At 25.7% G+C, this 71,445-nt stretch overlaps 6 protein-coding genes across 9 annotated transcripts; 3 read left to right on the top strand and 3 right to left on the bottom strand.

Moving 5' to 3' along the window:
• The first annotated feature begins 8,454 nt into the window (after nt 1-8,454).
• LOC127241459 (protein TIFY 9) lies at nt 8,455-11,590 on the top strand. The gene is made up of 4 exons (XM_051260518.1): nt 8,455-8,622; nt 8,757-8,871; nt 9,001-9,091; nt 11,322-11,590. Exons 1-4 carry the CDS (start codon nt 8,514-8,516, stop codon nt 11,361-11,363), a joined length of 357 nt encoding a protein of 118 aa, XP_051116475.1. The 5' UTR covers nt 8,455-8,513; the 3' UTR covers nt 11,364-11,590.
• Nucleotides 11,591-38,060: 26,470 nt separating this feature from the next.
• LOC127241432 (protein LAX PANICLE 2) lies at nt 38,061-46,643 on the top strand. Of its 3 annotated transcripts, none has more exons than XM_051260482.1 (5): nt 38,061-38,183; nt 38,417-39,203; nt 39,367-39,417; nt 39,549-39,621; nt 46,169-46,643. In XM_051260482.1, exons 2-5 carry the CDS (start codon nt 38,494-38,496, stop codon nt 46,340-46,342), a joined length of 1,008 nt encoding a protein of 335 aa, XP_051116439.1. In that variant the 5' UTR covers nt 38,061-38,183; nt 38,417-38,493; the 3' UTR covers nt 46,343-46,643. The 3 variants fall into 3 exon arrangements, with proteins under 3 accessions (XP_051116439.1, XP_051116438.1, XP_051116436.1); XM_051260481.1 differs by having other exon boundaries at nt 38,324-39,203; XM_051260479.1 differs by having other exon boundaries at nt 38,285-39,203.
• Nucleotides 46,644-46,998: 355 nt separating this feature from the next.
• Nucleotides 46,999-49,863, bottom strand: LOC127241431 (uncharacterized). Of its 2 annotated transcripts, XR_007836525.1 has the most exons (3): nt 48,938-49,863; nt 47,452-47,555; nt 47,002-47,366 (listed from the first exon to the last, which is right to left on the bottom strand). XR_007836525.1 is itself a non-coding variant. In XM_051260478.1 (2 exons), exons 1-2 carry the CDS (start codon nt 49,794-49,796, stop codon nt 47,527-47,529), a joined length of 888 nt encoding a protein of 295 aa, XP_051116435.1. In that variant the 5' UTR covers nt 49,797-49,863; the 3' UTR covers nt 46,999-47,526. The 2 variants fall into 2 exon arrangements, 1 of the variants encoding a protein (XP_051116435.1); XM_051260478.1 differs by having other exon boundaries at nt 46,999-47,555.
• Nucleotides 49,864-51,292: 1,429 nt separating this feature from the next.
• LOC127241396 (UPF0481 protein At3g47200-like) lies at nt 51,293-53,309 on the bottom strand. The gene is made up of 2 exons (XM_051260421.1): nt 52,677-53,309; nt 51,293-52,220 (listed from the first exon to the last, which is right to left on the bottom strand). The coding sequence occupies exons 1-2, from the start codon at nt 53,301-53,303 to the stop codon at nt 51,480-51,482; spliced, it is 1,368 nt and encodes a 455-aa protein (XP_051116378.1). The 5' UTR covers nt 53,304-53,309; the 3' UTR covers nt 51,293-51,479.
• Nucleotides 53,310-56,510: 3,201 nt separating this feature from the next.
• On the bottom strand, nt 56,511-58,210 carry LOC127241546 (xyloglucan endotransglucosylase protein 2-like). The gene is made up of 4 exons (XM_051260667.1): nt 58,002-58,210; nt 57,817-57,917; nt 57,557-57,750; nt 56,511-57,087 (listed from the first exon to the last, which is right to left on the bottom strand). The coding sequence occupies exons 1-4, from the start codon at nt 58,189-58,191 to the stop codon at nt 56,688-56,690; spliced, it is 885 nt and encodes a 294-aa protein (XP_051116624.1). The 5' UTR covers nt 58,192-58,210; the 3' UTR covers nt 56,511-56,687.
• Nucleotides 58,211-70,284: 12,074 nt separating this feature from the next.
• Nucleotides 70,285-71,136, top strand: LOC127241322 (uncharacterized). The gene has a single exon (XM_051260307.1). The coding sequence runs from the start codon at nt 70,371-70,373 to the stop codon at nt 71,022-71,024; it is 654 nt and encodes a 217-aa protein (XP_051116264.1). The 5' UTR covers nt 70,285-70,370; the 3' UTR covers nt 71,025-71,136.
• Nucleotides 71,137-71,445: the final 309 nt, after the last annotated feature.

Genomic DNA, 71,445 nt, shown 5'->3' with positions numbered 1-71,445 from the left:
ATCACTATTTTCTTTTACAAATCATTATATTAAAATAATATTAAAATAAAAATTTAAATCAATACTTAATTTCAAATTAATTTTAAACCACGACTAAACAAAATAATATAACTGTTTTAAATATAATAATAATAATATAACAATAATAACAATAATCTTATTGTGAAAGTATGAAATAATTGCTTTAGAGTGTGAAATAATATTATGAAATTTTAGATTATTATAATTAGCGTCCGTGTGTGTTTATTAGAGGATTTTGGTATTTATATTTGATTTTGTTGGGTTTCTTAACATATCGTGTTTTTATCTCGCACAATTTTTTATAAATATTATACAAAATACAAATTTTATATGTATATTAACACAATAATATATAAATTTTATTCACTAAAAATATGAACAATTCAACACAAAATATAAATTTTTATATTATCAACACAATTTCTTATACTTAACATAAAAGATAAATTCTCAGTTATGTTTGTAAATTTTTCTTTCTTTATTTCATATTAATTTTTAAAATTTATATTGTTAAAATATTATTAAATATAATTTTTATCTTATTTATACATTATAAAATAAATAAATAAATAATATTAATTAAAACAATAAATATTGTCTCACTCTTCCATATAGAAAAAGAGAATAGTTCACGCAATATTTTTAGATGGATTGATTTTTTATGTTTGGTATGACGAATTGTGTCAAAAATATAAGATATATTATTTTAATTTAAATATTTGATTTTTTTTCCTTTTTATAATGAGTATTTGAAGATTATATTTTAACTTTTTGACTTTTGTAAAAAATAGTATTGTTTATTATTATTTTTGGAGAATTCCAATTGAAAAATAGTATTGGAGAACAAAGTAATTATATATATATATATATTTCAAAATAGTTGTTTTTAATATAAAAAAATTATATGAAATATATTTTATTACGCGAAATAACCAAATAAGATTTGTGAGGATTCTTCAATGGTGAAGGAATACAATGTGTTAGATAATTGTTCAAATAAACTCCTTATGAACATAAAAAAAAAAATAAAAAAATGTCAATTTCTCGAGTAAATATGTAATAATGTTATGACCTACACTTGAAAAAATATAACAATTAAACACAATAAAGTCACAATAATTACGCCTCAGTGTCAACGAAACAAATGCGAATACCCCAAAGCAATAAATAATACAAGAGTTTGTTGACCCAACTTTCGATTGACCTTCGAGTTCTGTTGTAGCCAATATTCAAGTGAGTTGCAAGAGAAGGATGATCCTTCGTTTCTATCGATTAAAATCAATTATACAATAAATTTTATAGTTATCTATGTTCTTTTTTATTTTTTCCCCCAATGTTTTACAATGCAATCTCTTTGTAAAAATATATTCTCTCTGTCCCATAACAAATTATTTATTTTTCTATTTGAGTCCGTCTTATAACAAAATATTTATTTTCTTTTTTAGTAACTGTACTATTTACCTAACATTACAAATATCATTAAACCTACAATATATTATACAAATATCATTACCTTTATATCACACCATACTAATAAGATTATTTTAATCATTTCTATTTTATTCCTACTAAATATCAATATAATACTGATATACCTTAAAGGACAAAGATAGTATTATTTCTTCTTATAAAACATCTCACATCCAATTATTATTCTAGAATTATCATGCTATTATTTCAATTGGACATGAGGCTATACAAATCAGAACTTGTATGCAAAAAAGGAAACCAACATCATATAAAATCAAAATAATGAAGAAAATAAAATTATTTGATATTATTTTGTTTATTCCACGTCGAAGTTCATAAAATTACAATCCTGCGCATATATATATAATTTCACCAGGTATTTTTTCACTAAGTTATGCGGAGGATATGTTCCAGAGAAGTAAATTCCATCGCTTTTGACGGCCCAATAACATTGCTGAGATGTGCAAATTTGCTCTTTCCATTGCGTATTGTAAACTTCGAATCCTTTACTCTTAGTGCCCCAAGTCAAACGACAGAAGAATAATGTTCTATCCGCTTGGCAAAATGAGAAATGAAAGTCTTGGTTCACAGTGAGATTATGGTATCCAAGATCGTTATCTCCCGATGCGCAATGCACCAACATCACCGAGTTTGGTGGCAAATTGTTGACGACGTGCACTTGATATTTTTCACTAAATGTGCATGATCGGTCACTGATGGCAGTTGTTACAACGAATAGAATGTGTAAAAAGACGGCAAAAAATAACATGAAGTAGTTCAAGAAATAATTTGCCACTTTTTTTGGGAGGGGGTTTGGAAAATAAATTATTTCTAATCTTGAGTTTGTTTGGAGGTTTGGATTTTGAGTTGGGATTTGAATAGTAAAAATTTTGAATTTGAATAGTTGTATGATGTGATATAAATAGGTGTTGATGTGATATTTTGAATGTAAAATTGATTTTTAGTATAATATAAAAAATGAAAAATAGGTGTTTGATTTGATGTTTTTGGGGGGAAAAAATTGGATGAATAGTAAAAGAAAAATCCAATTCCTCAAACAAACACACCCTAAGATTATATGAGTATAGGATTATTGTAAAAATTTTTAGTAATCTAAAGTAGGGCTTGCATTGCAAATATCTAACAATATATAATAGAAAATTGTTTGAATATAATAATAATAATAATAATAATAATAATAATAATCTTATTGTGAAAGCATAAAATTGTTCTAACGGGTGCGTGTATTTTTAGAGCAATTTTTTTTTTTAAAAAAAATAAATTTAGATTTAAGACAATGTACATTGGAGAATTGAGTGTGTTTATTATTTTACATGATGCCTGAAAAATACGCCGGTAATATAAAAATTAATAATAATTGCGTAATAATATATAAGTAGAAATAATTATTATATAATATAAATAATTATAAATTAAAATAACTAATTAATTTAATTAAAATATATATATAAATTCGATAATTAAATATAAAATTAAAATATATAATTATTTTTAAAAATTGACACGAGATTTGTGATTGACAAAAAAATAATATAAATATGATAGGCGTGAGGATGCGAGTACAAATTTAGAGAAAAATAAAAAAATTTCACATGAAATTTAATATTAACAAGAATTAATTGAAAAACATATCATGTTATAACCAAGTACCCACAACATAAATTTTTTGAACTAACCAACACTTGAATTGACCTAACGATCAAATCAAATCTAGATATCAATTGGTCATTTATTTTCCGGCATTGAATCTTTTGGTATTGTCGGTAGAATGGAAACAGTTTCTTTAACATATTTTTTTTGTTGTCTTTTTGTAATTTTTTTTCGATCGTTAAAAACAAAATTTTGCAACGACGAGTAATTTAATCCAATCAAGTTGATTTATTGTCATGTAGCGCCGAAGATAAACTTTCAATATATGATTAATGTGCTCGCAAACATTGTCTTTTTTCGAATCTTACCACATGAATAACTTGGTTGTCTTTTTTTTTTTTTTTCCATATACTCTTAGGTGTCGTAATAAGCCCGTCCCGATATAAAATTCATAGGCTTTAGAACCGTCTTGTCATAAGTTTTCTTGATTCATGGCTAACTAATTAGGAGAATTCATCTTATTTTGTAAAATATATATTTTCTTATAGGTCATAAATATGATATAATTAAACACTTTAGAAATTGAATATAAATTAATTTAAATTAAAAAAAAACATCAATTACAAAATTAGTGATAGATTTTTCAATCTTATCGACATTCATGTAGTGATGATTGTGGTAGTGTAAAAGGACGATTTGATCGAAAGATACAACATAATGAAAATTATGAAAAAATTAATAAAGACGGTATCGATATAGAATTATAAATTTAGATAATATAGATAATTAAAAAAACATATAATATTAATTTATAAAATTATTACTTTAAAAAAATTTGAATTTACTATCCAATTGTCATCATGATCTAGAATGACAGTATTCTCATGACATCAGTGTATAAAATATAAAAATGTATTTTCCCGTAAAGAGTACCTAAGTTTTTGCTGTAAATAAACTTATTTTCTTCTTGACGACTATAGCGAATTTTCTATCTTTCTACATCATATTTTTTTATGCTGTCCTAATATATACTCTATCGATTTTGCGTTAACATATATATATTTTTATTATATTCCGTTTCGCATTAATATATATATATATTTTTAATAACTATGAATCCCACTTTTTAATTTTACAAATATTCTTATTTTACTATTATATAATTACTGCTTCCTTCGTTCCGGTGCAAGGTTGTCGTTTACTTTTTGCACGTAAATTTTTTAATATTAGTATTATAATGGGTTGTAGTGAAAAAGACAAAAATGCTTCTATTAGTATTGTGTGATATAAAAGTAATGACATTTATGTAATATAGTGTAAGTATAGTGTAAGTTGGAAGGATAAGGATATTTATTATGTTAAGTAGGTAGTATAATTACTAAATTAGGAAATGGTAACTTTGTTTTGAGACGGACGAAAATAAAAAATTATTATTTTTCAACGGGACGGAGAGAGTATTATTTTTTAATTTTGTACCAAAAGTAAATATATATCTTACACTGGGACGGGGAGAGAGTATTGTTTATACTCTCTATGTCATTCAAATTTATTTTTAATTTTATTTTTTGGTTGTCATATAATTTATTCTTGTTATTTTATTTAATAAAAATATAGATCTGCCACGCAAATGCCACCTAGGCGTTGAGGACTAAATTTAAAAAAAAATTCACTTACGAGACTAGTTTAAGATAATTTTCAGTTACGGAACTAAAATGATAAAGATGTCAAGTTACGGGACTAAAAAACAGTTTACCTTTTAAAATATTGTAATAAATTTATAATTTTATCGCTAAATTGCATAAAAGCTACATGTGTTTCATATAATTGCGCTAAATTTCATATACTTCTAAAACTACGTCAAACTCCCTCGTGGTTTCATAAATTCTGCGTCTAACCCCTTCGAATAAATGTGCCCAAACTGCAAGTAAATTTTAGAATCTCAATTTCTAAACCCCTAACATTATAAATATATTTATTTTTTTTATATTCAGCCTAAAAAAATAGTAAATATACTAAAATATAGTTATTTTTTTCAAGTTTTAAGAATTTATTTTTACTATTTTTTTAGGCTAAATATATAAATAATAAATATATTTATAATTTTAGGGGTTTAGAAATTGAGATTTTAAAATTTATTCCCAGTTTGGGCGCATTTAGGTCAAATACCGTTAAATAAGGACCGTTGAGAGAGTTTATGAAACCACGAAAGAGTTTGACGCAGTTTTAGAAGTATGAAGAATTTGACACAATTTCGTAAAATTACATGTAAATTTTGTGCAATTTAGCTTAATTTTATTCATAATATTAGTATTTGTTATATATATATATATATATTATATTTGATTATTAAATGTTTGATTTTTAAAAAATATTTTAAAAACTTTTGAAAGAAAACAACTGGTACTTCAATTATATGTTGACAGCTCAATGGTATCACTAAATGCAAACCTTGGGCCCACATTAATGATCTAACTCGAATTTCAGAAATTATCGTACATATTTTTAATGTGTGTTTTTATATTTTATGCTTTATTTTAATAAAAATATTTTTGAATATAATATTTTAATTAATAATATAACAATTTTTATTTTTTATTATTATAATTTAATTATATATTTTTAGTAGATAGATTTCTTTTTTTTAAGTCTATCTACTAAAAATATATTTATACCATATTTAGAAAATAAAAATAAAAATAAAAATAAATCCATTTGACCGCAATTTTTTAAAAAATAAGTAAAAAAGTAGAAATATTTTTTTTAGTATAAAAAAATAAAAATAAGTAATATTGTTTTTTACTAAAAAGATAAATATGAATAAATTTAAATGAAAATTAAATAATGAAAACAAAAGAAAAATGAAAATGAGAATAATTTAGATGATAGAAAAAATACTACTCACTCTATCCTAATAAAAATAGTCTTTTTTACTATTTTTGTCCGTCCCAAAATAATAGTCTTACTATTTTTATCACTATAAACTCGTTTTACTTTTTCATTATTATTACACAATTGCTACTACTTTTTTTTACAGTAATACACTTACAAGGGTAAAAAAATATTTTACTCGTATTTTTATCCACTACTAATATAATATCAATATTTCTTAAATATCATGTCAAACACAACTCAAGACTATAATTTTGGGATGGAGGGAGTATTTAACATATTCAGCTTGGTACCTAAACATGTGTGTGTGTTTTTTTTTTTTTTAATATAATATATTTCTCTAAAAAAAATTAATATATTATAAATATTTATTATTTTTATATTATTTACATAATTTTTTTTTATCATTCCTATAAAAATATAGTATTTTTTAAATTATTTTACAAAACAAAAATATCATATGTAATATTTATTTTTCATGTAAACATTTTAAAACACCGATCAAATTAATTGGGATCTTCAAGGAAATCATGTGTTTTGTTTCAAAATTTTATTATTTAACTCACATTATTTTAAATAAAATATATATATATATATTAAAAAATATTATTTTATAATAAAATTCAAATAAAAACGGTGAATTAAACTAATCTCTGATTTGACCCACAAATGGCCTCCTTATCTAGTCAATAATAATGTTGTTGCATGTGATAATGTCTACTTAATATGTAGTAGTATTAATTTTTTAATTTAATAAATATGATAATTAATAAAAAATAAAATACTAATATATTTCATTTAAAATTGTCTTTGTATTAAAAATTTTTATTTTATTTACAAGTTCTCCAATATATCTCTCAAAAGAATATATACTCCCTCCGTTCCAAAAGAGTCATCTTATTGGAGTTGACACGAATAATAGTATTTAATTGAAAGTTGGTATAAAGTAGAATATAAAAGACTAAAATGCCCTTGTTTTTCGAAAAAATTTTAAAAAGTAGACTAGAATAATAATTACGGATAGTTTGGAAAAGTAGGAATAATTTTGCTAAAAAGTGGGGACCACAACTACTAAATAAGAAAATAAAACAATTATTTTGGGACGAACGAAAATTGAAAAACAAGACAACTCTTTTGGGACAGAGAGAGTATTTTTTATGTCGCGAGAACGTCTCTTTTCAAATGATATTTTAATTAGTACACTTTTCTATATTTATATCTCATTTTTTTATTTCTTACATTTTAAATATAATTTATAAAATTATTCTAAATAAAATAAGAACAAAACTAAAAAAACTGTAATAAAATCATACATAATAAAAATTATTAAATAAAAAGTATTATTTAAATAGTTTTTTTCATTTGAGATTTTATGATAGTATACTTTTATAAGAAATTCTACAAAATAAATAATGCTAATTTTAATTTGAATATTAAAAAATAAATAAATAAATAAACCTTGTAATAGTTGCATTGTTCTAGATTTTGTAATATTTTTATTGTTAACTAAAAATTATTAAAATATTTTAAAGAATTGTCACATGAATACTTTTTTTATTGAAAATATTATATATAAAATAAAATAAAATAAAAACAAGTGTACCCTAATTTTGAGCACAATATGATTACAAATTCATCTTTATTTTTTTGTGGCCATATATAATAAACGCACGTTTTTTTCAATGTTTATTTAAACTATTTTCTGTAACCAATCCGATCCCATCATCTAGAATCGATTACTATCCCAAAATAATAATTACTCCCTCCATCCTACCACATTTGATACTATTTCCATTTTTGTTTGTCCCGTAACAATTGACATATTTCTATTTTTGATAAAAATTATTAAATTAAAACATATTTAACAAATATAAATCAACTTAATTAACTACGTAACATACAACATCATAAATGACGTAGGATCTAATTAAAACCCCTTTATTTCTACCTCTCTTCTAAAAAAATAAATATTTTTATCTATATTTAAAACTACACATCTTTTATATAATTGATTTATGTTAATTATAAATAAATAAAAAATCGTTTTTTTACTTACTTGTATTATAGGAAATTTTATTCTCTACAAAATGATATCCATATTGCATATATTTTTTAATTGCTATATAATTTTTAAATATTTAAAAATATATTTTAATTTTTTTTAATTATATATATTAAATTTACTTTGAAAATATAAATATTATTAATTATTAAAAAAATAATATAATAATATCATAAATAATTATTATTAACTAATTAAACATCATCGCCTTAAATACCGTGTTCCTAATCAAAGGGTTCAACTCCAGTAGGACGGAGGGAGTATTAATTTACATAAATAAGTTAATTAATTAATTAATAAAATAAAATAAAATTCAATAGTTCAACACTCTCATTTTCCACGTGCCTTTTTAAAAAAAAACACTAATTGGATATTACCAAATATAATCCACCAAGGTTCTTTCATATCCATATATATATACACACATATAGATACATGTTCTAAGCTCCAAGCTCCACCCATGGAAGGAAAATCTACAGCCGTTGATTTCTTCAGCATGGAGAAGAGATCCAACGGCCCTCATTCCGCCACGCATCCTCCCATCTACCAGCGCAGACGAAGCTTCCGCGGTTCGTTCGTTACTCACAACCATTTTATTTTTTATTTTTTTTATTTTTATCTTCAAATATATATATATATATTTTTTATTTGTAAAAAATGTTGAACATAATTAAATAAATAATTAAATAATTAATTATTGCAGATATACAAAGCATCGTTACGAAGATGAAACCAGAAGTAGTGAGAAGTGTGATTGCAAATGGAGGGTGGAATTCCCAAAATACCCCTACCTATTCTTACTGTGATCCCACGCTTAGGTTAATTCATCCTTCGCATTATTTGATTGAATTTAATTATTGATTTCAATAAAATTATTGTGTTATCTTTCTAAATAATTTATATAGTCATATTATTGATTATTTAAATTAATTTAATTTTGTTTGTAGGCTGAATAATGATGATTGCACTACTACTTCTGCTCCAATGACCATTTTCTACAATGGAATGGTTTCTGTTTTCCAAGTTTCGCCCAAAGAGGTTCACTCTGTTTTTGTTTTTATTTTTATTTTATTTATATATAATTTATATATATCAATATTATTTTATTATAAAAATATTACATCTAAATTGTAAATAAGAGAATTACAAAAAATATAATTGATAAATAATTAAAAAGCATATTAATAAAAGTAATTATTATAGTCTCTCCGTCCACCTATAAGAGTCACATTTATCTTTTGCGTCATTATATTTAATATTAAAATTTTTTTATATTTGTATAATTTTTTGTACAAATGTCTTTCTATTACAAGACACTAATTGAAGTATTTTTGCATTTTTTCTTAATTTATATTATGTTTTGATATAACAATTAATATTCTAATATCAACATGTAAATAAAACCCTTTGAGTCGGACGGAGATAATATAATATATAAATAATTACATATTAAATTTAAGATAACTAATTAATTTTTAAGTAAGATTAAAATTTTAAATGAAGATTAAGATTAAAAATATAATTATTTTCCCAAAAAAAAGTAAATTATGTAGAACAGACTGAAATGAAAAACATGAATAATTTATGTAGGATAAAATAAGTATAATATATAAACACAAATTAAAATAACTTTATTTTATACTATGAAAATTTAGGTTGTGTTTGAGGGTAAGGTTTTTGTTTTGATTTTATTATTATTATTATTATTATTATTATTATTATTATTATTTATTATTACAAAAATTATATCAAATACCTACTTTTAATTTGTTATATTACATGTTATTTGATGTAATATAAATGTGCTAATTTATTATATTACACTAAAACTTAATGTTACATTCAAAATATCATATTAACACATATTTATATTACATTAAATAACTATTTTAATTCAAAATTTTACTATTCAAAACAATAATCCCACGAACAAAACACCCATGTTCGTATTTTTTCAGTGTTAAAAAAATTTTAATTTCTTATTTTTTAAATGACTATCTCACGTAAAAGTTAAATATGAACATATGCATATTATAGCTATTATATAATCAATCAATATATCCCTTATGTGCACTGCGAATTTATGTCACATTCGATTCTTGAATGTGACGTTAACAAATGAGGGGTTAAAAAATTCAAACACATGACGTTCCGTCTTTAATACCATATTAAATTATCATTTAACTTTAAAAAAAGTCGGATCTATAATACAATATTAAATGATCATTTAACATGATTGTTAATTATTGTAATCTGTAAAAATATTACTCCATCCGTCTCACTTATCATGTCCGCATTATCGTTTCTGTCCGTTCTATATCTTATATCACTTTCCTTTTTTGGAAAATGATTATACACTTTAATCTCATTTTAAATTTTTTAATTTTAATTAAACTAATTAGTTATCTTAACCTTAATCTATAATTATTTATATTATATGGTAATTATTTTTACTAATACATTCTTAATTATTTACTAATTATACTTATCCTAAATTTATGTATGTACATTGATCCATACATCCAATGTGGGACGGAGGGAGTATTAAAATTTTTATTTTTATTATTCTATAAATTATTTGTGAAATAAAAAATATATATTTTAATGAAAATTATATATTGCGAGATAAAAATTGAAAATGAAAAAAAAAATTGGTAAAAAAGAAGAACTTTCTATCAATTGGATTTTTTTGTTAAAATTGTACAGTCCAAAATAAAAATATATATACATTCTAACTAGACGGATGATGTAATATATTTTTATTGAAAATTATCCGAGACGAATAATGAATATGGAGATTCAGGGTTGTCGTAAGTCTATTGAATGAACATTATTTAGTATGTTACCATTGACAAAAAATTTAAAAAATATAGATACACATCACATAAAATATAAATATAATATATGAACTGACACAATATTACAATGTTCGACATAATATATGTTACAATTGATTCTACCACAAAAAATATATTCATATAACACATAAAATATGAACGGACAACATATAATTTCATGTGTTTTGAAACTATAGACTCCATATGTTTTAATTCAAAGTATCTATTTTCTATTTTAAAAAAATTAGTCGTATATTAATATAAAAATACCCTTAATTTTTACTTAAATTACAAATATATCATTACACATATAATTATTTTATACGTAAACTCAAATTTGTACAAAATATTTTATATATTGATATTATGATCATATATATATATATAATGTATTGTATGAAATGATTTGTGAATGATAAATATTGTTGTAGGCACAAGGCATTTTAAAAGCTGCAGATGATATGCTTCCATGACAAGAAAATCTGGCTTGCTCTACTTGTATGTATATATTTATTTATCTTTTTGTAATAGATTATAAAATATATTATTTTGCAATTTATGTTCAAAATAATAATTATTAAATAGTTGTTTGTAATGATATATATACTTTGTTAATGATGTGATAATTCTTTTTCCTATAATATATATATATATAAACTTATATGAAATAAAATAGTAAAAGTTATTTTCTTCGCTCTAAGGCCATCTCCAACTCTTCACTTCATTTTTACAGTTGTGCAGTTTGATCTACAGTAATTTTACTCTAATTATAAACTTCAATTTTTACTCTAAAAAGTATATTCTCTATATATTCTTCTTTTATATTATTTTATATAACTTTTCATATTTATAAATTACATCTTAACTTTAATTTATTTTTATATTAGATCTATACACATATAATTTATAAATTATTTAAAAATTACATATATAAAAATTAACATTTATAAATAATAACTATTACAAATAAAAATAATTTTAAATAAATAATTAAATGCTATCACTTTTAAAAAAAAATAAAAATTATATCACTTTTCAAACAGTAAAATTATATATCAATTTAAAAAATAAAATTATATATTACCTTCCAAAAACTAAAATTATCTCACTTTTAAAAAATAAAATTATACATTATTTTTCAAAAAAAATAAAATTACATACAACTTTTTAAAATATAAAATTATATATCATCTACTAAAAAATTAAAATTACACGATATACAAAAAAAAAATACCAAAAATATAAAAAATACTACAAAAACTCCACTCCATTTTTGGAGTGGAGTTGATTCCTGCAAAAATGGGGGGATTTTGGGGTGGGTTGGAGCCCCTCCCCCATTTTTGGTACAACCCACTGGTTGGAGTTACTCTAATAATCTATTTCTTTGAAATTTTATAGTAGATTAAAAAATAATAATATTTTATTTATTAGTAGAAGTGTGTAAAAAGTTTTAATATCTTTGTCATTTTAACTTTACTACGTGTAAAGTAATTATATATGTAATGGTATATTTGTAATTTAAGTAAAAATTAAAGATATTTTGATATTAGTATATAATTAGTTTTACAAAAATAAAATAAAATATATTTTGAATAAGATAAACGACAAAAATGATAAAAAAATAGTATTTTAAATTAAAATAAAAAGAATAGTATATAATTAATCAATATTAAGAGAGTATTTATTAATTTATGGGTTGTCCATAAAAAAAAACAAAAATAAAATAGATATTATTATTTTTTAATCTACTATAGTTTATCTATCCCAAAACAATATAATAATAATAATAATAATTAGACGTCCATTATCTTCATACATATATTTCTATAAATTTTATTTGAATTTGAATACAATTTTAGTGTATAATATATCTTTGGATGTGTGTCTGTGTATTTCTACTGTGTACTCCCACAATCTCATAAATATAGTCTTAATTGAGTTGACTACGAAATTTAAGGGATATTGATATTATATTGGCAGTTGGTAAAAAATATGAATAAATTTTTTTTTTTTTGTCCTCATGAGTGTATTAATGTAAAAAGTAATAAAAATGAAAAAAAAAGTAGGGGTAGTTTTACGGTGATATGGTTATTTATGAAAATAAGACTATTATTTTGAGACGAAAAAAATGGTAAACAAGACTATTGTATTGAGGATATATTTTTTCGCTGTTCATTTCATGTAATTTTTTTTGTACGATAAATATTTAATTTGATAATTTTCGCGTTCGAAAACAATATTTGTCTGTCTCAAAATAATAATTTTATTTTTATTTTTGGTAACTATTTCTCCATTCTTTTATAAAACTATCTTCACTTTCCTCACAATAATTACTCAAAGTAGGATGATTCTGATCTTTTAGAAATATTTTTACACTCAATATTAATATAATACTAATATTTCTTAATTTTGTGTTCATCTAAACCTATTGTTTAGGAAGACCTTGTAGAATTTTATATCTAAATTATCACTTTAATACTTTTATGTTGGTCTTTATTTAATCAAATATAATAAATTATGTATTAATTAGTTTTTTTTTATTATATAATCTATTACATTAACTATAACTATTTTTTTCTTCAATTCAATAATACTCAATTTTTCTAATAAATTAAAAAATAATACTCCCTCCGTCCAGCTAAAAAGTATGCATATTTCTATTTTGGGACGTCCAATTACAAAGTAACCATTTCATTAAATATCCAATTTTTTCCACAAATACCCCTACTTTACATCACATCATTACTTTTATACCAAAAAAGTAAGGGCAAAAATGTCATTTCACTACTTTTACCTACACACTATAATTAAAATATTATTATTCCTTAATCTTCGTGCAAAAAATAAATATATACTTTTAGCTTGAACGGAGGGAATAATATTTTATTAATTAGTAAATATATAAGATAATTTTAATAGTTTTATTTTTAAAAGTAAAAAACAAAAAAAAATTAACAATTTTGTAAAATTAAAAATATTTAATATTTAATTGTAATTAATTTTACTATGAAAACAAATATTTTTGGAAAAAAAAAATAAAAATAGTAAAAAAGATATATTAAATTGGAATTGACGGACATTCCATCATATAAAATAAACATAGCCAATCAAATACTTTTATTGTTTTTATTTTTTACTATAAAATAAAAAATAGTATTTATTATTTATTTTTATTAAAATTCGTGTTCAATCAAATAAATATAATTTTCGATACCAATGAAATAATTAATTTATATATATATACATAAAATCTAGAATTTTTAAGCTGAAAATGATACAATTATTTTAAATTTGTTTGGTTTTAATTTTAATTTTAATTTTAAATACTTTATTTGTATGATACTTTATGTTATATTCTATTATAAAAATATTAAATTGAAATACTATTTAATTTTTTTAAAATTTAAATAAAGAATTCAAACTCAAATTAAAATCAAACAAAAAGTTTTACAAGTATAATTATTGTAGTTTAATTCATTTTAGTTGGCTTCAGCACTAATTATTCGCGTGTTATATATTTAATTTTATTTATTAAAGTCACACTCCAACAGGTAAATATACAGTCGTAAAACGTTTTTTATTTTGCCCTTACGCTATGGACCACGTGTAATAATAAAACCACACATGTCGGAAAATATGTATGTCCGATCCATCCAATATAATTGAATATTTTCATTATTGATACCATATTAAAAAAAATAAGATTAAACTGGTTTTTTAATCTCGGACTTTTTATCATTTTAGTCATGGGTTGTCTTAAACTAGTATTCTGTAAGTAAATTTTTTTTTCAATTTAATCTTCAATACCTAGGTGGGATCTGCTGGCAGGCTGGCGGACAGGCCAGATCAGCGCCACGTGGCTGACACTTGTCCATTATGTGGATTATTTTTATTTTTATTTTTTTTAAATATAAAAAAATTATAATTATAAAAATAAAAATAAAAATATAATTAAAAATAAAAAATAAATAAATAAAAAGTAAAATTATTCATATGTACGTCAAGTCAACACTATATATTAGTATATTTTTTTAGTTATATTTTTTATATTTTATTTTTATTTTTAATATAAAAAAATATAAATTATCCACGTTGCGAAAACGTGGAGCTGATTTGACGAACATGTGGATAATTTTTATTTTTTTATATTTTTATTTTAATTTTTATATATTTTATATATTTAAATTTTTATTAAAAATAAAATTAGAAAGTCCGTGGCAGACATGTGGTGCTGATCTGGCCGACACATGTCCGTCCGTCTACCACGCAAATGCCACCTAGGCATTGAGAACTAAATTGAGAAAAAAATTCACTTACGGGACTAGTTTAAGACAATCTTCAGTTTTGAGACTAAAATAATAAAGGGTCCGGTTACGGAACTAAAAAAATAGTTTACTAAAAAAATAATTCTTAATTAATTAATAGTAGGGAATTAAGATTTTATTATTATTTTTTATATACTTAATTAATTAATAGTAGGGAATTAAGATTTTTTAATTATTCTTTTATATAATTAATAATATTAGTAGTTTTAAATAAATTAATATACTCTCTATGTCCAGGCAAAGATGAACCTTTTTGTTAAAGATATAGTATTTTAGGTAATGTAGATTAGTAAGTTATTAATAATAAGTTATAATATTATTTTATTGATTTTTTTAATATGAATAGTATTTTTTGTATTTTAAATATATTTAAGATTACCACTTAATAAAATATATGCAATATGAATATTATTTTATAAATAATAAAATTTATATAATACAAATAAATAAAAAATATACTCTCTTCGTCCCATAACTAAATATCCATTTGCTTTTTACACGTAGTTTTAGATATATTAGTATTATATTTGGATGTAGTAGGAATAAAATAGAAATGACTAAAATAACCTTATTAGTATGTGATATAAATTTAATGACATTTGTATAATATATTGTAAGTTGTAAAGTTATTTGTAATATTAGGTAGATAGTATATTTACTAAAAAAAGAAATGGATACTTTGTTACGAGACGGACTAAAATGAAAAAATTGATACTTTGTTATGGGACGGATGAAGTATTTCTTTATTAATAATTAACTTAAAACTGATTTCATTAAAAATAAAAGTTCTAAGTACAGGTAAAAATAATTTGTTTATTGAGGAAATATAGACATAAAAAGGTTTTGAGTGGCCCTACGTGTAAGAAGTTAGAAAATGTAATTAAATTGATTTATATTTGTTAAGTAAGTTTAAGATAAATAAATTTACTAAAAATAGAAAACCACCCTCTTTTGTAAGACGAATAAAAAAGAAAAATATATCATGTGTGGCTAGGTCGTGCAAAAATTAGCACAACCTGAAAGTCTGGTCCAAATACGGCATGAAAATACTATGCTTGGGCCTAAAAAAAATAGGCCCGAAAAATTTCGGGCTATATCTAGCCCGACACGCTAATCAACCGGGCTGTGCCCGGACTCATGAAGGTCGGGTTGTGCCTGGCCCGGTCTGAATTTAAAAATTAATATTTAAATTTCAATAAATATATATATATATTAATATTTGATATAAAGACAAATTAAAACAAAGTTTGATGGTAAAGTTCTTAGCTTGTATTTATAAGGTTGTAGGTTGAATTCTTCATTTCTACTATTAAAGTATATTAAAAACGGGTCGGTCCATATAAAAAATTTTATAATACAAGTAAATAAAAAATTATTTTTATTTATTTATAATTAACATAAATTAATTTTATAAAAAATATGGAGTTTTAAAGGTAGATAAAAATATTTATTTTTATAGGAGAGAAATAGAAATTAAAGTGTTTTGAGTGAGTTCTTCATGATTTATGATATTATATATTATATGGATAATTAAGTTGATTTATATTTATTAAGAATGTTTTGATTTGGTAAATTTTGTCCAAAATAAAAAAAATGTATTATTATGAGATATATAAAAATAAAAAATGTGTCGATTGTTATAAGACAAAGGAAGTATTATACATAATTTATTTATTATGACTTGTCTTGCCGTTGCAGTGACAGAAAATTCCGGATAAGGCAAAATATTGGTTTTTTTTTTTTTTATCTATCAATATTGTCTTTTTTTATTTCTCTTGGCAATGTGAGGTAAACCGAAAAAAAAAAAAAAAAAAGGTAAAATTTAAATTTTTTTGCTAAAAGTACTACAAAAAAATAGTATATTTGTAACGGAATTTCGTTCTTAAAGTTCATGTAGCTAACGTAATTTCATCCCTAATTCCGTCTTTAATGTCATTAGTAACGAAAAAAGTGTATCTAGAGACAATAAAAATTTGTTACAAAAATAATTTTTTTTTGTAGCGAAGTGAATGACATATTTTTTATTATTTTTAAAAATAAAAAATTGAAAGATGAGGGATAAGGGAAAATTAATAAAAATATATATTATTTTATTATTTTTTACATCAAATAATATATATATTTTAGGGCTGAGATTCAGTTGTCCCTTAGCCCTATGTAGGTCCGTTCATGTTTGCTGGTTTAATTTACAACATATTTTTACTAACATAAAAAGATAAATTAATAATTGTTGGATCCTAAAATTTGGAGGTTTCAAAATAGTTCGTTGATTTATCGGTGTGGGTTCCGAAAGTACTTCAAATAGTCTGTCCGTCGTCGGATTTTGGGCGGCAACTTCGGTGGAGCCTGCACGGCTTTGAGCCTAAACGATCGATTTCAATAGATTTAAACTAACATCTACTCAAACTCGGATAAATCTACTGGAAAACGAATAAAAAGCATGTAATTAAAATTAAAATGCATAAAACGAAACTAAAAACTATGAAAAGGAAATAGAGAAATATGCGAGTTCATCTTCTTGTGCCTGTGTGTTGTGTTTTTTCCTAATTTTAATCCTAAGCTAGAATAACCCCCTCTCCCACTAAAAGAAGCGGTTACAATTATTCTTCTACCACTCTCAACCACTTGGTAACCTCCTACTACTACCTCCAACTTCCTGATAACCACTTTCCACTGCCTTGTAACCACATGGTAAACCTCCTTCCATCAGCTCCATGATAACCTCATTCTATAAACTCCTAACCACCTGGTAACCTCCTTCCATCAACTCCCAACCGCTTCCATTGCCTCTGGATCAGATTCCATTTGCCCTGAACTTCTTCCATTGCCTCTGGACCAGATCTGTTGCTTACTCCGACTTGTTTCCATCGTACTCCTAGCCGGTTCACGGGGATGTATCCCCAACAACCTCGAGTTAAATGGAATCTTCGATTTTTCTCTTGTTGGCTTGTTCCATAGAGCTTTTTGAATAAAGTATGAAAGTGCATAGATCCTCCACTAATGTTAAGTACGAAATTATTAACCCAGGGCCAACGGAGGTAGTTATCCCATGATTTGTAAAAGCTGTTGTTTTCTATCTTGTGGAGGCAACATTCCTCTGTTTTGTGGAAGCATCGCAGTCCAATTGAGGTAGTTGTTTTCAACTCAATGGAGACAACACTTTCTGACCTTATGAAAATATTGTTCCGGGATGGAGTCGCCATAGTCCAAGGAGTTGCTGCTTTAAGGTCTATGGAGGCTGCTGCTTTCGGCCATGTGGAAGCACCACAATCCAATGGAAACTGTTGTCTTCGGCTCTGTGAATGCAACAGTCTTTGGCTCCGAGGCTTGAAGCTCCATTACTGTTGAGCGGCTCCGTGGCTAATGAGCTCTGGCATCACTTTTGTCTTTGAGTCTCCTTCTTGTTCAGGTGCTTTTGGATCCATATCCAACAATAATAATAATAATTTACAATGCCTAATTTTTTTTCCCTAGTATAATTCACTTTATTGAAATTAGTTTGCAAATTATTATGTTCAATCAAAAAAATTTTGTATTCATTCGAAGATTAACAATTACATGTTCCTATCATAAAATAAAAATAATAAATATGGACGAGGTAGTATGATTCAAATTCAATTTTACACTATTCAAAAATTCAAATCCAAAAACTAAAACTCACAAACAAACACACCTAAGTTTCTTTTGAAAGAAATAACTTCAATTGTCAATTATTGATATGATCATAACTTGCATCTCATGTTTCTACATTTTATAAAAAATTAGTAGACACATTGGAAAAAATAATAATAATAATAAAAATTGCATTATTATTTTTGAATTTTACCAAAAAAAAAAAAAAAAAAAAAAAGAGAAAATTTTCAGCTCTAAAGATGTGATCCTTCGATATATTCAAAGTTTGATGACGTGCCTTGAATTTTTATTTGAATATATCGGATTTTTATTTTATTATCATGCATTGATAATTAGTAATTCTGTTTTATTTTAAATTGATGAAGAATTAAGATTAATAAAAAATTATTATAAATTATGAATTTTAAAATATTATTAAAATGTATAATTATATGTAATAAAAATAAATTATGTGGAACAGGCGAAATAGAAAGAATATACAAATTAAATGTGAGTAGGAGTTTTTTATTTATAAAATTGCATTCAAAGTATAATTATTTTTTAAATCGAATTTTAATTCTAAAAAGAATACTCATATATATATATTTTATATTTATTTTAAAAAAAAATAAAAAGCAATGATGGGAGAATAGAAAATAGGAGTACGTGGGCTTTGAATTTGATGGATGGGCCCCACAAAGAGAACGACTATGCACGCGTTGTCAGGACATTGGGCCCCACCCGACCCGTTAGCCCGGCCCAGTCAAGCCCATTTACTGCAGGCGTGGAATTTTATGTCCCCCTCTCTCTGCTCGGGAATTTCGAGGTTAGCTGTACTCTGTTTGTTTCATTTATTTATTTTTTTATTACTATTATTATTATTTTTTAATACAAAATATAAAAAATTTATTCTGGCCTACTTTTGTTACCCTTTTGGTAAATGAAGATGCTTGAAGCAACAACAAACTTTTATTAATTTCATTTTATTCCCAGAAAAAATATTATATATAAAATTAGTGGGTATGTGATCCTTACTTGATTTATTATTTATTTACTTAGATATATTTTTTTTTAATCTCGTATTTGAGTATTTTATTATTTTAAAATTTTAAATAAATTATGTCTAAAATAGTTTTGTAAATAATTTTTTTTTTTTTTTAAATGGTCATTCAGTGCTGGATTTACCATGCTGATCCTCCGTTGTTGATGTGATGCTGACATGTCAGTGACACGTCGGATGACTATTCTAGTGAAAAAATTTTACTTGCGAGATTATTGTTAAACACGTTTATTTGAAGTCCTAAAATGATAAAAGAAAAAAAATTTTGTAAAATAAAATAATTTGTTTTTTCACTTATTGCTGATGTGTCAGGTGCGTTAACGGCATGTCAGCAACAATGGGCCAACGTGGCGAGTCCGGTACCAAATGATCATTTTAGCGAAAATTTTTTACTTGCAAAATTATTTTAGGGAACTAAAAAAACATGCATTGGGGACGGTCGGAAGTCAAACTCGAGACCTAACTTAGGCTTTGATACCAAACCGGATGTAAAATAACTATCTCTCCCAAAAACTCGAACTATTAAAAAGGTTTTGGATTACATGCTGATTTGTTAAATTAATTCAGCATGTGCTGAATTAATCCTAACCATTGATTAGAGAAGGATAATTTAGTCAATTCAAACATTTATTGTTAATCAATGGTGCTAAGTTAATTCAGTCATGTTGAATTATTATGTTCAGCATAGAATCCAATATGTATTAAAAAAACGCAGTTATTAATTAATTATCCGCAAAGAGAAGTTTCAAAGTATATATAATTAGTAACCATAAAAAAAAAAAAAAAAAACTCTCTCTCTCTCTCTCGTTTTTAATTTATTTCATGATTCTATTGAAGGCCTTTTCATTTTGATTTATTATTATTTTTATTTAAAAAAACATTATGGGCTTTTAATAAGTGAAAGAATAGTGTTTTGTTTGACCACATCAAATTGAAATATGTATATAGAGTAGTTTGCATGAATCATTATTAATGGGCCTTGCTTTGCATTGCATGTATCATATATATAATTTTGTAATAATAATAATAATAATAATAAGTAATTATTTGCATGCATGCATGTAATAATCAAGGTAGACATGTCTTGTTGGGACCAACTTTGAACACACAATTAATCATGGTGCAACGCATATCTAATTATATACATATATATATATATATATTTGAATAAATGTATTTTTAGTTTATATATTACATCAATTATTATTTTGGTCATTTAAATAAATATGGTGATCACATTTGTTCGCACCTTACTTTTAGACACCATATATTGACGTGAATTTAATCTTATACTCCCTCCGTTCATACACAAAGTAAATATTTACTTTTGGCGCGGTATTTAAGAAATAATAGTATTTTAATTATAGTGGGTAGTTAAAAGTAGTAAAATAATATTTTTGCCCTTGCTTTTTGGTATAAAAGTAATGATGTGATGTAAAGTAAGGGTATTTGTGAAAAAAGTGAGGTATTTAATTAAATATTTACTTTGTAATTGAACGTCCCAAAATAGAAATATGTATACTTTTTAGCTTGACAGAAATGGAGTATATTTATTCACAAATTCAATTTACATTAAATTTTGTTGCTAGAAATTATTGTGTGGCTAGTTCATGTTAAATTTGAATGTGTCATGTCAATACTAAGAAAGATTTTTTTTTTTTTTAATCGATTGTAAATTAGATACAAGACTATTTCTATATAAACTTTAGTTAAAATAAAAAATATAATAATAAGTGCCACATACAAAACTACAAATATATTTGTATCATAATTCATATATATATATACACATATTAAAAATATTATTTCTAATCAAACATATATATAAATTGCAATTTTCTCCATAATATAAGCATATATATATATATATATAAACATCACAAACCCAAAAATTTTAACAATAGTATTCTTTAATATTATTGATATTTTATTCATTATTATTACAAACTATTTGTTGATAATTAATGTTGGTTGGATTGATACATTTGAGTTCAAGATTGAGATCATTTTAATCATAATTAAAATCTTAATTATAATATTTTTTTTTTTCAAAAAAAAAAGTAAAAAATAAAATATAGAACAAGAACACACAAAAATAATAGTATCCCTCATTATTTATAATTAAATTGTAAAAGACAAATTAATGTTAATTTGTTTTTTTTTTTTTAAATAATTTTCTTTACAATTAACTTATAAAAATTATTCACCCCAAAATTATTTGTTATCATTACAAATATATTTAATTTTCTCTCTCGATATATATAAAAAAACATTTTTAAGTAAATGTATGGATATAACATGACTTCCGCGTTAGATCCATACATATATATAGTCGTAACGTAATAATTGACCTTTTTCGTCGCTTTTATTATTATCGTTTTAGAAAATAATAATAAGAAGAAATAAGGGGACCATATATATTTTTCAAAACAATAATAAAATTAATGGAAAAAAAAAGAAAAAAAAAAAAAAGCCCCATGCCCTACAAATTTGGGATGATTATATGTATGTATATATATATATGAATGTGTGTGTGCATGTATGTATATATATATATATATATGTTTGTTTGTGCATGGCAAAATAATAATTAAAAGTTAGGGATTTATTAGAAGCAAGGACAAAAGACAAAAGGCAAAAGTTGAATGATTTTTTTCCCAAGTCAATATTGAGTTTACTTTTATTAATTTGGACCATTTTTATTTTCTTTTTAGTAACCTTAATCATGACACGACACATTATTATTATTATTATTATTATTATTATTATTATTATTATTATGGATCAATATTCAACAATCTTTTGCAATCAATCTCACAGAAATTCATTGATTTGTAACACGAATTTCTCATTATATTTGAGTGTGTTGTTTTGAAGTTTCATTTAAATTTTAATTTTAATTTTAATTTTTTATATTTTTTTTAAATCTATACAACAATTGCAATGTTCTATTAAAATATACTACTTATATAGAGTAGCCACATGAAAATTTTGACCTATATATACTATATATCTGTCTATTTATTTAAAATTATATATATAGTGCAAATAGGGCCACGACAATATATGTGACAAAATTTTGATGCCCTTTCTATATAATTTAAAAAAGCTAAATTAAAATGATAAAAATATCATTTATCCCTTTCTAAAACTGCCCTTCCATATCCAACCAATATTCTTACATTTAAAAAAAATAATATAATAAATTAATGGTTAATTAACTATTGGGTGTTGAAGTTTTTTGAAATAGAGACACATTGAAACTTTTGATAGTGTGTGTTGTCCATTTGATCAGTCAACTTGGTATTTAAATAATTAATATATTATATTATATTTAATTTCGAAATAATAAGTTTATAATGAGTAACAAATTAATTTAAATAAATATATATAGTAATGATGGTGAAGAGGGGCATCTCTCAACAAACTAAGAAGAATATATATATATATATATAAATTTAAGGCACAGAAAGGAATGGAATATTTAGGGCTCTGTGTATAAATATATATAAATAAATCCATGCACAATTATTATTATTATTATTATTATTATTATTATTTTATTATTATTATCGAGAAGAAAATGCATGCATGTCTGGTTTCAGTTTCAGTGTTTAGCATGCTTCTGCCTTCACTACTATTTTATTATATATATATATATATATAATCAATAATAAATATACTCCTTCCGTCCACACACAAAGTGAATATTTATTTTTGGCGCAGTGTTTAAAAAATAATAGTATTTTAATTATAGTGGGTAGTTAAAAGTAATAAAATGACATTTTTGCCCTTGCTTTTTGGTGTAAAAGTAATGATGTGATGTAAAGTAAGGGTATTTTGAAAAAATGTGAGGTATTTAATAAAATGTTTATTTTGTAATTGAATGACCCAAAATAAAAATATGTATATTTTTTAGTTTGACGAATGGAGTATTATAATTAACTTGAATCTTTGAACCCTATTTACATTAAGAGGTCCTACACTTTATACAAAATACTACAAAAATATCATCAAAAAAACAAATAGTTTTAGGGGTAAAAAAGACATTTATTCTTCTATTGTATTAATTAACTATAAAATATTAATATTAAAAAAAAGGTTTTAGGAGTAAAAAAAAAATTCTTCTATTGTATTATTTAACTATAAAATATTAATATTCTAAATTTTTCCTGGTAGATAGTGAATGGAGAAAATATTACTTCCTTCGCCAAATTTTTATTGTCTTAAAATATATTTGCACGATTTTTTAGGTGATTGTCTTTTTATTATGAATGGACAAATTTGCTCTTAAGTGTATGGTAGAGATTAAAAATAATAAATGAATTAAGGGTAAAAATGTAAAATTTGTGTTTAAAAAAAGAAATAGAACAATAGTTGTTGGACGTCCCAATTAAGAAAATAAGACATCGATTTGTGGACGGAGGGAGTATATAAAAAAATATATACTTACCACATTAAATACATATTCTTATCATATTAAATACCATTTAAATTTAAACAATTTTACTGTTTAAATATATTCTCTAAGACTAACATTTTTAGTGCAAAATAAAAGTTATTGGGATCATTTTGGAAAATTCATTGATAAATATATTTAATTAATAGCATTGGAAAAATTGTTGTTATTTATTTAAAATAGAGATAACATTTAAGTGTACTCATAAAAAAATGAATTAGTATTCCATATATTAGGATGTGAATAATTTTTATTTAATTATAACGTAAAAATTTACAATTTCTACTCTTTGAAATAAATTTTCGAACGAACTTAATAATCTACAAATTAAATTCCACAAAAAATAAAAAATAAAAAGCAAGATCAATAAGACAAGTCACAATAACATATCAATACATTTAATTCAATGCAATGCAAATATTTTATGGGTAAACTGTTTTTCAGTCCCGTAATTGGACCCCCTTATCATTTTAGTCTCGTAAGTGGAGTCTGTCGCAAACTAGTTCCATAAGTGAAAAATTTTTGTTGTTTTAGTCCTCCGGCGCCAGAGATGCCCGCGTGGCTCGCCGGAGATGACTTGTCCGCCAGGTGTCCCGTACAGACACGTGGATTTATTTATTTTTTTCATTTTTTTAATTTTTTATAATTGGACCAAATAAAAATACAAATAAAAAATTAAAAATAAGTTTTAAAAAACATTTAGAAAAATGAAAAAAAAAAAAAAAAAATCTATGTGTCCGCCAGGTGTCGCGCTGACCTGGCGGATACATCACCTCCGGCGAGCCACGCGGGCGTCTCCGGCGCCGAAGGACTAAAACAGCGAAAATTCTTCACTTATTGGACTAGTTTACAACAGGCTCCACTTACGGGACTAAAATGATAAAGGATCCAATTACGGGACTAAAACAAGAGTTTATCCATATTTTATTAATATATATATGGAGAGAGATAGAGAGAGAGCCCTAAAAGAGGGGGGGACTTGTTACTGTGGGAAAGTTGGCCCTCTTTTTTCTTGCAACTTTGGTATCATATGATTTTTCATCCACTACATGTTTGTATCTATCTATATTTATTATATATATATAATTTAAATTGATTAATTTATTGTGTCCCACCACCAATATTAGTATACAGAGGAAATATCCTTTTTGCTCAGTGTATTATAGCCTTCCATTCAAGAATACTACTGAAATAATTACATTTATATATATATATATATCATCAAAAGAATTAAAAAAAAAAAAGAAAAAAAATAGATATATTTTGAATCATTACTTATGTTTCAAAATTAATTTTTTTCATCAAAATTTCACTTTCTAAATAATATAGCATAAAACAATCTTTTTTTTTTAAAAAAAAAAAAAAGAAAATTACATATATATATATATTAAATATCATATCAAACATTTATTTTATATACAATTTTTTACTAACTAATTAGCACATAACATAATATTAAGGTTCAAGTTATTAAGTACACTATAAATAAATTAAATAAATGAATAAAATGATTACATGCATGCTGGTCGTCACAAATTAATTAGCTACCTTTAAATTTGTTAATTAATTATTACAAAATTATGGTGTCCCAAAAATAAATTAAAAACAAAATTAAAGTGCATCAATTTTCAATAATAACCACTCTCGGACATACTTATTACTCCCTCCTCGTCCGTCATTCAAATTTATTCTCACTTTTCTTTTTTAGTTGTCATTCAAATTTATTCCCGTTTCTTTTTTTAGTAAAAAAATATCACTTTTCTTTTCCAAGAAAAATAAAAATTTCTAATCTTCCATATTTTTTTTAAAACTCGTGCCCGATCAAATGAACACTAAATTGGATGACGGAGAGGTCTAATTTTTCTAAAACTACTATCATGAAATTTATGTCCAAAGTATAGTTCAGGCAGAATACCCAACAGCTGATCTAAATCTAAACTATATGTTAAAATAAAATTAAAAAAATATATATATAAATCGACAGTATATGATATCCACTGTTGATTTTAATATAAAGTGCGTGTTAATAAAAATAATATAAATATATAATATGAACTGATTGTATATGACAATAATTCATACAATATATGCTAATTTAATTCAAATTATGTGTTGGAAATAGTTACTCACGTGATTAGGGCTAATATATATATATATATAGTCGGCATGTTTTCAATAAAATACAGTATTATTTTTTTCAAAAAATATCAAATTGAATTAAAATACTATTTAAACCAAAAATTCAAATCAAAATACCAATTTGAAATTAATATTAAAATAAAACAAAGCTATGAATTAAATATACATGAATATACTTATATTATATATAAATATAGATATTATTGAATTAAGATTATTAATAAATGGAAGATGACATGTGATGGGAACATGCACGTGCTGTAAAATAACAATACATTGCTAGAAACAAGAATTACACATATATATATATATATTGCAATAGGAAACAAAAATTATCATCATCCTATAAAAACATATATATAAATAAATAAATAAAATAATATATATATATTAGGCATGCAGAAGTTAACAAACAGTATACATATAGTAATTAAGTATTAGGGCGTGATTGATTATTCTCACATGCACCTGACATTTAAACAAATTGCATTCATTACTCCACATGCATTATTATTATTATTATTATTATTATTATTATTATTGTCTACAATCATTATTTTTTAAAATGCATATTAGGAAAGTTTTGGGTAAATTTTCCGAGTTAAGTGTAATAACTTGTAAAATTAGTGGGTCAAAATAATCTTAGGGGAAACAATTATTTTTAGTCTCAATATAACAAAAATTCATCAATTTTGGTCCCGATATAAAAATGTTATTAATTTTGGTCTTAATATAACCAAAATTCATCATTTTTTGTCACAATGTAACCAAAATTCATCATTCTTGGTCCAAATATAAAATTTTTATCAATTTTAGTCCCAATATAACAAAAACTCATCATTTTTTGTCCCAATATAATCAAACCTTATCTTTTTTAGTCTTACTATCAACAAACCGACGGAAAATACTGACGTAGACTTGCAAGATTGTGCAATTTCTTCAAATATAATTATAAGGTTTGATTTCTTTTCACGTCGGCATTTTCCATCGGTTTGTTAACGGTGGGACAAAAAACGATAAGGTTTGATTATATTTGGACCAAAAATAATGAGTTTTTGTTATATCGGGAGTAAAATTAATAAAATTTTTATATTTGGACAAAAAATGATGAGTTTTGGTTATATTTGGACAAAAATTGATAAGATTTTTGTATTGTGACCAAAATTGATGAATTTTGATTATATCAGAATTAAAAATAATTTTTTCCCTAATCTTAAATTGAGCCTAATAACCTGCAAAATTGGTCAGTCATAAAATCTACATTGGGAAGCCCCAAGTAGATCTTCAGTTGGGTATAATATCCTGCAAATTAGATAAATCAGAAAAATTACTTTTGGCAAGTCCGGAATAAATTTTTGGATCGAATTTAATAGTTTGCAAATCATGTCAATAAAAAAAAAAAAAAAAAAGTTACTTTGGGCAAATCTTAAGAAAATTTTCAATTCGAACATAATAGTTTGCAAATCATGGCACCAAGAAAACTACTATGGGAAAGTATTGGGCAAATCTCCAAATCGAGCGTAATAACTTAAAAATCGGATCAATAAAAAAAGAAAAAAAACATTAGATGACTTATTTAAATTTTAAAAAAATGTTAGAAAATAAGAGGAAATAAAAATAATAAAATTTAATTTAATTTAGTTGGGATCGCACTATAGAGTTATATATATATATATATATAATGTGGTGGTACGTACTCATGATGCCATCATGACGACACTTTATTATTATTATTATTATTATTATTATCATTATTATAAATAAGAGAGATGTTATGTCTTTGTCTTAAACAATGTACTTATAATATATGTATTGGGTAAAAATATATCATATACTAAATTTCCGTCCTATTTCATATTATATCAATATATATATATATATCAAATGTAAAATCTATAATAATATTATATATTGTCTACTAACTTTTTCCTATTCATTGAAAAAAATAATAATAATAATAATAATAATAATAATAATAATAATAATAATAATAAATGAAAAGTAAAAAAATAAATAGTGGAAGACATGCATAAATAGATTGATAGATAGGTGAAGGGAAGAAAAGGCCATGATCATAATCATCTTCATCATTATTATAATAAATAATAATATAATGGTCCCTCTTCAAAGTCCAATTGCAATTGCATATTTATATATATATATATATATATATTATGTTGTGCAAAATATATTTATTCTTTTATTTTCGATTGTTCTAATATAATTTATATATATATATAATAAGATATTGACCTTATTATAGTATGTAACAAATATTTTTACATTTATATTAATTTATATGTTAAGAACAAAATAGTCTTTAGATATAAAAGATATCAATAATTATTATTACCAAAAGATAGTACTCTTTTCGTCCCACTTCTCATGTTCATTTTTCTATTTTCGTTTGTCCCATTTATTTTGTCACTTTTTTTTTTTGAAAAAATTATATACTTTATTCTTATTTTAAAAATTTTAATTTATAATTTTTTTAATTTTAATTATACTAATAAGTTATCTTAATCTTAGTCTGTAATTATTTTTATTATACGATAATTATTTTCACTAATATATTTTTAATATTTATTAATTATACTCCTCTTAAATTCTCGTATATACACTAAAGAGGACAAAATATCAGGGATGAAAGGGAGTAATATTTATTAAATTTCATGTCAAAATATAACTTGGAATTGAATGCATACAAATTGATCATAATGGTTTGGGATATATATACATATATATATATAGAGAGAGAGAGTGTGTGTGTGAGTGTGTGAAAGTGAAAAAGCATCCCATGCATGATGATTACGTCGTATACGATCACCCATACGTGCTCTCGAGTTTGCTTACCACTACTCTCTCTCTCTCTCTCTCTCTAAGTATATATAGAGAGAGAGAATATATATATATAGAGTGAGAGAGAGATGATGATGATGATGAAGCAGGTTTTGGTTGGCCCTATTTTGTTGTGGTGTGGGTCTTTATTTATTTTCCACCTACTTGTATTTATTTTTACTACTCATTACTACTAATTACTACTCTCTCTCTCTCTCTCTTTCTCTCTCTATATATATTCTCATTTAATTTTGTCTATTTTGTATGTTTTCATTTCATTTGTTCGTGAGTGATCATAAATTTTAAAAAAATAGGAAAAAATAAAAAAATAATAAGTAAAAAAAAAGCAAAATATATTATTTTTTTTACTAAAAAATAAAACGTGAATAAATTTAGATGAAAAAAAAAAAAATTGAATTACATAAGAAAGTATATATTATTACGGTGATTATGGTATTGAATTTTCAGATTCGTGTTGAATAACACATTGTATGCAATGTTACTGTAGAAAATACATTATTTATATTATGATAATACAAAATATCATATAAACTAACATCCGACATACTATAAAACATGCTATCTCTGTACGGCTCTAAAGATCTCATTTATTTTTTGCATATTGATCGTTGAATATTATTTATTATATGAAAACGTAATACAAATTAAGAAAAAATTGCAAAAATAATTTTATTAGTATCTTATAATACTATTATAATAACATTTGTGCAAAAAATTATACAAATATAAAAATATTTTTAATGTTAAGTACAATGACACAAAAGGTAAATAAGATTCTTAGAGCCGGACGAAGGAAGTATTACATACTCTTATGGAGCACATGCATTTTTATAGAACACATATTTTAAGTATGAATAAATAGCACACTTTTTTATTTCACAAAATATGTGTTATCCGCACGCTTTATCTGTGCTCTTTGGGTTGAATCAGCAGGATAATCGACACATTATATTACACTTCATTCATCCACTAAAATATATTTTTTTCGTTCACTCACAAAATATACACATTTTATATTAAATTGTCTAATTACAAAATAATTATTTAAAAAATATTTTATTTTTTTTCACAAATGTCCTTACCTAACCATTACATCGTTACTTTGACACCAAAAAGAAAAGACAAAATTATCTTTACACTACTTTTAATTATCTATTATAATCAAAATATTATTATTTTTTAAACTCCGTGCTAAAAATAAATATATATTTTTTGGTTGGACGACGAAAATATTGTATATTGTCTATGATAATATCGTGTTGTCAAGTAGCACACGGTGTGCTATTCAGTACAGTGCTGAATTTTAGCCGCCGCCGATACATAGTGTATATTAATGTATTAACTAAAATATCTTTAAAAAATAAAATAGATAAATTTGTACAATAGTATAACCTACATAGATCATAATAAGTGAAATGTAAAAGTATTTATTTCATTATTAAAATACCACATTTACTATATTACCTAATAAATATATTAATTTTCGACATTCTAAAATATAAAATAATTACATTAATTGTAATAAAAACTAGTATGTATTATGTATACGTGAATATATATATATATTATTTTGGCATTTGGTATTGGTTACAACGAAAAAATAAAGGGTAATTTTTATATTTTTTAAAGTATTGTATGGACCTTTTAGATCATTTTAGAATTTTAAATGTACAATATTTGAAAATAGTTCGGTAAGTAAAAACAAAAATTTGAAATGATCCTCCGGTATCGGATTCGCCACGCTGGCCCGCCGTTGTTGACTGTCATCGCCATGTAGATAACATATCAGCAACACGTAATTTTTTTTTTTACAAAGTTTCTTAGTCTTTTGTCTCGTATTTGACCTCATTTATCATCTAAAAACTTTAAATGGACCTTATCTGGAAATAATTCTGTAAGTAAAAATTTTTTGCTGAAATTATATTAGACATATCAATGACGTGGCGATGACATGTTAGCAACAGCGGGCCAACGTGGCGAGTCCAGCACCGGAGAACTATTTTAGCGAAAAAAATTTTACTTGTAGAATTATTTTCATATATAGTCCATTTATTGTTCTAAACTGATAAATGGTCTGATTCGGGACTAAAAAATAATTTATCTTATAATATAATGTACTAATACCTATGTCTACCATCAATCTATCCATTTGCATTTGGCGTCATTGTTTTTAACATTAAAAATATATTTATATTTATATAATTTTTTGTACAAATGTCATTACATTAGTATTATAAAACACCGATAGAAATATTTTTGTTATTTTTTTTATTGTGTACTATGTTTTGATATAATAATAAATATTAAAAAATTAAAATGTAAAAAATAAACAGATAAATTGGCGATGGATATTTATTGTTTATTTAAAACATGACAACTAAAATACCAAAACACAACTAAAGAAACGTCCCATTTTTGTTGAGAATTGACAATGTGAATAAGAGATATCAAATAGATAAGTTTGTTGTTTAATTTAAATAATAGTAGAATCTATGTTCTTTTTATTTTTAGTTCAAATATAATTTTAAATGTAATACTTTTTTATCTGCTTTTAAGGGTCACATTTACTTTTTACGTCATTGTACTTAATATTAAAAATATTCTTATATTTGTATAACTTTTTGTACAAATATTTTTTTATTAGTATTATAAGACACTAATTGAAGTATTTTTGCAATTTTTTTTTTAAATTTGTACTATGTTTTGATATAATAATTAATATTCAAATATCAACACACAAGAAATAAATGAGACATTTAGAGTCGGACGGAAATAGTATACTCCCTCCGTCCCGCAACAAGGTGGCGTTTGCTTTTTGCACGTAGATTTTTTAATATTAGTATTATATTGAATATATTAGTAAAAAAGACAAAAATACCTCTATAAGTACGGTGTAATATAAAAGTAATGAGATTTGTGTAATATATTGTAAGTTGAAAGAGTATTTATTATGTGAAGTAAGTAGTACAATTACTAAATTAGGAAATGGTAAGCTTGTTTTGGAACGAACGAAAATAGAAAATGATAACATTTGAATGGGACGGAGGGAGTACTTTATTAAAAAAATCGCAATAATTATGTAATAAAAATCTGAATCAAAGCTCTGAATAAACACAATACTGATCAAAAGAGTTACATAAGCTTTCTTTCATTAAATCAACCATTTTATTATTATTATTTTTTTTTATTTTTATTATTATTATTATTATTATTATTATATAATGTTTTGTGGTGGTAGAAAAATATCTCCATCATATAGACAGAGGTACAACTATGATGCTTTTATTCCAAGGTTAAGTCATTATTTCATATGATCCTTTTCTTACACACACATTAATACATATATATATATATATAACATAAATATATTATTTCAATATTAAAAATTGATTAATATATATATATACTCTCTCCATCTTATATCTATATATCTATTTGTTTTTTTTACGAAGTTTTAGAAATATTAGTATTATATTGGGATAAAGTAGAAATAAAGGTAAAAAGACTAAATTAACCCTATTAATATTGTATGATATAAATATAATAAAATTTGTGTAATATATTGTAAATTAGAAGGATATTTGTAATGTTAGGTAGATAGTACAATTACTAAAAAAAAATAAAATGAATACTTTTTATAGAACATACTAAAATAAAAAAAATGGATAAATTGTTAAAGGAATATATTGTCATGAATATAAATCCATAATGTCAAAGATGTGGGAGGACTTTAAATATACGTATACATATATATATATATATATCACTATAAATACTTCTGAGTTCTGAACTTTGTACTCTTTATATATGTCTGTGATCATTTATTATATATACCAAATAATTGTACTCTCCATTTCTTTTTTTAAAAATGTGATTTTATATTTTAAATTTATAATTTATTTTTTTTAATATATAATAATTATATTTACTAATATATTTTTTAATAACTTACTAATTATATTTTATTTATATTCTCTGTCTAAGTAAATTAAAAAATATTAATAGAGTGATGAATATATTGATTAAAATATCTTCAAAATTTAGAACGAATAAATTGTACGTTGTTAATTTTAAGTGAAATGTAAAAATATTGCACTGTTGGATATATTGATTGTGAAGAACTCAAAATTGTAAAAGACGTTTGAAATTGATTTGAAATGAAGTATTGATTTGAATTTTTTATTTAAATAATATTTTTGTGTAATATTTTGTGAAATAATAATAATAATATATTTTTATTGTAAATTGTGTCAAATAAATATTATTAATTTGATTTGAAATGATAAAAAAAATGTACATTTTAATTAGAAGTCATGGTAAACAGTTAAATATGCAATTTTAATTATAATCATAGGAATTATTGTGAAAATTTATACAATAAACTTTTTATTTGGTTTTAATTTTGTAAATATTATTTTTGAAATGAAATAATATGGAATGTTATATAATAATAATAATAATAATAATAATTAATTAGTGAACAAATTAAGTGTGATTATTTTAATGCATTTCTTGTCGTGATTGGAACAAATATAATAATAATAATAATAATAATAATCTGAAAATAGGAAGAGAACATATTGATCAGCTTTTTCAGGAGGAGAAAGCAAGGCTAATACACGCACTGCCTCCCGCACCTATACATACACAACATCTGTATCTATATTCATAAATCACTATTCAATATTCATGATGTTTATATATATATATATATATAAATATACAAAATATTAATAATAATTTTTTTCAAAAAAAAAAAATATCACAAGAAATTAACTTATTTTTATCTAAAATACTTATTACATTAAAAATATTTTTTCTTTACAAAATATCACGTATGAATGACCAGCATATATTGTGTTGTAAAATAACATATGTTGAATTATAATATAATATATATATTATTATAAATATGCTAAAATATGTATAAATATATATTGATCATCCTTATAAATATATTGATCCCTGTCCATTTATATTATTTTCAAATTTCTTTTTTTTTTTTCTTTTTTTTTTTTTTAATTTTCAAAACTCGTGTATAAACAAAGAGGCGTGTAATTAAACGTAGCCAAAATAAATAGAATTGTATATATGGAAGATTCGAATGAAATTAAATAAAATAAATAAATTATATTTTATCCGTTCCAAAACTATAGTCTGGATTGTGTTTGGCACGATATTGGTAGTGGGTGAAAAATACGGGTAAAAGATTTTTTTGCCATTGCGAGTGTATTAGTGTAAAAAGCAGTGGCAATTGTGTAATAATAATAAAAATGTAAGAATAATTTTATAATAATATAATTATTTATGAAAATAATAAATAAGATTATTGTATTGGACCGGAGGAGCAATAATATTACAAGGGGGAAGGATACGAAAGGTGAGTCAAGTGTAGAACGTTGTTGGGGAGCACATGCATGCTGCCCTGTCCTGTAATATAATGGAAAGAATGTCTCTTAATTAAATTATTTATTTTATTATTTAAATATATTTTATTTATTTATTTATTTATTTATATATGTAAGAAGACCACGTCGCGTTGTTTCTGTTAACAACAGTTTCTTGGGTTTTGAGGAAAAACACTGCACAGACATGCATGCCAAACCATATCCTCATTAATTAATTAAATAAATAAATTACATAATTAATTATGCACCATTTATATACATACAATTCTTATATATATATATATATATTATTGTATAACGTACACCTAAAATTATATAGGTTTGATCGAGCATGAAAATTAAGAATTAATAAAATTTCAATGTTACAGTAACGTGGATAAAAAAGTAAATTTGAAGTATTATAAAAAAAAATTATTAAAAGATTGATTATAAAAAAAAAGAGACAATAAAAAAATAATAATAAATTAGTTACTATTTGCTAAGGTAAGGATAATAAAAAATTATAAATGGATAAAGTTATACTCCCTCCATCCCATATTTATATATCCATCTGTTTTTCACATGGAGTTTTAGAAATATTAGTATTATATCGGGATAAAGTAGAAATAAATGTAAAAAGACTAAATTAACTCTATTAGTATTGTATGATATAAAGATAATGACATTTGTGTAATATATTATAAATTGCAATGGTATTTGTAATGTTAGGTAGACAGTACAATTACTAAAAAAGAAAATGGATACTTTGTTATGGGACGGACCAAAATGAAAAAATAAATAGATTGTTAAGAGACAACGGGATTATACTATAAGGTGTGTGTGCTTGAAGGATTTTACAAATATTTTACTATTTACTAAAAAAAAATTCTTCTAAAAACGTCAACTCAAACACATATTTTTTTTTATACTATATTAAAAATCAATTTTACATTCAAACATCACATCAGAACATATGTATATAAAATCTTATAACTATTCAAATTCCAAACCTAAAATTCAAACCTCTAAACAAACACACCATAAATGAATCATGTATAAATTTAACAAATTATTAAATAAAAATAATTACACAATTTTGGTAAGAATATTTTATATTTACAAAATTATGAAGTATTGAAAGTGAAATTTCCAAAGATCCTAAAGTAATCCTTTATTTATTATAAGGAGTTTAGGGTTTGTTGTTTTGTGATTTAAAATGAAATTAACACGCACATTTTTTTAATAAAAATATATTATTATTTTTCTTAAAAAAAATATTATATTAAAATATTATTTAAAAAATTCAAATCAAAATATTATTTCAAATCAATTTCAAACTATAACTAAGCAAATCTTTAGTTGTGATGCTTTTTGCATATAAATCTTAATTTGACATAATAATAATATTATATAAATAAATATTTCCTCCGTCTCAATACAATAGTTTTGTTTATCATTTTTTTCCGTCCCAAAAAAATAGTCTTATTTCCATAAATAACCATATCACCGTAAAACTACCCCTACTTTTTCATTTTTATTACACAATTGCCATTACTTTTTACACTAATACAATCACAATGGCAAAAAAGTCTTTTATCTATATTTTTTAGCCACTATCAATATAATATCAATATTCCTTATATCTCGTGTCCAACTCAATTAAAACTATAGTTTTGGGACGGAGAGAGTCTCAATTTGAAGTTATTTAATGTGTAAAATATTGTGGAGTCCATACTTACCAATAGAAAACTAAATAGAAGATCTCAATTAGAAAAATAAATACTTTGTGTAATAACAATCAAAATAATAAAATAATTATATTTCGAGCAATATATGTAGAAATATATATATATATATATGTATGTATGTAATGGTCAGTTTTGAGGAGACCCACCCACCCCGCAATGCGAAACGAGTATGGGCGTGGACATGCGTTGTGCAAATAATGTGTAATTATTTACAACTTATTACTACTAATATACTTCATTCATTTTAAATCTTCTATTATTTTAAAATTTTCTATTTAGGCGTAATTTTTTATATTTCTATATATACTTTATAAATTTATTCTAAATAAAAAAATAAGAATAAATTAAGAAAAAAAAAAAAAAAACCATCAAATTTATACCATCTAAAAATAGTACTAAAAAATATGATGTCATAAAATGTGTACGTATAAACAAGACAAAGTTATTGGTGAATAAATAAATAAAAGGTTTTATCATTTCCATACAAAAGGGGCTGTAAGTAAAAAGAGAAGTTACGAATTGTATAGCAGCATCCGATGAAAAGGACCTTTTTGTGATATCTCAAAAAGACAGCCACCCCTTTTGTAAATTCCTCCTAATTTTCCTAAATTAAACTCAAGTCCCTGTTTATATTCAGCATCAATATATATATATATATTTTTTTTTAGTAATTGTATTTTATTATTAAATAACTTTTGGAATGGAAAGAGGGAGCATTTATTATTAATTTATTAATAGTTTTCTAATAACATTTTTAAAATAATACTCCCTCCGTCCCAAATACTATATTTATGTTGCCGTTTCTATCCGTCCCACATACCATGTCACTTTTCTTTTTTGGAAAATGATTACACACTTTAATCTCATTTTAAATTTCTAATTTTTTTTATTTTAATTAAACTAATTAGTTATCTTAATCTTAATTTATAATTATTTATATTAAAGGATAATTATCTACTAATATAATACTCCCTCCGTCCCACGTACCGTGCTACACCGTAGACACGGTATTTTAGAAGGAGTGTAATTAGAAGATAATTAAGAATGTATTAGTGAAAATAATTATCTTATAATATAAATAATTATAAATTAAGATTAAGATAACTAATTAGTTTAATTAAAATTTAAAAAAAATAAATTAAAAAATTTAAAATGAGATTAAAGTTTGTAATTATTTTCCAAAAAATGAAAGTGACATGGAATGTAGAACGGACAGAAACGGCAACATGGACATGTATGTAGGACGGGGGGAATACTATTTATTTATATCGACAAAATATAGCATCAAATAAACCTTTGTTTTTTTTCAAAATTTTAAAAAATTCTATTTAAGAAATACCTTATATTGAATATGATATTTTTTTAAATAGTAAGAATAAATTTAAAAGAAAGATAAAAAGATTAAATACATAAACTGTAAATTGGGCTTTATATTACTAAACATAGGAGATCAAAAAAATTGGTGACCCTTAGCCAAATTCATCACACAACATAATAATAATAATAATTTATTATTATTATTATATATGTGGCAATATAAAAATAACATATAACTGACTGACCCCCCTCCATCTATCTCCCATCATCCCTGCAACTATTTCATCTCTCTCTCTGTCTCTTTCTCTCTCTAAAAACTCTCTCTCTCTCTCTCTCTCTCTCTCCCACAAGCTTCCAAACAAAGAGAATTAATGGAAAGTGAGATTTGTAAGTTCTTATTCTCTACCTAGCTACAAACCCATTTGTCCACTCCTCAATTTTTCATATTTTTTTCTTTATTTTTACTTACTATACATACACATATACAGATATACATACATATATATATATATTGAGAATCAAATTAGGTTTGTGGTCAATGGGGCGTCGACTATCATCTTGATCATGCCCTCAGATCCAAATCCCCAATTTGATTTTCAAAACCCTAATTTCAATTTCAGAGATAAAAGCTTCCTTTCATGGCTGCTGCCCTCATGATTACATCATTGCTGCACTTCCCGCCATCCGATCTGCTGCCATGACCATGTTTTCCGCGGCGGCGAACCGGCGGCAATTTTTCTATGGCGGCGGCGGAGGCGGCGGCGGTTATGGTGTTTCCGGCAGCGGCGTAGGATCCGATCTGGTTTTAATTGGAGCTCCAATGGCGGAGGAGGAGGATCGTTCTACAACACATAGCTTGAACGAATCGACTTCGAAGAATTGCAATCGCGGCGGCGGCGCCGCCGACGACGACGACGACGCCTGGCTGCAGCTCTCCATCGGCGGCGGCGCCGCCGATCGGAAAAGTGCCAATTTGGTGGAGCTCGAACTTATGCCCACCACCACCACCACCACCACCAGCAACAACAACAACAACAACAACAACGATGATAACGACAGAAACTGTATTAGTCATTCTCCAATCCGGCCGCCGCCTCCGCTACCGGCGGCGATGAATTTCGGCGGCGGGTATGCTCCGACGCCGGCGACGGCGGCATTTTTCTTACAGGGAGGCAGTAGTTCGAATTTCCCTCCAAATCAAGAGATTAATTGGGCATTTAGGCCAGCTATGATCCCACTTAGCATAGCTTCTCCCTCTTCTTTAATGGCGTCGGCGGCGGCGCTACCAGCGCCGCCGTATTTACATTTTCCCCTGGCGGCGCCGCCAGGCGTCGATTTCAGAGTAATCCAACCGCCGAGGAGACCACATTCTGGGATATGGTTTATGCTACAGGCTTCACAAAATCAGTGAGTATAATCATCCCATTGATCATTCTTCAATTTTATTTAATTTTTTTTTAAAAAAATAAAGCTTCAATAATTACAATCATTATCCATATCAATATTCCATCTGTTTCATGGATTAAATAAATTAATTAATTTGGGTTTTTCATTATCATTTTTCTTGCAGAGACAAAGAGCCATTTTTGCCACAAATATCAAAGAGCTACTTAAGAATCAAGTATATATATATATATACACATATAAATCCCTAACCCTAATTTTATCCCCAATTCCATAATCTGCCCAATTTAATTTCACATTTTAGCACTGATTTTAATTAATTTATTATTTATTTATTGATTTAATTAGGGATGGGAAGATGACAATTCGACTGGTTATAAAGTACCTGGTGAACAAACTCAGACTGCAAAATGAATCAGAGGTAAACATTAATTTATTTTTTCTAAATTTTATTTTTTGCATTAGCTTAGTATTCAACATGCAGCATGAAAAATATAAAATAGTTAAAATTAAAAATTTTCTTGTTTAATTATTTGCTAGTTTCTTGAATTAATTCCCACATTAGCCTAAAATAGCAAACACTAATAAACATATATGTGTGCAATAATATACATACATATATATATATATATATATCTTAGAAGAATTAATGTTAGGTAAAAGAAACCATGATTGGAACATCATAACCAGAAGGGATTACAACATACACAGAGATATCTATATCTATATCTATATACATAGATTATGTGTATAGAAATATTTAGCTTCGGAGAAGTTTAGATAACATCATAAGTTGGTACGATGTACATTTCTTGGTAGCCATAATATATATATATACATATATATATTGTAAGAGTGATAATTGGAGTTCTTGGTAAAAAAAAATTGAGGGTTTTGGTCAATTTCTAATAATCTTGTTTCAAGATGGATTTTGTATATATATATATATATATATATTGTAAGAGTGATAATTAGAGTTCTTGGTAAAAAAGATTTAAGGGTTTTGGTCAATTTCTAATAATCTTGTTTCAAGATGGATTTTGTGTGTATATATATATAATTATTTATTTATTTTATGGTTAGTTAATGATCAAAGGAAGGAAAGTATTTAAGGTTTAGGGTTGAAGTGACGAAACGTAGAAGAAAACTATATGTCTAACTTAATTAAATTTCAGATTCCCAAACCAAACACAGGAAAATCATTTATATTATTATTTATTTATTTTAGTATAAGCATATTTATTTAATTTATTGACTCAAAATATGCATTTATAATTAGGGTTAATTAGGGTATTAGTGGAAATGTATGTTTAGTATTTACAATTTATACAAAGCTCAAGAAATTCATAAAATCACTTGATATCAAAAAATTTAATCATATATATATTCATAAATATATTGAGGGCATTTAGCAATTATATTTATATATATTATTTTACCTTGTATTTTTTTTAAAAAAATAATAATAAAGTCATATATCGACATAAAAATATCCCTTCTATAATTAATTAAATTGTGTTACCTCTAGCTTAATTATTTTCATCAAGTTTGCAAATTTTTTGATATAGACATATATGTATATATATAATGTTTTATAGAATATTATTGATTGTGTTGTCTAAAATAATTTTTTTCTCTAAAAAAATATCAAAGTATATATTTATTATTATTTAATATATTATATATTATATATAAGTTTTTCATTTTTATTTAAAATGTTATATCAATTGTATATTTCAATTGAATAATTTTTCCCGTTCAAAATATTAAGTATTCCCAAAACACGACCGAAGAAACTCATAATTTTTATTGTTTTTTTATAGTCTCTTTTTTCATATTTTTTTATTATTATTATTTTTTCTCCATCTTAAATTTAATTGCATGACAACATTATATATCATAATAGTGATTTAGGACTAAGTTTTCTCTTAATTGTTTAAATCATCCTGTAATAGACATGCCCTCAATCACTAAGTTGAAGTTGAGAAATTAAATATAAATATCATAACATAAAGTATATAATAAGACCTAAAATTAAAATAATTACATATATAAAATTCCAATTTAATTTGTTCCTTAATCCAAACTTCAACTTCTACACAATATTATTCTTAGTTTCAGTTATTTAGGTCAACCCTTTCGATGATTAACATGTGTAAGAATCTGTATGTATATGTAAAGCTTTCTTGATTATTACATACCATAAATAAAATAGATATATAAATATATAAATATATTTATTTTATTTTATTTATTTATTTATTTATACATCACAACACAACCACCAAAATTCTCCTAACAATATTTTAAAATTACAAACACGTAACATTGGATGGTAGCAACCATATCCATTAATTAATTAATTAAATTAAATTAAATTTAACATTGAGGAATAATTAATTTATTCAAATTAAACAAAAATATATTACATTGAACATTCTTCTGTGTTCTTATAATATTAAGGGATTAATAATTTAATTATGTACCTAAGTCAACTTTTGATTGAATTAATTTTAAATATACATTAGCCAATTCATCAAAATTGCTTTTGCTTTAATTTGATAAATATTGAACAATTCAATTCATAATAATTGTCGTTAATTTTTTTTTTTTTATGAAATTAATTGCATGAACGAGAATAATAGTGTCACAAATTTAAATTAGTGGGATTTGAATATTCCATTCAATTTAATGTATATATTATTTAATTTGGTAATTAAATTAAATTAAATAAATAAATTTGCTAGGGTTTTGGAAGGCATGCAAGTTAGTGGCCAATGATTGAGATTATAAGTGGGTAGGGAACATTAAAGAATTACCACAATTTGGAATCTAAAATATGTAATTGATAATCATCAATATTGCCAATACTCTCTCTCCTCTTCTCTCTCACTCTAAAAAAAAAATAGACATAGCCATCATGAAAGATAAGAAATCTTGGGATGATTTGATATGATGAAATCAAGCTACTTTTATATATATATATATATATATATACACTATAACCAAAAATTATTTTTGTAACAAAATTTTTTTTTGTCTTTAAATATATTTTTTTCGTTACTAATGACATTAGAGACGGAATTAATAATGGAATTACGTTAGCTACTTGAACTTTTGGGACGGAATTCTGTCACAAATATATTATTTTTTTGTAGTGATGTATTAAAGGGTTAAATTTTTATTTTTTATTTTTATCAATATTTCTAATTTTTTAAAATTTTGTTGTTAATTATTGAAAAAAAAAATTACTAAAAGCTTTTTTTTTTTATTTTTAAATAATTTTTATTAAGAATGGGAGGTAATATTTTGTAAAAGTGAATAAAGTGTTTGTCTTTTATAGTATTTCGTATTTAAGTAGTAGTAAAATGTAGTAATATTTTACAAATTTATATATATTTAAAAAAAAATTAAATCACATAGAAAAAAATCTAAAAAAGAATTTTATAACATTTTTATGCCGTAATTAACACAATTACTATTACTATAAAATATATATATATATATATATGTGTGTATAGTTAGTGTGAGAAAGGATGAGTGAGAGAGATTGATTGATAGTTACTCAAATAGTACGTGGCAAACATTGATGTTAGTCCCACAACCCAAATTATATATTTTTTTTTTAATTTTTTTTTTATATTGATATCATTAATTATCAATCCCCAAAAAAAGAAATACGAAAAAGATAAGCATTTGATCATTTTTAGTACTTTCATTTGGGCTCCCTTTTGCCTTTCAATTAATATATATATATGATCGATTATTTGTACACTTTGTTTTTTTTTTCATTGACATGATATCCCTTTACATATCATAAATAATATTCAAGATTTATACCATTAATTTAAATATAAAAATATTTTCTACAATTAAAAATCCATTTACATAAAAGATTTTGGAGTTTTGAATGTATATTAGTATTATATATATATATATAATTTATATTTTAGGTTTTCTTACACACGTAGCTATTTAGTTAATGAAATTTAAGTAATTTTAAAAAGTAATTATATATATATATATATATTGCGGATCATGATCCAATCAAATCAGAGTGTAGTGTTGATTTGATCGAATCAATATATCACATAAATATAATCAGTATATCTTATATATTATTACAGCATATTTATAAAACATCATATGTTATATGTTATGTTATAACTTAGCATATAATATTTTATAATACATCATATGTTGTGTTATGTAAAAATATAATTGGATATGCGGACTATATATATATATAATGAGAGAGAGAGAGAGACATTAATGAGGTTATGCATATGGTAGGATTTCGTCATGCTTTCGATGGGTTCAACAAAGACCATTTAAATTTGTAGGGTCCTAATTCTCCTTTTCACTAATTCATATATTTAATATTATATTGTGCTTTAATTAATCAATTTTTTAAAAAATAAAAATAAATAAATTAGTGGCATCATCAATTAATTGTCTTAAGTGATGTGCACTTATCCACGTTAGCTAATTAACTAATTATATACTCTCCTTCCTCCGTCTCATATCTATATATTCATTTGCTTTTTACACGGAGTTTTAGAAATATTAGTATTATATTAGAATAAAATAGAAATATTATTATAATATGATATAAAGGTAATGACATTTGTTTAATATATTATAAATTAGAAGGGTATTTGTAATGTTAGATAGATAGTATGGGACAGACAAAAATGAAAAAAAATGACACCAAACTTTTTTATTTATTTATTTATTTATATTTATATATATATATATATTTATATTTGGATTGGTCTAATAAGACTCTGCATGCTTACCTTGTTTAGTTTGTCTCTTTTTTAATTTCTTTTTTTTTTTTTGTTTGCTTTGATTAACAAAATATTATTTTTGGAATGTTTTTTTTGTCTTTGTATAGCTACTAGATATACATACCTTATATATATATTAAGGGGGAATGTCAATCACAAGAATACAGCTATATATATAATTATTATATATATATAGAGAGAGAGAAAGAGAGAGAGAGAGAGAGAGGAGAGAGAGAGATTGACGTTGGAGGAAAGCAAAGCAATGCATGAAAGATAATGCATAGCTGAATGATTTGTTACGTGTTTTTGACAAGAAACAGACAACAATATCCTTCTCTCTCTCTCTCTCTCTCTCTCTCTCTCTCTCTATATATATATATATATTTATATAACTTTGAAATATTTTTTATTACTAACTACCCCCAACCCTTAGTATATCCCATAGGGTTAATCAAATCAAATAATTTTATTCTATTCTAAAAGTTGATGATATTCGTATTCATGATATAATAATTTTTGAAACATGTATAGGAATTATTACATACATAAATATACATACATATATATATTAAATATTTTATCTGTCATCTAAACTTATTCTCACATTCCTATTTCTCGTTAGTTGTCATCCAAATTTATTTTCGTTTATCTTTTAGCATAAAAAATTATATTTTTACTTACTTTTCTTAGAATTTATACCCAATTAAATAAGCATAAATTTAAATGATGGATGGAATATTATTTACCGAAAAACTAAAAAAAAAAACCCTTAAATTAATTAAATTTAATTAATTCTCACGTAGATTTGTCCAATTTTTATTTGGTGTTTCAGTCTACTATTAAGACAGCTATATATATATATACATACATATATAGAGAGAGAGAGAGTAGAGAGAGAGAGAGAGAGAGAGAGAGAGAGAGAGGTTTCTTAAGGAGATGAAAGAGGTGAAGATGACATGCAATATATTAATTAATTAAATTGCATGACAAACGATACACACATAATTTTATTTATTTATATATATATATATATAATGTAATTACATGTACAAGTTAGGTAACAAAATAAAATAAAAATAATTAAAGTAATAGTATAGTGTATATAGAAAATAAAATAAAATAAAATGATAGGAACTGCCGATTGCTCGCCGTACTTTGCGCGTCCTTCAATTATTTATTTAATTTCTCTATTCTTTTTATTTAAATTTCTCCTTTTAATTATTACACCCCATTTATTCTACATACATTTTGAATATTATAAAACCACCATTTTTTGGATTTTTTTTTAAAAAAAAAGTATAAAATTGAAAATAAATCAATAAAAACATATTATTATTGTTGAAATACCAATAATTGATATAGATATTATTGTATAATAAGAATAATAATGAAAGAAAAATAAGTCTAAAGAATAATGATTTAGGAATTAGGAAGAAAGTCTAAAAGGGTCCCTATCAAAATGATTAAAGTGTAGACACTTTCAATTTATTTAATTTTTTTATTATTATTATTTATATGTATTTATTGGGTAGGGTACCTTTCTTAATTAAATTTAATCCTATGAATTAATTATATTCAATTATCTATTTAAATTAATTTTATATATGAATTGATTTTATCTTAGTTATGGTAATTAAATTCAATAAATAATACGTGCATGCGTCTATGTATATATTATTATTATTATTATTATAATAATAATAATTGTGAGGATATATGTGACAAAGCATGACTTCACCAATTGCGTTTGTGGTAGCTTGAGTGATAAGGCTTTGCTTATTTTGAACTTTATTAAATTTAGTTACTATAAATTATTTACTATTATTTTATTTACAAAATACAAAACATAAATGAAAAGATGAAGTAAACAATTGTTATCTTTATTTATTTTTTTTTTAGTTTTATTTTGATCTTTTTGGTATGTTTATTGTGTGTTTTTGACTTTTTATAATTAATTAATTTATTTATTATGAAATTAAGATGAAATTAGTTTAGTTAGTTTAATTAATGTTCGTTAAAACCACATTACTATAAGTGATAATAAGCATAAATTTTAAAACATTTTTATTTTACTCCACACTTTGATTATTATGATTATGATTATGGTTAAAATAGTAATAACAAAAAAGATTTGGCTAATCTGCATGGGATGATGACGTGGCGAAATGGACGGTTCAGATTGAGATAAGATGCAAAGGGCAAAGACTCCAACCGAGCCTGACGTTGCAGCACGTGCGGGACAACATATGGAGCAGTGCACCGAGGGACAATTTCGTCATTTTACCTCCAAACTCATCCACTGCCCATCATATTATGGTCCTTCACTACTCTAGAACATCATCAACAACGTAACTCTCTCTCTCTCTCTCTCTTAAAAAAAAAAAAAAAAAAAAAAATTAACATCTTTTCTTTTTAATTAATTGTTTTTAATTATGGTGTTTTCTTTTGTATTTTAATTTTATTTTATTTTATTTTTGTTTTGGCATCCAAAATATTTATGTGGATTAGTTTATTCTAATTATGACACTACTGGAATATCATAATCTGGAAGATTGATTAATCCCAGCCCTTGGATGTAAAAAAAGAAGGTATTGGGATCATGACACGATGATACCCCTTTTTTATTTTCATTTCTTAATTGTATCATTTTGCAATTTTCTACTCTATTACACTTTGCATATGTACATTTTAATTTTAATTTATTATATAATTAATTTTATTATTATTAGAATAAATGGGCCTGGATTATTCATCCGGGCTAAATTATTAAAAATCGATTTTCTTTGGCCCAATACAGGCCCATTTATGTCTTAGCACAATAAAGTCACCAAAAACCAGCCCATATATAATTAGATGTATGACCGAACTTATTTGACTCAATCAACATATATTTATAAAAGTATATATATTAATATAATATATAACATATATATATATATATAGTAATATAATTACATGCAACACAATAGCACAATAAGCAAATTAGCCCAACACAATATTATATAATCCACAGAAAATATTAATACAATAATTGTCTGTCTTATTATAAAATGTAAAATGATTCAAATTTGTATATTAATTTGGTCATATGTCGTCTAGTTTGCGATGAAATATTAACTGCTTCATGTTAATGTGCTAATTTAATCAAATCACGCTACTCTAAAGATACAATTATATATGTATTTTTTCTTTTCACAAAACATCATATCTAATCCGATCTTAAAACTTCAAAATACAATCTTTAGAGGCACCAGACTTCGATAAAATTCAGACAATCAATCAACTCGAAAAGAAAAAGAGAAAGGCAATCGATGCATGAACATTCATAAAATGTACTAACCTCGTTATATTCTGTCGCCAGCCGCGCTTCCCATACCTGCAGATTCTCATTTAAGAATAGATACAATGAAGCCAATATGGTTTACAATATAATCCCGAGAACACAAACAATTAAAACATACCGGGAACTTGGATGGTGCCGGGGCATCACACACATAGATCCGTGCATTTTACGAGTCATGTGTGTGATGATTCACCTATTGATGCCACAATTTCGAACCAATGTCTAATGTGGAGGACCATACAGAACCAAGCCATGATCGAATAACATGATAAAATTGAACAAATGGGATATTAATTCACACAGAATTACAGTGTAAGTAAGAGGTTTTAAACAGCAGATTTCCGTCGCCAGCATATGAAATATAAATCAGGCAATTGCACTTATCATCTACTTTTTGCGTGTTGATATTTGAATATTAATTATTATATCAAAACGTAGTACAATTTTAAAAAAAAAATTGCAAAAATACTTTCATTAGTGTCTTATAATACTTCTATACTAATTGAAGGACATTTGGACAAAAAATTATACAAATATAAGGATATTTTTAATGTTAATATAATGACACAAAAGCTAAATGAAACCCTTAGACGAACAGAGAGGACGAACGGAGAGAGTACGTAATTTACACAATCTACGCCAACAATTAAAAAAATAAAAATAAAAAAAGTTAAAGTCTTCGATCGTGTCAAAATTTCCTTAAAAGCATCAGGAGCGCCGAGACAAATAGAGACACATATAGCTCATATAAATCCAATACGAAATCACAATAAAACATTCCCTAATGCTGTAATGCATGAACATAAATTTTATCATCAACTCTATCACATCATACCTTCCATTCCTAACCGGGAAGTATCAGTCAGCTTTAGCAAAATGAACAATAAACATTACCATAATCAATTCATGCTTAGTTTCATAACACTTTTACATGACACATATAACTAAAATTTATTGCCGTGACCAACACATTTTCAGAAAGTAGTAGCATCTAATATAGTCGGCCCTGATCAAAAAATTTACATTAAAACCTAAAGGTTAGTACAATTATCAACAAGAACCTTAACTTTCACATCACAAAATCCACACTATCATTGAAACAATCGATGCGGCAGTGGATGCATTCAAGTTTATGTTTGACAAGAATATACAAAATTCTAATGCAGACACACCAAGAAATAAGAGTACCAATCGAAACTCCTATTCTTAAAGGAAGCGCAACGATTTTTGAAGCAGTAACAACACATCAAGAATTCGAAACCAAATACTCTGGCACCAAAATGGACATGAACATCACAACCAAATTAGACCTAGTCGAAGCACAGTAAAGATATCATCTGAGTTAAACTAGCCAAATACAAACTCAACATATCAACAATATCGAAACTAGAAAACTTATACTCTAACCAAATCTAAATTACCCGATTCCCTAATTGTACATTAACCGATATCGTAGCACATGGAAAACAAGATTAAAGCCCAGATTTCAAAACTAAGTTAACACATTTAGAATTATCATTATAATTATACACTATATATGATTATTGCTAAGGCTGCATCATAGAACAAAATCAATACATCACAGAAAACAGTTCATGGAAAACCTTTCTTTAGCTTGAGAATGGCGGAGTACATTTTCCTTCGAGAACCTACGGCATTGATTCCCATATCCTTGAGATCCTCCAAAGTTAACAATGGCAGGACCTCTTCGTCCACCTCGTGTATCTCAAACACAGGAACGTATCTCCCCAACCCTAATCCAATTAACCATTCCCTAACACCGTAATTCTCTTCAGTATCCTTCTCCGGAGAGTTAATTTCGTTGTGATGCACGCCGTTCCCCCTTCGCTGCTCATCCCAATACTGTAATCCCATGTTCTCTGCGGAATTGATCGGACTCTGCTGGTCTCTCAGCAATGGAGTCTCGGAATCCTCGGCCTCCAATTCGCGGATTTGTTCGGCGTTATTTTCATTTTCCTGTTGCAGGAAATTCGAGCTCTCAATTCCTCCGGCATTCCCGTTGGGGGCGGCGCTGGAATCAAATCGATTCCAATTAGTTCGCGCGCGTTTCGCAGGCCTTCGGATTTTCGACTTGCGGTGGCTCGAATCGGCGTAGTTTTCGGAATCGGGGAAATTGGAATCGGTCGCGCCGTTGACGAGGTTGGTAATTGGACGCGTTTTGGAGGTTTTCGCCGCCTGCGAGGGGTCCTTGTGGAAGCGCCATGTCCGATTGGGGCGCCTCTGTTGAGCATCGTAGGGCGGGTCGCCTCCGATCTCGCCGAGGCGGACGCTGGGGCGGCGCTGCCGTTTCGGGGGGTTAGAGGCGGCCGCGATTGAGGCGGTGGATGCGTGGTCGATTGGAGGCGCTTCTGGAGAGGGGGCGGCGGTCGTGGTGGTGGCGGCGGCGGGCGGAGGTGAGGGAACGGAGATTTGGGGGTCCGGCGGCGGATGCTCGGCGTCCATGTGTGTGTGTGTGAGAGAGAGAGAAAGAGAGAGAGAGTGAAGCACGCGTAGTTCAGTGAGGGCTGGGATAAGGAATACGGAAGAAGGAATCTGCTGTGCGCGGGTGCAGGAATACACCTCTCAATCCGGGCCGGGCCGGGCTTGGCTTCGGCCCAAACTTTTAGGCTTACCTTGTTTAGCCAGCCCAGCCCAGCCCAATTACATCGCTGAGAGAAAAATAATCTCCTAACAAAAAACTTAACTTGAGAGACGACAAAGGCATACAAGGAATGAGGGTTTGTTTCTTTTACGAAATAGTTTACATGGATTTATGTATAAATAATTTGTTAATATAAAAATAATGAATACATGCAATATATTAATTTTTTGAAAAAATATATGTTAAAAAACACTAAATGAACGCAAATTAACAACTTAATATAAAATATTTGTTTTTAATATTATTAATACAATTCCTTATATTTAACTAGAGTTGTCAAAATGAGTTGACGGGACGGATTAGTAATCAATCTATCATAACCCGTAAATAAGCGTTTTATTTGTGGATCAACCCACGGAAAGGCGAATTGATATTTAAGCAGTCTAACCTAATCCACATGCTGGCGGCGAGCCAATCAGGTCAAAGGACTTTTAAAAACTACTCTCTCCCTCCCAAATATCACGTTCACGTTGTTGTTTATATCCGTCCTACGTACTATATCACTTTCCTTTTTTGGAAAATGTCTCATTTTAAATTTTTTAATTTTATTTTTTTTAATTTTAATTAAACTAATTAGTTATCTTAATCTTAATTTATAATTATTTATATTATAGGATAATTATTTTCACTAATACATTCTTAATTATCTACTAATTACACTCCTACTAAAATACCGTGTCTACAGTGTAGCATACACTACACTGTATCTAGGACCGAGGGAGTATTAAAAACAATATTTTGTATATATTTAATATAAAAATAGTTATATCCTATAGTTTAAATAACAAATATTTAACATAAGGGATAGGTTGGTAGTGTAAGGATTGGATTTGTAATCGTGAGGTTATGGATTCAAACCCTGAACGCCTTAGATCATCTGTCACACATGGTTTGTCTTCTGTGTCTTTCTTGTTGGGTCGGGGTTTAGGGTTTAGGTGTTAATAAAACTCATACTAAGGATGTGTTTTGCAGCCCACAGACTTTGTCTTTTCTTTTTAAATAAATTTTTTTATAATACAAATAGATAAAAATTTACAAATATATATATATAGATATAATGTAAATTTATAATCAAATTAATACATATTTATATTATTATATTCATTACTATCAAATCAATACACATTAAAACTCTCCAAATTCAACCTAAAACATAAACACACAAAAAAACGCATAAATTCAAATTCACTTCAAAATTCAAATAAAAATCAAATTTAAACCCAAATTTCTCCAAAACTCCCTATGAAACACAAGTATAAATTGCATAATAAAAAAATAATAAAAAAAAAACCCTTATTTGAATTACCAAACAAATCCACGATATTATACACATACTTGCTCACTTCGCAATACATAAAATGATCATCGCAATCCGATTTATTTCTCACACTCACACAAACAAACATTCGTCGATCAAACTCAATCAAACCAAAAAAGAAAAATCATCAATGGCGACAACGAAGAAGAAGATCAAGGAAGGCTAACTACTTAGGAACAACGTAGGGCATAACACTATACACAGTCTGAACAATAGTGAGCGCGAACAGCAGCGCCGCCGCGATAACCGATAGGATCGCCCACGGGTTCGTAAAATACGTATGCATCAAGTTGGCGCGCCACCGGTTCCACCGTTTCTGGCAGTAGGCGCTCACCTGCTTGTGCACGTCGTCGAGTCTGCTCTCGGGGTCGAGCGTCACGTCCTTCGACAGCGCGTTGAAAAGGTTCGCCACCGCCTTGTCGCTCCCGAGCGCGTTCTGCACGATCCCGCACTCGTGGAGCAGGCTCACATCGCGCGCGTTGTCAATGATGTTGTCCATGAAGAACGCGTACGACGTCACCTCGTTCCCCGCCCCGACGTGGAACCGCTCGAACGCGATCATGTTCAGGTATAGGGACTCGAGTGCGTCGTCGACGACGACGAGGGGGAGTTTTAGGACCCCCTTGTGGAAGGATATGTCCCTGAGGCTTCGGGTCTTGCTCTTCACGATCGTAATTCCGGCCTCGTTTAGCTCCGTCGCCGACCGGATTATCTCGTCGCCGCCGTGGTGGACGTCGCCCGGTTTTGCGCCCTTCGAGTGGGTCCCGCGGGTGCGCGGCTCCTCGAGCAAGAGACTCTTGCGGTATACGTCGAGGATGTGGAGGCACTTCCCGAAGTGTAGGAATTGCTTCGGGGAGATCGGTTGGGAGAGGAATTTTAGGAGGCGTCGAGTAAGTTCGTTGCCTCTCTGTATGCAGGAACGCATGTTAGTACTCACTGGATAAGGGGGTTGAAGGCTTCGTCGAGGTCGAAAAATCAATATTTTTATCGTTTTGAATGAGATTAATGGTAAAATGGTATATTTTGACATATGCTAGGAATATGAAAGTAAAAATTGGTCGAATCTGGCCGGACGGGCGATCTATATAATCAACAATGTAATTGACGTACACATACACAGCAGTAACGAAAGCTTAGGGGGTTTGAGTAGCCCCGAGCCCCCATGTGACTCTGTCACTGTTAGTACTGATATATAATGATCGATACTATTAAAAGCAACAGTAACGACAGCTTGGGGGGCTCGAGTTGCCCCGAGTCCCCATCTGACTCTGCCACTGTTAGTACCGATATATAACGATCGATACGATTAAGAAATGTATATATAACGAAACGAGACGAAGACGTAAGTAAGTAAGTAAGTAACCTTAAGCGATGGATCGTTTTGAATGGAGACGAGTTTCTCGAAAACAAGCATCGGTATTTGGTTCTCGAGCATAAGCATGTCGCGCCGCAAATACGGGACGATGTATAGCTTACCGTGCTTGCTAAAAATGGGGTCGTTGCTTGCGTAATCTTCGCCCCCGGCGGGTTCCTCCGCCGGAGTTCGATCCTGCGGATGCGGTTGATCTGGCGGAGTCGTGGCCCGCAATATCTCCAAGATAAAACACCCGTCGACGATCATCATCTGCAAAAACGCGACGGTATCGTTTTGCCAACGGGCGTCCAATTGGTCGTAGGCGTCCTTGAGGTCTTGCACGACGGGAGTCAAGGCGTCGACGCAACTACCGATCGTTTTTCCGGCCCGTTTGAGGAAATGTAGGAGGGCGCGGCGCTTGTGCTCCTCCATGGGCTTCAAGTAATCGACGCCGTGGTGGTACGGCCCGAACGAGACGATTTGCGGCTTGTAGGCGCGCTTGTTGAGCTCGGTGACGGTGGCGGGGATTCGGTAGATCGATCGGCGGCTCCACCGTGCCGACTCGGCGGATTTGTCGACCAGGGTCTTGAGCTCCTCGTCGATCTTGATCGACCATTCTTGGTTGTTCATAGTCATTGCTTTGCTTTGTAAGAATGTTTCGATGTCCAAATTTTGTGTATATATATATAAGGTAAGAGATGTGTAGAATCGATGCCTTAGACATAAGAAGAAGCAAATAATGGGGTTGGATTTGGTTATTCTTTGGTGTTCATATTGGGTAAAAAAGCTGTAAAGTGTTTGGTTCTTCTTGTTTTTGAGTTTTTCACGTTGCCAATAATTATTTATATATATATATATATATATATATATACTTTCCCGGGTATACAATGACCTCTTTATAGTTAGAAATACAGTTATTTAAATAATGTAAATTGTAAATTAGTAATAATAAATTATAATATTATTTTATTATTTTTTATATGAATAGTAATATTAATATTTTAAATATTTTTAACATTATATTTCAATAAAATATATATAATATAAATCTCATTTTATAAATAATAAAATTTTATATAATTAACTTGAAACTAAATTTATCTATAATTAACTAAAATTAATTTTATAAAAGAACGAGGAGTTTTAAATATAAATAAAAATATTTATTTATTAATAAAAGATAGAAGTAAAGCGATTTGAGTGGTTTTATTGGTAAAATGTTATAAATTTAATTAAATTGATTTATATTTGTTAAATATATTTGAAATGAATAAATTTATTAAAGATATAAAAATGTCAGAAATAAAAAAATAAAAAAAATAAAAAAAAATTAATTAATTTATGGCTAAGTATTAAATTACTATTCTCTTTGTAGGATTGAGTGGGTACGCTTAAAATATTTGTAAGTTTAGTGAGATGTAAGGTGTAGTATTAGTAAATAGAAATAAAAGGGATAAATGGGCTAGAAAAGTAACAAGGCGAATCTTGGCAATCTTAGGATAGGGGAAATAGGTATCTTGATTTTGAGAATGTTGCTTGCTTTCAGACAAGGGTCACGAGGAGCACGTGGACCAGTAATGGATTAGTCTTATAAAAATATATTCATTTCCTCTCGTATTTGTATATATTTTTTTTTTTTTACGAAATTTTAAAAATATTAGTATTATATTAAAATAAAGTAGAAATAAAGATAAAAAGATTAAATTATCCCTATTAGTATTGCATGATATAAAGATAAATGCATTTGTGTAATATATTGTAAATTGGAAAGATATCTGTAACGTTAGGTAGATACTACAAGTACTTAAAAAAAAAAGAAATGGATATTCAAAATTGAAAAATTGATAGATTGTTAAGGAATAGAGGGAGTACTACTTTTGTCCGGCTTCAAGATCTCATTTATTTTTTTGGTGTTAGATATTTAAATATTATTTATTATATAAAAATATAATACTACTTCGGTCCAGCCATGAAGTAAACATATATTTTTGCATCAATTGTATTTAATATTAAAAATATCATTATATTTATATAGTTTATTCCAAAAATTGTATTTGTATTATAAGAGACTATAGATGTATTTTTGTTATTTTTTTTTAATTTGTAAAGATCAACACAAAAAAGTCATTGTATACTTTGTAGTTGGACAAAAGTAGTACAAATTAAGAGAAAATAGCAAAAAGACTTCTATTTGTGTCTTATAATATTATTATAATAACATTTGTGCAAAAAAATATATGAATATAAATATATTTTTAATATTAAATACAATAACGCAAAAGGTAAATGAGACCATTAGAGCAAGACGAATTGAGTATATTTTTGGCGTTTCAAACATTGCGCAATATTTTTAATTTTGATATGAAAATTTATGTAGAAAGTATTAAATAGAATAATTTAAAAACTAAATGATATAATGAGATATAAAAGTGTATTTTATTTTTTTTTATTTGGACGTGATAGAATAAAATATGAGGTAAAGATAAATATATTTAATTATTTTATATTTTAAAAATATTGCAAAGTGTTTTAAACAAACAAAAAGAAAATATTGCGAATATTTAGTCCGAATGAAGTACTATATTAAACTATTTCTATTCTTTCTTTATTACGACTACAGTGTTCGAATATAATTAATAAATAATTAAATATATTTATATTTGTTAAATATATATATAATTTATCAAAAATATAAATATATCAAGTAAAGTGAGACAAACGTATTAATTGATTTGGGATAAATATAGTATATTAATTCTTATTTTTAAAATATAAACTATATCTTTCATATAAAAAAACTAAAAAGAATAATATTATAATCTATAATTATCAATTCACTAAATATAATTATCTTAATATATCATATCACTAACAAAATATATCGATTAAAATGAGACAAAGGAGTATCCAATACTTAATTTATATATGAAATATCACAAGTTTGTTTGATTATAATTTTTTTTTTTTTTTTTACGTGATTCTCGATATATATATTATTTATTTTTTCACAAAAAATAACATTTTATTATAAAATATTATTCTCTTAGATTAAACACTAAACAAACAAATCCCACGTCATTAGTATTTTAACTTTAAATATTTGAAAAACATAAATTTTTCTCTTTTTTTGTTATTTTCTTCATTATTCTTGTTCTCTCTATTCTTTTTTCTCTTTTTTCTTTTTCTTATGCTTATTCATTTTCTATTTTTCTTCACTATTTTCTTCTTTCTTTTATTTTTTTTTAATAATTATGTAAATGATTTAGATATTTATTTGAGCGTGACATTCTAATTTTATGTTTTAGAAAGTAAAAAATAAGTCAACATCGAATAGATTTGAGACTCAAAAGAAAAACACTTTCAGACCCAAAGTTGATCTATATTTGACAAATAACATAACAGTTACTCCATGTAATTTTTCAAAAGATAAAAATAAAAATTATCAATTTTCTTTAAAAAAAAAAACTATATTTTTATTATATGCAAGAATAAAAATATCAAATTATTTTACACATTTTTACTAATCAATATATTAATTTTTTTTTAAAAAAAACAAATGACTCATTTGAAAAAAAAACGAAAAGAGTACTCCCTCCATTCAAGCTAAATTATTCTATTTTGCTTAAGTACAAAATTTTATATATTATATAATTAATAATTAATTAAAAAATATATTAATACAAATAATTATAAATTATAACTAAATAGTTTAATTAAAATAAAAAAATTATAAATTAAATTTTCATAAATATGATTAAAATATATGATTATATTTTTAAAAATTAAAAAATTAAATTAAATGAATCGTATATAAATAAAAAAAATAAACAGGAACTAGTATAATTCAAAATAAATAAATTAAAAATAACAGCAAAAGAAGTGCAAGTCTGTAACAAGATCATACAGATCTCAAAAGTGACGAAAAATTCCAAATCCGCCGACCAACACAACACAAAATATTAAAAAAATAAAAATAAAAATAAATAAAAAACACACCCCCCATCTCCCCTCCGGCGTTCATTAAATATCCCTGTCCCTCCGGCACTCCGGCGGCACCGCCGGATACCTTTTCCGATCAGTACAGTAGTTATAGATCGTATACTTACTCCTCACCCACCGTAGGCGCCGCCACTGCTGGGCGTCCAGGTCCCGGAACTGCCTCTGATCCCACCACCTCTTCCCCTGGGACTCGCAGAACCTCGCCTGTACGGACGCCTCACAGCCGTCCACGTGGAACCCTCTGTAAGAAGCTACGAACGGCGCCTTCGACCAATCAGTCTTCTCCAAACCGCCGCGTGTCGCCCAGTCATCGGCGTTCCATAGGCTAGAGTAGATCTTCATCGGCTGGTCGAACGGGAACTTTACTCCCAGGTCCTTGCTGTTTTTGAATACCCGGATTGGGACCTCGTCGACCAGAAACCTGCTCGCCCAATCAGAAGCCAACACGTGGCGCAAAGACAACCGTCGATTTAAATAGAGAGAACTTAACGGTGTTTTTCAGATAAATTTGATTATCGATTTTCCTATTTTAATTTTTTTTAAATAATATTAAGTTAAAAGTAAATTATTATATTGATGTGATTTTTAAAAAATAATAGTATATTTATTATGGATAGTTAAAAATATTGTAATGATATTTTTATTTATTTATTTTTTTTATAAAAATAACGATGTGATATAAAGTAGGAGCATTTGTAAAAAAAAAATTGAAAAAAATCCCAAAAATGAAACATGCATACTTTGAACATTAAAATTTAATTTTGCATTTAAAATATCACATCAATATATATTTATATCATTTAAAGAAACCATTTTAATTCAAAAATTTAGTATTTAAAACCAAAACGAAAATCAAAATCAAAATCTTACGAGCAAGAGCACTAACTTACACGATCTGGTAGGCGTTCCAGAGAACGGAGTATGTGTGGAAATCCTTAGTCGGATCGAACCAGAGGTAAATTCTCTGTTCCTTGTCGCCCTTACCGCCGGTGTAAACGTTTGTTTGTAGAATGTAAGGCTGTCCGGATCTGTTCCCCAGGAATTCGAAATCGATTTCGTCGTGCTCCGAGTTTTGCGACGAGAGCTGTTTGAAAAATCAACGAATCTGAGAAATTAGGGCAGAAATTAACGTTAAAGGCGGAGGACTTACGTAGAAGGCGGTGACGGTGCCGGCGGAATCTCCGGCGACCATTTTGATGTGCATACTGAAGTGTCCGAAGAGGTAAGATCCTTTCGACTGGAAACCGGTGCCTGAAATTCGAAGCAAAGCCGGTCGGAAATTAGGAATTAGGTTTTCGGAGAAGTTTTTTGATTAGTGAGTAGATTTGTTATTACCGGTGTATTTGTCGAGGACTAATTGGATCTCGGAGCCGCCATTGTTGTACTTGATGTGATCGAACGCCCATGTCGGAACGTAGTTTCGGCCGAATGGGACGTCCACCGGGCGGCGCGGCGGCGCCGCCAGTGCTCCGGGGAGGAGCTGCGCTGTTAAGAGGAGGGCGATGAAGATGTAATGAAGAGACATTTTGATGATAATTGTGAAGAGAGTGTGAGGATTTATATATACATGGAGGGAATCAATGGAGTTTTGTTTTGTTCTGTATGTAAAATATTTTATTCATCCGACATCATTTATCTATATTTTCTATTTTTCTTAGTTATTTTTTTAAAAATATATAATTATATACTTTAATTAAATTTTAAATTCTAAATTTTAAATTTTATAATTTTTTAATTAAATTAAATTATTTAATTAATTTAATTTTAATTTATAATTAATTTTATCAAATAATAATTATTTTTACTAATATATTTTTTAATTATTTATTAATTATATTTTAATTAAATATTTGCAATAATAGCTCAAAATATATAGGACAGATGGAATTATTAATTATTACTCTCTCTGTCATTCAAATCTATATAAGGTTGTTATCCAAATTTATTATCGATTTTTTTAGTAAAAAAATACCACTTTTTTTTTTACAAAAAGAAAATAAAAATTATTTTTACATATTTTTTTTTAAAGTCAAATAAATACACAATTGGTTGACGGATGGAGTAAAATATAATAAATGGAAATGCAAGTAGTGGGCAGAGTTTTAATAATATTAGGGTTATTTACAGGATGCTTCTGATGCTGCCTGCTGGTGGTGGATTATTGTGTATTTAAAATACTGGATATATTAATTTGTTTAAATATAAATATTTATATTCTACCAAATTCTTTTGCCTCTTAAGGGTGTATTTGTTTGGCTGATTTTTTTTATTCAGTAAAAATATTTTTTTTTCAAAATATGAAATCAAATATGTATTTTTTTTTTATATTATATTAAAAATTAATTTAAATTTAAAATATTACATCAATATTTATTTATATTATATCGTACAATTATTTCAATTCAAAATTTTTATTAATTAAATTTCAACTTAAAATTCCAAATTTCTAAATAAACACACATGCGTAGTTCAAATCAAGTTCTAGTTTAGGTGAAATAAGACCGCCTTACCAATGGTTGAAACTCAATTGAAAGATGTTTCGACTTATATTCCTAGCAATATACTTCTTTCGTCCCTCGATAATCTATTCATTTTTTTTATTTTGGTCTGTCTCATAACAAATATCAATTTTTTTTGTAATGTCATTACCTTTATATCATATAATACTAATAATGTTAATTTAGTCTTTTTACTTTTATTTATATTTTATTCTAATATAATACTAATATTTATAAAATACCGTAAAAAACAAATGAATATATAAATATGAGACAGAGAAAATAATTTTCATTACTAATGGATAAATTTTTAGACCTCTTGTTGCTATTAATGTGGATATTTCCGTTTTCAGAATAAGGTATGCAGCTCAAATAAAAGACGTGTTTAGGAAGACCATCTAAAGGGGAGGTATCAAGACATTTTATCATTTTTATTCCTATAAATATAAATTTTGGATGAAAGTGATATTCATGTATAATTTATTTAAAATAAAATATATTTATATTTTCTGCATTTATAGTAAAATTAAAAATAAAAGTGTATTATATATTTTATCAATTTTTTTGAGTTATTTTTTTAGAATTATCATAATCTTTTTTAAAAATATATATTTCTATAAAAACAAAACATAAAAAGATTATTTAAATATAAATATAATCTTTTAATTTAATTTGGGAAATTTTAGTTTGAATTTAGTATTGAAATAATACTCCCTCCGTCAACGGATAAAGTATACATTTATTTTTGGTACGGTGTTTAAGAAATAATAGTATTTTAATTATAGTGGATAGTTAAAAGTAGTGTAATGATATTTCTGCTCTTACTTTTTGGTATAAAAGTAATGATGTGACGTAAAATAAGGGTATTTGTGGAAAAAAATGAGGTATTTAATGAAATGTTTACTTTGTAATTTACGTCTCAAAATAGAAATGTATATACTTTCTAGCTGGACGGAGGGAGTATTTAATATATTTTTTTTGTAAGAGAATGTTTTTTTTAAAAAAATACAAAATCTAAATAAAATATTTTGATAAATTTTCAATTAATAAAAATGACATAATTTCTATGTAAAAATATATATTACCCGATCCACCATATAATTTACTACTCTCTTCGTCATCCAATTGTGTGCTCCTTTGAACTAACAATGAATTTTTTATTTTTTGAGTAAAAAAAGTAGAAAAAATAATATTGTTTACTAAAAAATAATTTTTAATAAATTTGAATGACATTAAAAAAAAAAATAATAATAATAAATTTGAACTAAAGATCAATATAAATTTATAATCGGTCACTCGCTGTTACATGTTCTTTTAATAATTATTTTTAAAATAATACTCAATTATTAAATAATAATAATAATAATAATAGTAATAATAGAATTGGCGGTCCAATAATAGGGCAGCAGGGCGCCATGCTTCACACCTGGACTGTCTGTCGCTACCCTACCCGAATCCAGAAATTCGGGTCGGGCCTGCTGGGATCGAGAGACATTGACTGAAGTCGCAAACCTCAAAAAGATTTGATTGATTGATGGATTGGATGAGTTAGGACCATAGACCACATGACACGTGCCTCCTGTTTCGACCTGCACGTGACCTCCCTTTTCCCGCCTTTCCACCTTTGCCTATATAAACGCGTCAATTTCGGCTCATTCTTCGGAGATCCTGGACTCCCAACACCTGCCGTGGGTGGTTTTGTTTGGGCTCTCAAGTAAAAATTTGAAAAAAAATTGATTTGAATTTAACATTAAATTAATGTTTAATATGATATTTTATGAAAAAAAATAAAAAATTAAAAAATATAGAATTAAAATAATAAAATTTAAAAAATATTACTAAAAAAACATAATATTTTCTAAGAACAAATAATACTCTGATAAAATAATATGCTCGTGGATTAGGGAAAATATTTTAACGTGTATTTAGAATTAAAAAAAGTACACAAATATAATATACTCCATAGTTGTTAATTTTTGTTATTTAGAATTAAAAAAAGTACACAAATATAATATTCTAATAATACAATATTTTAATGATAATTAGTGGAGTATTATTTTATATTAAAAAGACTATTTTACTCTTATAAATTTGTTTGTAATAGTATGGAATTTATATGGATAAATACTCATGTGTTACACTAAAAAATATTTATTTATTTTTAATTAAAAATAATTATACATTAATATCAAAATACATTTAATTTATATAAATTACAAATATATAATTGCTCATGCAATTATTTTATACATTAGATCATATGGTAAAAATGTCGAAACTTTTTACAACTTTTGTTAACTAATAAAATATTATTATTTTTTAATATACTACAAAATTTCAAAATGATTATTTCAAATGAAACGAATGAAATAATATTTTATTAATTAATGAATACGTGTAAAATAATTTTAGCATTTCTCTCATTTAGGTCATCTCCAACCCATCGACTTCATTTATCCACTTTTAATTCTAAATATGCAATTGCCACAATAATTTTACTCTAACCATAACTCTATTTTTCACTATTATTCTTCAAATATTCAATTTTTTTTTATTATTTTATACAACCTTTTATTTTTATGATTTAAAATATTTTTTTTAAAAAAAATTTTAAAAAAAGGAGCAACACCAAAATTGGCGTTGCACTATAGTAAAGCCAAAAAATGGCGCACGATTTGCCAACCAAGCGCTGGGTTAGAGATGACCTTATAACTTATGTATAAATAAATTATATACTCTATCCGTTAACACATAATGTATAAAATTACTTTTGGCGTGGTGTTTAATAAATAATAGTATTTTAATTACAGTGAATAGTTAGAAATAGTGTAATGATATTTTTATCCTTATTTTTTAGTGTAAAAGTAACGATCTGATGTAAAATAAGAATATTTGTGGAAAAAAACAAGGTATTTAATGAAATGTTTACTTTGTAATTGGACGTTTCAAAATAAAAACATATATATTTTCTACTAGACAGAGGGAATATATAATACTCCCCCGTCCACAAACATATGTCCTACTTTCCTATTTGAGACGTCCAACAACTATTGTCCTATTTCCTTTTTTAAACACAAATTTTACGTTTTTACCATTCATTCATTTATTAATTTTAATCTCTACCATACAATTAAGGACAAATTTGTCAATTCATAAAAAAAACAATCATCTAAAAAACCGTGTAAATATACTTTAAAACAATAGAAATTGGACGGAGGAATTAATATATTTATAAAATATGTAAAAAAATATCTTGATTATTTTATAATAAAAAAATAAATATTTTTAAATAAGACTTATAAAAATAATAATAATAAAATAATTGAATGTACGTGGCGTTGGGATCCGGGACCTGCCATAAAAAGCGCGTAATTATTTATGTGGAGGGAGCATTAATGGTAATTGCTTAACAAACTGTTTGTTAGGTACTTTTATTTATTCGCAACATTAAATTTTAGTGCCAATCACTTGCTGCCATGTGAACTTCCATTTTATTATTTATCATATATATTCCACTACTTTATTTATATTTATATATATATATAAATATTTAATTTGAAAAATAAATCAGTATCATATAAATAACAAAGGCTCATGTGCATAGCAATGAATGCATTTAATTAAGGATGGATTAATTAATTTTTAATTAATTAATTAATTAATTAAACAGCGGATCAGAACTCAATTATACAAAAATGAGTTGTCTGTGACACATCATAAATCACAGCTTCCTAATATCAGATCACTTACCTGCAACAATTAATGATATGTTTCCCACGACTCTCCGCTGATTTTATTATTATTTTACTATATTTTTTGTTTTATAATAAAATATCTATTTTTTTATTTTAATATGTTTCATAATAAAATATTTTTTTTTTAATAATTGTACTATCTACCTAACATTATACTTTATCCGTCCACTTACAATGTTTACATATTTCTATTTTGGGACGTCCAATTACAAAATTAACATTTCATTAAATATCCTACTTTTTTCCATAGATACCCTTACTTTACATCACATCATTATTTTTACACAAAAAAGTAAGGGCAAAAATGTCATTACATTACTTTTAACTACTCACTATAATTAAAATACTATTATTTCTTAAACACCGCGCCAAAAGTAAATGTAAACCTTGTAAATGGACGGAGGGAGTAAATAACTTTATAACTTACAATATATTACACAAATGTTATTACCTTTATATCACACCATACTAATAAGTTTAATTTAGTCATTTCTACTATATTTCTACTACATCCCTATATTTTTATTTTTAAAACTACGTAAAAAACAAATAGATATTTAGTCATGGGACGGATGGAGTATGCAATTTTTATTTTTGTCAACAAAATTAGGGTTTGTATCTTTAACTTCATACTCCAAATTTTTACTATTTAAATTCTGCATTTCTTGAAGAGAATACACTTTTTCATCTTATAAAACATTGAATCATATACTTTTTCCGTCCCAAACAGTGTGCAACATTTGTGTTTTGCACGGGAATTTATGTGGAAAATATTAAGTAAGGTAATTTTAGATAATTTATATATTAATATATGTATATAAATATTATTAATTATTTCTAAATTTGAAAATATTGCAGTGAATTTGGGACAAATAAAATAAAATGATTGAATCGTATTTAGGACGGAGAGAATATTATTTTAATATTAAAATCAAACTACATCCAAAGAAACATACCCATATGTTACATATAAAATATTCATATTTTATGTTTTGATATGTTCTAAATAATTTCTCTTTTTTTAAAGAAAAAAAAAGGGTTATACATTTTAATTATCTTATAAATTTTATATATTTTTTTAAAAAATATTAATTAAATTATTTAATTATCGTAATTTTAATATATAATTATTTTTATTAATATATTTCTTAATTACTTACTAATCGTATTTTATTTAGGGGGTGTTTGGGAAACAACGTTTTGAAGAGCTTTTAGCTTATTGAACACCTTTTAGCTGTTTGACCAGTCAAAACGCTAATTTAGGCGTTTGGTAAATTAGCTTTTTGAAATAACTTTTTAGATCCAAAAAGTTAATTTCTGAAAAGCTCATCTACCAAGCGCTTTGAAAGAGCTTTTTCATTTTAATTTTGATTATTCCTTATTTATCCTTAAAACTTAATTATTTATTTTTTACATATAAATATTTTTTTTAGCCGTATTTATTAATTATTTTTAATATATTTAATTATATTTTTATTTTTTTGTAAATTTAAAATAATTACTATTATTAATTATTAGATATAAATTACTTTATTTGTAAAATATATAATTTAAAACTAAATCAAATAGAAAAAAACAAAGGTTATTAATTTATTTATATATATTAAAATAGTAATTAACATAATAAAAATATGTATACGAAATATTTATTATTTTATATTTTACATAATTTCAATAAAAAATTATTATTTTTTAGTAAAAATAATTTTTTCGGATCTAAATAATAAAAATAAAAATAAATATTCTATAATATTTTTATAATTTTCAATAATTAATAACAAAAATTCTCATAAATTTCAAACCAAAATGAACAAAATTAAATATTTCAAAAAATAACATATCAATGTCTTTAATGATTATTTTATGTATAAACCGCTAATGTCAAACAGTTGTTTTACCAAACACTTTAATACAAATCGCTAATTGAATCAGGTAGTCAAACCAGTTAATTGAATCAGCTATCAACTAATTGCCAAACGCACCCTTAAACTCTAGTATATGTAGTAAGAAGGACATTTTATCCTAAACGGAGAAAGTAAAATATAGATTCAAATAATTATTCAAATACAAATATTGTGTTATTTTTGGGGAGTTTTTTGTAATTTTTTGGTGTTTGACTTTGTATTTTTCAAATAAAAGATCACAAAAATTATAAAGAATATTATTTAAATACAAAAGTAAATACTCCTTCTATCCAATATAAAATGTCATGTATCTTAAATATCTTTCTGTTTTACATATTTGTCTTTTTTTTAAAAAAAAAAATTAAATATTTTAATTATATTTTAAATTTCATAATTTATAATTTTAATTAAATTATTTGGAGCAATTTTCATTTTTTAATTTTAGCCCAGATTCGAAAGGGATTAGAGAAACTCTCTAGTTATGAATCGGGTATAGAACAAATGGGCAACACAGTTTTTTTAATCTTAATATATATTCCATTCGTCCCATTTAAATTGTCCACTTTAGGTTAGACACAAAGTTTTAGGTGTTGAATAATTAATAAGTAATTAGAAAGTGTATTAGCATAAATAAGTATGATTTAATAAAAATAATTATATATTAAGACAAATAAATAATTTAATTAAAATAAAAAAATTATAAATTATGTTTTTTAAAATGTGATTAAAGTGTATAATTATATTTCAAAAAAAAATGACAAATTATGTGAGAGGTACGGAAGAAAAATAGACAAATTAAATTGGACGGAGAGAGTAATTATTTGTATTATCTTGTAATTTTTTTTTAATTACTTACTAATTATAATTCTCTTAGGGATTGTTTGGTTCATGAATTAAAATATAATGAATCCATGTTTGGTTATAAAATTGATAATGAAATTTTAAGTGGATGAGATTTTAAAATCCTGCAAATAGAGGATTTTTCAGTAACACTGTACCCCCTGTTACTTTAAAATATCATGTCATTGTATTTTTCATTTTATTATTATACCTTCCCATAAAAAAATCATATTTCTTTTCCTTTTTCATATTAAATGTATATAAATATATATTTATATTTAAATTATATTTTATTGATTTTATAAAATACAATATTATATTTAAGCATATTACTACAAATCATATATTTTATTTATAAAACTGTTATATATATTTAATTCTTTTACTAATGATAATTTAAGTAAATTAATAATTTAAAATATCAATTAATAATTTAAATTTATTTTAATGGTGTATTAATTTTGTATTTTTAGTTTAAATTGTTTTTTTATATTAAATATGAGAAAAAATATCGATAGTATAAAAAATAATTAAATTGTTGTATTTTTTAGTGTATAGATTATATATTACCGTATATATTTTGTATGAACATATATATTATATCTTTTATTATTAATCGAAAATCGTATTAAATTTTTTTTATTAGAATACACTAAATTTAGTAAAGAATAAAGTTTACGGAAAAAAAAAGGATGTAAAGTTTAATTTATTACAATAAATAAAATTCGTGGAAGGATAATTACATCATTTAAAATATCAAAAATCAAAATCCTTGAACCAAACACCCCCAACCAAATACACAGGATAGGGTTTCAAATCTAAATACAATAAATCCTATCGCATATAAATCCTACTACAAAATCTCAATCCCATTAGAAAAGTCCTTGAAAATGAGACCAAAGAAATGAAAATAGTTTCGTTTCTTTTGTTTGTTTAAATTAGAGAAATAGAACTTCAGAAATAAATTATTTATATTTCTCTATTTTTACTTATCTCCTGTATACAGAGAAATGGAGATAAATGATGTTGCAATATATTTTTTAAAATTTTTTCTTTTATCTTTTTTTTACTATTTAATTTTTATAATTTTTTTAAAATTATATTATTTCAATTTTACAAAAATCAAATTTACTTTATTGTTAAAGTATTTAATTTTTTTCGATCTTTTAATAAATTGTACTAAAATATAATCTTAAAACACATCGTATATAATTTATAATTTTTTTTAAAAAAAAAGTCACCAAAAATATTTTTCATGAATTTTCATTCGTTAAAACTTTTTTTTTTTATCTGGTTAATCATTTATTCTTGTTTGAACAATTCATATAATTACATTATTTTTTTTATATTTCTGAACTGAATTCTCTGTTTTACCTAACATATTAATTAATTTTCATTTTCTATTCAATTTCATTTCTCTCCAATTATATTTTTTACTCCAATTTCTCTGGAATTTCATTCTCAATACCAAATCTCCCCTTAATTTTTATATTATAGTAGCCTAACACTTTATGGTTGATGGAAAAAATAAATTTTAAATGATATAATTTTGATTTAAAAATATATATATTTATATTCTTACTAGGGACGCCTAAACAGTTAAAAAAAATAAAATTTATGGAATATTTTTTTAAAAATATATATATTTATATTCTTATATTGTTTTATTTATTTTTTATTTTTCTAAATAGAACCCAAACAAGCTTATATTGTTTTATTTATTTATTTATTTTTCTAAATAGAACCTTATATTGTTTTATTGGGCCCAATCCTATATTTACAATCCATAAAATGAAACAGCCCATTATCTTCTATTGCATGTATATCACTCTTTGCAATACTACAAATCTATTTAAATAAATAATTTATGAGTTAATGATTAATTAAATTAATGGCAAATATTTTATACTTCTTTCTATACCCTACTTGGTATATAAAATATTACATAAAAAATATTTTCTATTTAGTTATAATTCTTTACGTTGTGTTTGTTTGGGAATTTTTAGAAAATTTTCACCATTTTAAGTATTTTTTTTTAAAAAAAATTCAAATCAAATATTTTTTTTCTATATTATATTAATCTTTTACATTCAAATATCATATCAATATATATTTATAATAACAAATAATTACTTAAATTATTGAAATTAAAAATCAAAATTCAAAATTCAAATCCAAACAACCACTTTGAATGAAAGAGCAAAAATCATTTTTGTCTTATTCAATATTACAAATATTAATTTTGGTCTTATTAAAAAAAATTATCAATTTTGGCCCACTCAAACAAAATTTTTCAATTTTAGTCTCAGTAGTCATCCAACACAGCCGTATTCAATCCCAGTGAACCATCTTGAGACTAAAATTGATAAATTTTTATTTGAGTGGGACCAAATTGATAATTTTTTTTAATGGGACCAAAATTGATATTTGTGATATTATTTTTGCTCATGAATGAAAATATATGTACATATAGAATATATATATTAAAATTTTAAAAATATAATAAATAAACAAACTTTCATTTTTAACTAACAAAATTCGATTTAAAAAATATTCAAAACATTAAAAAAATACAGCAAAAGAGACTATAAAATCAACGTAAATCACACCATTTCTAGACATCGTTTGAAGTAAGTTAAGAAATTAATTAAATCAAAATGAAACAGTCAACGAAGGGTGTGTTTGTTTGAAGGATTTTGGAGGATTTCCACTATTCATCCAATTTTTTCTCCCCAAAAACATCAAATCAAACACCTATTTTTTATTTTTTATATTATAATAAAAATCAATTTTACATTCAAAACATCACATCAAACCCTATTTATATCACATCATACAACTATTCAAATTCAAAATTTTTACTATTCAAATCTCAATCCAAAATCCAAACCCCCAAACAAACACACCCGAAATATCAAACATGTTACATAACGACATAAATTTAGTGTGTTTGTCTCGGATTTTGGATTTTGAGTTGGGATTTGAATAAGTAAAAATTTTGAATTTAAATAGTTGTATAATGTGATATAAATAGGTGTTTGAAAAAATTGGATGAATAGTAAAAAAAAATCCAATTCCAGATACAAACACACCCAAAAAAATAATGGCGGAAACTAGTTTCAATCATAGGAGCTCCCAGGACCTCCTTCCATCTCGCCACCGCTTGTTAAATCTGCACCGTTCAGGCGATCAGCAACGGCCAGATTGATCCGACGTTCTGCTCCATGGACCGCCCTCCAAAATTCCAAATTGAAGAATATTCTAAATGCAGCCATAATACAAAGTAAAACAAAAATAATAAGCACTAAAATCAGTCAAAATATAGCCTCTATTTTTAAAATTAGAATTATTATTATTATTATTAGTAATAACGTGAGAATTCCCAGCTATCACCGATTAAGTCCAATAAATATAGATTAAATTTATAATTTACAAACTAGGTTCGATAATTTTATTTTATTTTTTTAATTAGAATTAATGTTGACACTAGTGATCATTAACTAATTACTTATTAGTACAAGCAACACCAAAAATGAAATATTAAAATCCCTTAATAATACTACTATTACATTTTAAAATTTGACCATTTTTTTTTTTCAATAATTCAATACTACTATTTCTTTCATCCAATTTTATGTTAATACATTTATAAAATGTACATTTATTTAATTGCATAGTGAGTACAATTAAAAATATGTCCAATACGTATTTCCATAATTTTATTTAAAATAATAGATTTATTTTATTAATAGTAGTTTGGGGGATTGGATTAGATTTTCACTATTCATTCCATTTTTTCTCTCCAAAAAATCAAATTAAATACCTATTTTTTATTTTTTTATATTATACTAAAAATCAAATTTACATTCAAAACATCACGTCAATACCTATTTATATCACATCATACAATTATTCAAATTTCAAATCAAAATCCAAACCCCCAAACAAACACACCCTAAAGAAATGTATATACTTCTTTCATCCCGTAGAAAAGTTATTTTTTATTTTTTAATATTAGTATTTTATTGTGTTGTAGTGTAAAAGACAAAAATATCCCTAGTATTGTATAATATAAAAGTAATGACATTTGTGTAATATAGTATAGGTTGGAAGCATATTTATTATGTTAGATATGTGGCGGCGGTTATAACGCTGAATTTAAAATTCAGCACCGTGTGCTACAAGACAACCCACGATGTTACCATAAACAACACACGATATACTTTAATATAATACAAATACAACACATAATGTCATAATCTATCAGCACATGATATAGTCTCACACAACACATAAAATACTTGATTTCAGCACATGACATATTCTCATACAACGCACGCTATAATTATGAACTTATAGCACATGCTTTTATTGCAAACAACACATATTGTATATAATAAAGATCGTGTGCTATTTCTGATTTGGAGAATCAGCATGATGCTAATTAATTTTTAAAATTTAGCACCCTAACCTTTCCCTAGATAGCAGTACAATAACTAAATTAAGAAATTGTAACATTATTGTTTTAGGACAGACGAAAATAAAAAATGCCAAACTTTTTAATATTGAGTATATTATTTGTAACAATAATGGACAAAATACATATGTGGACAAATATAATATTTTACATATATGTATATATATCTGTGTGTGTGTGGGAATGAGCAATTAGCTTTAAATTAATTTTTATTTTTGTTAAATTTCGCTATGGGAATGAGCAAAAGGATCAAAATCAGCCCATTCCCGCGGTGCCTTGCAGGCATGTCGTGCGTGTACGCGCCGCCGGAGGGCCAGCGCCGGCGCCCGCACCGCGGCATCAGGGTGGTCCGATCCGACGGCGCCGTGAAGATTTACGACCGTCCGATCAAAGCGTCGGAGCTGATGGAGGGATTCCCTAAGCACATGGCGTGCCGCTCCGACAGCTTCTACATCGGCCGGAAAACCGCCCCCCTCGCCGCCGACGACCCCCTCCTCCCCGGCCACACCTACTTCCTCCTTCCGGCGACCTTCTTCCAGTCCGCTGTCTCCTTCTCCTCCTTCCTCCGGTGCCGATCCTCGGCGGCGGCGGCGGCGCGGTCGCCGGCGTTCGAGGTGGAGAAAACGCCGTCGGGGAGCCTCCGGATAAAGGTCACCGAAGAGATGATTTTCCGGCTGCAGGAGGAGGAGGAAATGGAGGCGGCGGCGGCGGCGAAGGTCGTCAGGATTTGCACGACGGCGCAGCTGCGCAAGGACTATGAGCTGCTGGTGGCGCGGCGGTTCCATTGGAAGCCGAAGCTCGACACCATTGCAGAGAAGAAAAGTCGTCAGAAGAAGAAGACGAAGAAGAAGATAAGTAAGAAGAACAAATCTGAAACACAATAATTATATTATTATTATTATTATTATTTCGAAATTCTGTAGTTTTGATTTTTGAGATAAAATTGTTTATGTGAAAAAATGCAGAAATCATAAAAATTTGAAGCGTCCTTTAGATTGGAATTTTTGGATCATTCGAAAATTTAGAATATAATAAATTGTTTTTTTGAAGTAAACAAATTTTGAAGAAAAAAATTAAATTAAAATACTAGTAAAATTATTCGAATTGACTGTAAAATTTCTTTATAATTTATATATCAATGGAAAATATATACATAAAAAGCATTTGGAAAAACATATATTGAAAAAAATATATTAACATGAATTATGATATCTTCTATAAAAATTTTATTAGGCTTATTTAATTTTAACATAAATCTGTCAAATTTTACTATTTAAATTCTACAATTTTCAAAAATATATATAT

The sequence above is a fragment of the Andrographis paniculata genome, unplaced genomic scaffold (genome assembly GCF_009805555.1).
Source record: "Andrographis paniculata isolate CXL003 unplaced genomic scaffold, ASM980555v1 Contig82END, whole genome shotgun sequence".
NCBI lineage: Eukaryota > Viridiplantae > Streptophyta > Magnoliopsida > Lamiales > Acanthaceae > Andrographis > Andrographis paniculata.
This window is presented reverse-complemented; position numbering and strand designations above follow the sequence as displayed.

What these genes read in the sequence shown, in the direction of transcription:
- LOC127241432 (XM_051260482.1), top strand. Translation starts at nt 38,494, where the DNA reads ATGACCATGTTTTCCGCGGCGGCGAACCGGCGGCAATTTTTCTATGGC. An exon ending in CTACAGGCTTCACAAAATCA is followed by an intron (nt 39,204 to 39,366) that starts GTGAGTATAATC and finishes TTTTTCTTGCAG; the next exon opens with AGACAAAGAGCCATTTTTGC. An exon ending in AAGAGCTACTTAAGAATCAA is followed by an intron (nt 39,418 to 39,548) that starts GTATATATATAT and finishes TGATTTAATTAG; the next exon opens with GGATGGGAAGATGACAATTC.
- LOC127241396 (XM_051260421.1), bottom strand. Translation starts at nt 53,303, where the DNA reads ATGACTATGAACAACCAAGAATGGTCGATCAAGATCGACGAGGAGCTC. An exon ending in AAAACGATCCATCGCTTAAG is followed by an intron (nt 52,221 to 52,676) that starts GTTACTTACTTA and finishes TCCTGCATACAG; the next exon opens with AGAGGCAACGAACTTACTCG.
- LOC127241322 (XM_051260307.1), top strand. Translation starts at nt 70,371, where the DNA reads ATGGGAATGAGCAAAAGGATCAAAATCAGCCCATTCCCGCGGTGCCTT.
- LOC127241431 (XM_051260478.1), bottom strand. Translation starts at nt 49,796, where the DNA reads ATGGACGCCGAGCATCCGCCGCCGGACCCCCAAATCTCCGTTCCCTCA. An exon ending in CATTCTCAAGCTAAAGAAAG is followed by an intron (nt 47,556 to 48,937) that starts GTTTTCCATGAA and finishes CCTCCACATTAG; the next exon opens with ACATTGGTTCGAAATTGTGG.
- LOC127241546 (XM_051260667.1), bottom strand. Translation starts at nt 58,191, where the DNA reads ATGTCTCTTCATTACATCTTCATCGCCCTCCTCTTAACAGCGCAGCTC. An exon ending in GCACCGTCACCGCCTTCTAC is followed by an intron (nt 57,751 to 57,816) that starts GTAAGTCCTCCG and finishes TTTTTCAAACAG; the next exon opens with CTCTCGTCGCAAAACTCGGA. An exon ending in TGGAACGCCTACCAGATCGT is followed by an intron (nt 57,088 to 57,556) that starts GTAAGTTAGTGC and finishes TTGGGCGAGCAG; the next exon opens with GTTTCTGGTCGACGAGGTCC.
- LOC127241459 (XM_051260518.1), top strand. Translation starts at nt 8,514, where the DNA reads ATGGAAGGAAAATCTACAGCCGTTGATTTCTTCAGCATGGAGAAGAGA. An exon ending in GCGCAGACGAAGCTTCCGCG is followed by an intron (nt 8,623 to 8,756) that starts GTTCGTTCGTTA and finishes TAATTATTGCAG; the next exon opens with ATATACAAAGCATCGTTACG. An exon ending in TACTGTGATCCCACGCTTAG is followed by an intron (nt 8,872 to 9,000) that starts GTTAATTCATCC and finishes TTTTGTTTGTAG; the next exon opens with GCTGAATAATGATGATTGCA.